General features: G+C 38.8%; 1 protein-coding gene across 1 annotated transcript; it reads right to left on the bottom strand.

The window, feature by feature from the left end:
• Positions 1 to 45,495: 45,495 nt before the first annotated feature.
• Positions 45,496 to 56,136, bottom strand: UBA52 (ubiquitin A-52 residue ribosomal protein fusion product 1). The gene is made up of 5 exons (XM_053702964.1): positions 56,051 to 56,136; positions 51,875 to 51,997; positions 51,693 to 51,779; positions 50,211 to 50,313; positions 45,496 to 45,716 (listed from the first exon to the last, which is right to left on the bottom strand). The coding sequence occupies exons 2-5, from the start codon at positions 51,975 to 51,977 to the stop codon at positions 45,623 to 45,625; spliced, it is 387 nt and encodes a 128-aa protein (XP_053558939.1). The 5' UTR covers positions 51,978 to 51,997; positions 56,051 to 56,136; the 3' UTR covers positions 45,496 to 45,622.
• Between the last annotated feature and the right edge of the window lie 15,953 nt (positions 56,137 to 72,089).

Raw genomic sequence — 72,089 nt, 5'->3', positions numbered from 1 at the left:
ATTCCCCAGTCATTCTGCCGAGGAACAAGGAACAGTAGAATAAATAACAGGGTGAAAGGTGTCAGAAGAATAAAAAAGGATGCCCCACATAAAAATTATGGGTGGGGAGCTGTGGACTCCACAGCTGCATTCATTACTTTTGGGAAAACAATACCCAAGCTATAGAGGACACTGAATGCCAAGACGGGAGGATACAATAGGCGGCCCATTCTGAGGGCACAAGCCTGAACCACTGCCCACAAAAAACCCAGCTTTGTCCAAAGCCGAGAAAACTTGCAAGTAGTCCAGAGCCTAGCTAGAGACTGCAAAATCGGACTCAACTGAGCCAACAGTTCTCCAGGAGACAACGTCTCCCAACAATTGGTCCCTCACCACTCACTAGAGAAGGGAACACCAGCCTAAACTTCCAAAGGGATAGGGCCAGGAAGAACCGAAGGAAAACCGAAAGGTCACAAAATCCATAAAAGGAAAAAGCCCCCAGAGCAAGCCCAGCTCACAAGGACCTAAATGGGTCCCGACAGACAAGGTAAGACTATGCCTAGACCAGGAGAAACCGGAGGTATAGGACCGGGCATAGGAACAGAGAAACCTTTCTCTCAAATGTCGTGCAAAAGCACCAAAAAACAACAGAAAACATAGTCCTCACATCATCCGAGCTTGGAATACTGAAGTATTCCGCTACAAAAAAGGTGTAACAGACCCAGACAAAAAACCCTGAGTCAATAACACGCCGCCATCATCAGGATGATACAGAAAATATTTGCTGAGAAGTAAAAGCGGCCAGCAAAGGAACAGATTGCAAAAGACAACTCCCAGACAGAGGACACACTCTAGGCAATCCAATCCGTCAGACCTACCCACAGGTCTTCTAAAAAGAAGACCTCCACGAGGCACCCCAAGAAGAGAGGTTATACCCAGAACCCGGGTGGAGCAATCCTAGACCCTCTGCTTGTAAGCCTATGGAGCTAGCTACTATGCCCACCTAGATCCTGGAGATGACAATGTCTCTCAGAACCTTCTCACAGCCGGGCCAGCCCCAGCAACGGCAGGTCTGAAACAGGGGAATAGAAGAACCCCAAAGCCAGCTCAAAGACGAGCAGAAGAATGGCCATAGGCAATCCAACAGAGCATGGGTGCAACCCGACTCCTTAGAACAGACGACAGGACCATAGACCCAAAGGATCTAGCAAAAAGGTCCAACTTAGTCTCGACACGGAGCCTAAAAAGACTCCAGATGGAACGTAACAACCCAGAGAGAACACCCCTCTCTGCTAGGAATCCAGGAGAAGCCCTAAGAAAGGACCACATCTCCATAAAAGGAGAATAAGCTCTCACCCAAGAAGGGGAAAGGGCTAAAAGGCAGTACCTTTCACAAGCCTCGAAGACACAGGCTACAGGAGAGATCAACCCCCATCCCAGAAGCCCTGTTGTAAGGGATTCCCCTAAAAACTAGCCTGCTAACATGCAACCAATGAGCAATAGTAGCAGAAGTGACACTGCAAGTCCATTCACCCGCAGAGCAGTGAATTCAATGGATACTACAGCAAGCTGACCAAGGAAAACCGCATAAGGTGAAAAACAAGCCCAATGAGCAACAGCACTCAGAAAACCTGGCCAACCAAGACCAGGTCAAGGAATCCGAGTAAAAGGACATAGTTCCAGTTCCCAGGCACTGGGGAACCCTGAACCAGCCCTGGAGCCTAATAATCCGGTAACAACCCACAACGGGATCCACAAGGGAAAATGCTGAGTGAAACTCAGCAACTGGAAGCCCCAGGGAGAAACACGTCTGAGCCCCCAATTTTTTAAACAAACAATACCCAAAAAACGTAACACCCCATCTGAGATAACAACCCAGACCACAGAGGATTATAATCTGGATAACGAGAAAAACACGCAAATCCTGACCGAAGGAAGAAACCACCCCTTGCTGAAGTCCCACTCTCCAAGGAGCTAAGACGGTAACAGTCGTACAACGACACTAGAGCCCCTAAACTCTCCAACAGCCTCAGGACAATAAGGCAAGGGGATACCTCGAGGACAAAACCACTCGAGCAAAGGCTGGTCTCCACATCACCTCCGTACAAGCGGATAATCACAGGGAGAAAGGGGCACGAAACATCCCACCGGGAGGAACCCCAGGCAAGCCCAAGGAGACCGCGCCCAGTGTCCCTAACAGGGAACAAACATCTCCCAGGCCCCAAAAAGGAGACCTAATATGGAGACCACAGATGAAGACCAAAAAGGTCTCAGAAAAACAGCTTGACAGTACACAGTCAATGTGCAATAGCTGCAGCTGGTTACATTCTGCAAACCATTTGCTGCAAGGCAGCCGAACTATCCTTCAATTTACTAGCTGCTGAGGACCAAGTCCAAAAAGGAAAATCCCAGAGCCTCAAAAGAAAAAGGCCAAAACCGCTCACTCAGCGGTAAGAAGGTGCTAAGCACTCCAACTTTCCACCACGTGGGGGAGGAAACTCTAGGGTTTGACAATACCAGACGCAAGAGAGAGTGACGCAGTGGAAACTCCACTGACCCAGTCATCCAAATTTAAGGCTATAAGGACTGCGACAATCCTTCCTGCCTCGTGGACCCACAGGTCCTCTAGAATGCTTAGTTGAATGTAAAATAAATAACATGAGCACTCTGTGACTTCCCCGGACCAGCCAATCAGTACGGCACCACATGTCTGAACAGCCACAAAACAGAACCGAACCCAACAGGACCAGCCTGCAACCTGGGTCCTAACCATCAAGCTGCATAAAGCCTCCCTCAGAGGGGAAGAATGCAAAACAGACAAACATAGGTCTAGCATGTCCCCAAAAAACACTTCCGCAGAAGCAACAGAGAGTATCGATCCCAGTTTAAAATTCCCGAAGGAAACAAATAAACAAAATCAAAGACATCCTAATTGGATAAAAAGAAAATATAAGGCAACCCATAGGTTAACGGCCAATAAGAAAACAGGCCTACCGCAGGACCAGCCAAACGGAATCCTAATCTTCCAAAAAAAACTGGGAAGGATCTCAAGGAAGAACAGTCAGGAGATTACATCATCCCCACATGTCTAATGAGGTGCACCATTCGTAGCAGACTTAAAATTCCTGTATCCGATAAGGGTAAAGTCATTTATTAACTAAAAAACATGACTGAGTAAGACGCGAAGGTGCGCAACTCTGTAACGAAAGGCACAGCACTCAGGGACAGTTACACCCGCAGGGAACTGTACAGGCCCTCCCCAAGGCAGTAGACCAGGGACAATAGGGCCTGAGCACAATCGCGCATAAACGTCTGGACTCTGCCTTGCATGGAGGAATAATCATAATCTGGGTTATCCACATGTGTAAAATTATGGAGCGGTAGGCAACTCGCCTCTTGGAGGACAGGACCCCCAGAGTTGGATGGCTCAGCTGACCCTTGAGTCCACGAGCCTGAGGAACAAGGCGCTGTAAAACAGCACACCAAACATAACTGATTGACATGTGTCAATGAGGCCAATCCGGATTCTTCCCCAGACGAAGAATCTGAAATTAGAACAGTCTCAGTATCAGAATCCTCCATAACGGAGTCTGAAATTTGAACAGTCTCAGCATCAGAATCCTCCATAACTAGATAGAGAATATGCCAATATGAACTCTAAGACAAAACAAAATGGCACCTGACACCCACAATGGCTGGGGCACTCACCACCTCCTATGAACCATACCCCTGCGAACTAGAATTTCTCCGTTGCCACACAGTCAGGAATGCGGAAATGGAGGACGGATCATAATCATGCCCAGTGTCATGTTCCGGTGTACATGCGCTCAGGACACAGACCCTCGGGCAGTGGTAGGGATTTGGAGACACCAACCCCTGACCCGGGGAAGAGTATCCTGGACGTGGATAGATGATATTCTGTGATTCATAGTTGCAAGAAGTTATTGTAGAATTCATGGAGAGTGCAACATATGTATACAATATATTCTGGCTTCACTGTGACTTATAGTTAGTTAATAGGAGTAGCTGCAGGATTCATGAGAGAAAAATATAGCAATGTACAATGTTCAGGCTTTAGAGTAAACTGGTAGAAGATTGACTCATAGATGCAAACTAAGATTTGTTGCAGGTTCACGGTACATAATATTATATAGAGCTGTATGACAGCAATAAGCAGAGCAGCACAGGTGATAGACAAGTTGCAAGTTTAAGGCATTAAATACTGTTTGTGCATATATTTTGAATCACATGAAAGCTTTTAACTGAACACATAGATGCAGAGTTCTGAATATATTAACATATTTGAAGGAGGATATTTCAGCTATGACAACTTGTAGCAGAGAATAGTTATAAAGTTCTGAGTAAGATTCTGTTGTAGTAATTAGAGACTGATTATAACCAAATGCATACTTGAATTTAGAATAAAGTTCAGAGTTTGTTAAGTAGCAGTGTCCAGAAAACAAAATGGTATTATATGGATACTTGCGATTAGATTATTTTAAGCATAGCTAAAAGGAAAGGCTGTAGCTTGAATATGCTGGTAAAATCCATGCAGTAACAGTCACAGTCCTCTGTTGTTCTGGAACACAACTTTAAAGCTAATGCAATGCACATTAGGCCTGAGAAGAAGAGGCTGAGGGAATCAGGTGCATGAATGATCAATTAATTTGGCAAGTAACTTGACTGCAGATACTCCCAAAACAGTATAATTGTCAGTAGCAAGGAAGGCAGTCTTAAAGGGACAGTGATATCAGGCAGGCATATGTTACACCCGACCAGAAGGTAAACTGTATAGTGCAAAAAAAAGCGCAGCCAACCATAAGGTCGCGTCACTTCCAAAGGCCTTTATGTTCCAAGCCATGAGCCCATTAAACACTACATATAAGCAGATTGAATCACATAACAAACATGATTAAAAACCCTCCTGTTCTATAACCTCCCCCCCTCAGGAGATACTAACCCTTGATTCCAAGAAACTAAAAGGAGACTCACTGAGACCCTTATGTTAAGTTAGTCCTGCAAGGTGGTAGCCTCTCGGGAAAACATCTGTAGTACAGTACATTCACGAAGAAAGAAAATTAAACGATCTTACCGGAATCTATGTCGTGTAACAGGAACACGGCCCTTTAAGTGTGACGAATAGTAGCAGCGCCTCCACCATGGACTTGAGAGAAGAAAGCAGGCAGCGGAGCGCAGTTTGATAACGCTGATTGCTTGAGGAGCTAACATGAGTCTGAATGGTTTCGCAGAAAGACTCTCCCTGCATCTCCGGACTCTAACTTTCATCCAAGCCAAGACTTAAAACTCCTGTCCCATGTCAAAGAGTACTACCCTCCATAAGAGACAAATAAAATTCTGTCACTTCTCTGTCAACCTCCTGGGACGAAAGGCAAAGAATGACTGGGGGTGAGGGAAGTGGGAGGAGTATTTAAGCCTTTGGCTGGGGTGTCTTTGCCTCCTCCTGGTGGCCAGGTTCTTATTTCCCAAAAGTAATGAATGCAGATGGCAAATTTTAAATGGAAAGGGCACACAGAGCCTTAAGGGCAAAATCCAAAAAAGGAGATCCACCGAGAGACATAATAATAAAGTTGTTTCGCTGTCGGGAAAAAGAAGAAATATTGGCAGCAGCAAGGAAAAACCCTACCTTTAAAGGTTCAGTTATCCAATTTTACCAAGACCTATGCTTGAGAACACTACAAAGACGCAGTGCATTACGCTCCCTAACACAACTATTACGTAAAAACCAGATACCCTACAGATGGGGATTCCCGTTTGTGCTGCATATTCAACATGAAGGTAAAACTATATCATTCAAAAAACCGACAGAGATACCAGAGATATGTAAATATCTGAGACTAGATTGCCCAGAACTTCCAACTTCACTCCAGGAAAACAGAAAGCCTCATCCCTCCTCTCAGCAAGGAACATCATCCATAGAAAAATGGTCTAGGCTTCCGCGTGGGCGGGCGGGCTAACTGAGTGGTAGCTACCTGAGTGAGCTCCACTCTTCATAGCTAAAAGGTGCTTTTAATTGCCCTTATTTTGTCTGGAAAACAACCCTCAATCGCTAATATCTTTACACAGAAGGTGTGTGGACAGCAACAGAGTTGGAGAAATTCTATCTCTCCCCCACCGGAGGCAAAAAACGTTTCCTTTATTTTTGGCGCGAACACATGCACCCGAATGGTACTTGGCTTTGAGCTTGCTGAGGAATTAAGCCATGCATGGCTCATAACCTGAAGGTGAGATTGAAATCCAGCACTCAGACCCAAGGTGTGTGCAAGCTAGCATAGGATCACTGCAAGGATCCAAACAGTATCCAAAATCTTCAAAGAATGCAGCAGCACCACTTCTCATATAAAAAGTTCCTTTATTAAACACATAGTAGGAGCAGGTAAAATAGAACGACGTTTCGGGTGGTTATCCCTTAGTCATGTTCACATACTGTTTGTTAGACTTAATCACCTTTAAATAGCCATCAGTCAAGTGAGACCACACCTTTCACCTTAATTACTTAGATATACATTTTTCTTAGCCTCTATTGCCATCTAGTGGTCTAACCCATATCAAACATATAATTTTATTATACAAAAAAATATTTTTTAAAAAAATCACATTTGTTGAAGAGCAGATATCAAAAATGTCAAAATTTAAAATTATAAAATTAAATGCCAGAAAAGGAATCGTATAAAGATAAAGATATTTTACTTTACAGGAATACACTTAAATCCAGTTCCCTATTCATACCATTGGGGATTAAGCAATCTAATTTATTGATCCAAAATGCCTCACGTTTTTTGAGAAGCAGTTCTCTATTGCCGCCACGTCTAGGGCTCTGTATATGATCTATTATTTGAAATCTTAATTGTGCAATAGAGTGACCTTTACTCAAAAAATGGTGGGCAACTGGGGCCTTTAAATCTCCTGTCCTAATATTGGATTTATGTTGAATTATTCTGTCTCTCACCCTCTGGGTCGTCTCTCCGATATAAATTAACCCACACGGACATTTAATTAGATATATAACAAAATTAGCATTACAATTGTAGTAGCCCTTTATTTTAAATTTCTGTCCCGTAAGGGGGTGGATGAATATATCAGATTTTATCATGTTATTACAACTGGAGCAATTAAGACAAGGGAAACAGCCATTTCTCTCTGAAGTAATGTACCCCAATTTGGATTTCTTACTAGAACCCACGTCAGCCTTAACAATTTTGTCTTTTAGACTAGGAAGTCTAGTGTAGGCTGGCATAGGTGGTTGGCGGAATGCTAGTACCTCAGGATTACACTCACTCAAAACATGCCAGTGTTTCCTAATGATCCTTTGTATTTCTGAACTGCAAGAATTGTATTCAGACACAAATACCATCCTATCAGGGTCCTTTCTCTTATTGGTATTTCCAGTATTGACCCTTTCATCAGGTAGTTGTATCACCTTATCAATAGTCTCCTGAATCAAACCAGGGGGATAACCACGTTGCACAAATCTAATGCCCATCTCCTGTAGTCTCTGCAAAGCCAAAGCTTTGTCTTTCACTATTCGCTTTACTCTTAACATTTGACTGTAAGGCAAAGATTTCACCAAAGCAGGTGAATGGGCACTAGAGAAGTGTAGGAGGCTATTCCTATCAGTATCCTTTCTAAATATATCTGTTTTTAGAAGGGAACCATCTTTATAGATTTTAGTATCAAGGAAGTTAATAGATTCTTCACTCCAAGACATTGTAAATTTAATACATCTTGATGCCCTGTTCAATTCACTCACAAATTGTTGTAGGGATCCAACGTTGGACCCCATAGCAGTTCCTTGTTTTTGTAAGAAATAAGAATCCTCAAAAAGGAAATAGTTACAGTGCAGAATAATTTCCATTAACTCTATAATAAATTGCTGTTGCATAGCAGTGAACCTATTACTTTTGCCAATAGCATATCTGATAGAATCTAACCCACTGCTATGTGGTATGGACGTGTAGAGGCTAACAATGTCCAAGCTATACAAGATACATTTATCCATATTTCCTGGCAGACCCTCAATCGTAGATAAAAAATCATTAGTGTCTTTAATAAAAGACATAGCCTGAGCTACAAATGGTCTCAACAGTCTGTCAAGGTATATGGATATATTTGTAAAAATAGAGTCAGAACCCGCCACTATGGGACGTCCAGGGGGAGTCCCTAGATTCTTATGAACCTTTGGGAGAGTGTAAAGTACTGGTATAGTGTATTCCTCTTTAATAAGATAATTTTTGGTTTCATTATCAATAATTCCATTCTGGAATGCTCTCTGGATGCATCTTTTTATGTCTACTGCAATTTTAGAAGTGGGGTCTGAGGTTAATAGCATATATATATCAGCGTTAGCTAATTGAGATTTAATTTCACCAATATAGTACCCCCTATCTAAAATAACTGTGGCACCGCCCTTATCAGCTTGTTTGCAAATCAATTCTTTATTATTGCAAATTGCTTGTAAGGCTTGACTATCTTCTTTAGACATATTGGGCAAAAAACGTAATTTCTTTTTACAACATTTTTTCTTAAGGTTATCCAAATCAGACTTAACCAATTTCATGAAAACATCAATACTTGAATCATAGCAAGTTGGAACAAATGCACTCTTATTTTTCAATCCAAGACTCTTAATAGCTAAATCATCAGGGGTAGAAACATTTTTCAATTGACTTTTAAACCCATCATAAGCATTGGAAAAAAAGGATTTTAGCTTAAGGTTTCTATTAAATTTATAAAGGTCCTATCTAATTTAAACCAATTGCAATGATCTTGTTTACAAAAAGAAAGTCCCTTCTCCAACACCTTGTATTGGGCATTTGAAAGTTCTACCTTAGAGATGTTCAGCACTAGTGTTTGTTCGCCCGGCGTGTCTTCCTTGGCGGTACCTGTGACACCTTGTTGTGGACTGGTTTTGCAGTGATGCCTCCTACCGCCCCGTCTCCTCCGACATCTGAATCCCCTGAGGTGGATTCCATGGTACTGTCAGAGCTGCTAGCCGTCTTCTGTGACCTCCGTTCTCGTCGACGAGCCGCACCGGAAGTGACGTTTCTTGAACTTCCGGTTGGGTCCCGGGTCCACCTGTAAACCGCTCCGGTAAGGTAATCGTTCTCATCACGGTTGAATTTGATCCGCTTCTTATTTTCAAGCTCTTTTTTCAGCTCCATAATCTTCATGTTTATTTCCTTTATAGATTTATCGATGTCGAGATCTCCTGCAGATTGTTTGAGGCTTGTGACTACCTCCTTGATTTCATCTGTCTGGGCATCAATGGCCATCTGCAAATACTCAACCGTGAGTACGATTAAGTCCAGTGAACATTTGTTCAAAATTTGTTCAAATTTAGTGCAGTAGTCCTTATTGCTTGATAAAAGTGTTGGTCTTGTACTCATCCTCAATCCTCTAGGGATACGTTTAATTCTGTAGTATTCTGCCAAAGTAGATGCATGCAATTGATAAGACATATTTCTTTTAGCAAGTCTCTCATAATTATTCATATTGACTTCTGTCTGTGGTGTCCTCAGAAAGTCACGAGAGCCCCTTACCAGGGTAGTGATTCTGGCAGCTTCAACATCTGTGTATGCAAAAACCTTTGCTCCTTGAGAATCTAGTGTGTCCTCCATGGCAGGGTAGGTGCAAGGATAATAGCAGTAGTAATCCAGAAAATGAGATTGAAATCCAGCACTCAGACCCAAGGTGTGTGCAAGCTAGCATAGGATCACTGCAAGGATCCAAACAGTATCCAAAATCTTCAAAGAATGCAGCAGCACCACTTCTCATATAAAAAGTTCCTTTATTAAACACATAGTAGGAGCAGGTAAAATAGAACGACGTTTCGGGTGGTTATCCCTTAGTCATGTTCACATACTGTTTGTTAGACTTAATCACCTTTAAATAGCCATCAGTCAGGTGAGACCACACCTTTCACCTTAATTACTTAGATATACATTTTTCTTAGCCTCTATTGCCATCTAGTGGTCTAACCCATATCAAACATATAATTTTATTATACAAAAAAATATTTTTTAAAAAAAGAGAACAATCACATTTGTTGAAGACCACTAGATGGCAATAGAGGCTAAGAAAAACATAATTTATGTAAGAACTTACCTGATAAATTCATTTCTTTCATATTAGCAAGAGTCCATGAGCTAGTGACGTATGGGATATAAATTCCTACCAGGAGGGGCAAAGTTTCCCAAAAATTAAAATGCCTATAAATACCACCCCTCACCACACCCACAATTCAGTTTAACTAATAGCCAAGAAGTGGGGTGATAAGAAAAAAGTGCGAAAGCATATAAAATAAGGAATTGGAATAATTGTGCTTTATACAAAAAAATCAAAACCACCACAAAAAAGGGTGGGCCTCATGGACTCTTGCTAATATGAAAGAAATGAATTTATCAGGTAAGTTCTTACATAAATTATGTTTTCTTTCATGTAATTAGCAAGAGTCCATGAGCTAGTGACGTATGGGATAATGATTACCCAATATGTGGATCTTTCCACGCAAGAGTCACTAGAGAGGGAGGGATAAAATAAAGACAGCCAATTCCTGCTGAAAATAATCCACACCCAGAATAAAATTTTTAATGAAAAAACATAAGCAGAAGATTCAAACTGAAAACACTGCCTGAAATACGTTTCTACCAAAAACTGCTTCAAAAGAAGAAAACACATCAAAATGGTAGAATTTAGTAAAATTATGCAAAGAGGACCAAGTTGCTGCTTTGCAAATCTGATCAACCGAAGCTGCATTCCTAAACGCCCAGGAAGTAGAAACTGACCTAGTAGAATGAGCTGTAATCCTTTGAGGCGGAGTGTTACCCGACTCAACATAGGCATGATGAAATAAAGATTTCAACCAAGATGCCAAAGAAATGGCAGAAGCTTTCTGGCCTTTTCTAGAACCGGAAAAGATGACAAATAGACTAGAAGTCTTTCGGAAAGACTTAGTAGCTTCAACATAATATTACAAAGCTCTAACAGCATCCAAAGAATGCAATGATTTCTCCTTAGAATTCATAGGATCAGGACATAATGAAGGAACCACAATTTCTCTACTAATGTTGTTAGAATTCACAACCTTAGGTAAAAAATTCAAAAGAAGTTCGCAGCACCTCCTTATCCTGATGCAAAATCAGAAAAGGAGACTCACAAAAAAGAGTAGATAATTCAGAGACTCTTCTGGCAGAAGAGATGGCCAAAAGAAACAAAACTTTCCAAGAAAGTAATATAACGACCAAAGAATGCATGGGTTCAAAAGGAGGAGCTTGAAGAGCCCCCAGAACCAAATTCAAACTCCAAGGAGGAGAAATTGACTTAAAGACAGGTTTTATACGAACCAAAGGTTGTACAAAACAATAAATATCAGGAAGATTAGCAAACCTTCTGTGAAAAAGAACAGAAAGAGCAGAGATTTGTCTTTCAAGGAACTTGCGGACAAACCTTTATCTAAACCATCCTGAAGAAACTGTAAAATTCTCGGTATTCAAAAAGAATGCCAAGAAAAAAGATGAGAAAGACACTAAGAAATATAAGTCTTCCAGACTCTATAATATATCTCTCTAGATACAAATTTACGAGCCTGTCACATAGTATCAATCACAGAGTCAGAGAAACCTCTTTGACCAAGAATCAAGCGTTCAAACTCCATACCTTAAAATTAAGGTTTTGAGACAGAAAGACTGGTCTTAACGGAAGAGTCCACAGCTGGCAAGAGGCCATCCGGACAAGATCCGCATACCAAAACCTGTGAGGCCATGCTGGAGCTACCAGCAGGACAAACGAGCATTCCTTAGAATATTGGAGAATACCCTTGGAAGAAGAACTAGAGGCGGAAAGATATAGGCAGGATGACACTTGTAAGGAAGAAATAATGCATCCACTGCCTCCGCCCGAGGATCCCGGGATCCGGACAGATACCAGGGAAGTTTCTTGTTTAGATGAGAAGCCATCAGATCTATTTCTGGGAGTTCCCACATTTGAACAATCTGAGGAAATACCTCTGGGTGAAGAGACCATTCGCCCAGGTGCAACGTTTGGCAACTGAGATAATCCGCTTTCCAATTGTCCATACCTGGGATATGAACCGCAGAGATTAGACAGGAGCTGGATTCCGCCCAAACCAAAATTCGAGATACTTCTTTCATAACCAGAGGACTGTGAGTCCCTCCTTGATGATTGATGTATGCCACAGTTGTGACATTGTCTATCTGAAAACAAATGAACAACTCTCTCTTCAGAAGAGGCCAAGACTGAAAAGCTCTGAAAATTGCACGGAGTTCCAAAATATTGATCGGAAATCTCACCTCCTGAGATTCCCAAACCCCTTGTGCCATCAGATACCCCCACACAGCTCCCCAACCTGTAAGACTTGCATCTGTTGAGATTATAGTCCAGGTCGGAAGAACAAAGAAGCCCCCTGAACTAAACGATGGTGATCTGTCCACCATGTCAGAGAGTGTCGTAAAATCGGTTTAAAGATATTAATTGAGATATCTTTGAGGAATCCCTGCACCATTGGTTCAGCATACAGAGCTGAAGAGGTCGCATGTGAAAACGAGCAAAGGAGATCGCATCTGATGCGGCAGTCCTAAGACCCAACATTTCCATGCATAAGGCTACCAAAGGGAATGATTGTGACTGAAGGTTTTGACAAGCTGATATCAATGTTAAACTTCTCTTGTCTGACAAGGACAGAGTCATAGACACTGAATCTATCTAGAAACCTAAAAAGGTTACCCTTGTCTGAGGAATCAATGAACTGATTGGTAAATTGAACCTCCAACCATGAACTTGAAGAAACAACACAAGTCGATTTGTATGAGATTCTTCGAAAATGAGAAGACTGAGCAAATACCAAGATATCGTCCAAATAAGGAAATACCAAAAACCCTGTTCTCTGATTACAGAAAGAAGGGCACGGAGAACCTTTGAAAAAAATTCTTGGAACTGAGGCTAGGCCAAACGGTAGAGCCAAAAAACTGGTAATGCTTGTCTAAAAAGAGAATCTCAGACAGTGATCTGGATGAATCGGAATATGCAGATACACATCCTGTAAATCTATTGTAGACATATAATGCCCTTGCTAAACAAAAAGCAGGATAGTCCTACAGTAACCATCTTGAATGTTGGTATCCTTACATAATGATTCAATATTGATAGATCCGGAACTGGTCTGAAGGAATTGACCTTCTTTGGTACAATGAAGAGATAAAATAAAACCCCAGCCCCTGTTCCAGAACTGGAACTGGTATAATTACTCCAACCAACTCTAGATCTGAAACACATTTCAGAAATGCTGAGCCTTTGCTGTGTTAACTGGGACACGGGAAAGAAAAAAATCTCTTAGCAGGAGGCCTTAACTTGAGGCCAATTCTGTACCTTTCTGAAACAATGTTCTGAAACCAGAGATTGAGAACGGAATTGATCCAAATTTCTTTGAAGAAAACGTAATCTGCCCCATACCAGCTGAGCTGGAATAAGGGCCGCACCTTCATGGGTACTTAGGAGCTGGCTATAGATTTCTATAAGGCTTGGATATATTCCAAACTGGAAAAAGTTTCCAAACTGATACCGCTCCTGAGGATGAAGGATCAGGCTTTTGTTCCTTGTGAGGAAAGGAACGAAAAAGATTATTAGACCTAAATTTACCTTAGATTTTTTTATCCTTTGGTAAAAAAGTTCCCTTCCTTCCAGAAACAATTGAGATAATAATTTAATACCCTGGAAAGAAAGGGAAAGCAAAGTTGACTTAGAAGACATATCAGCATTCCAAGTTTAATCCATAAAGCTTTTCTAGCTAAAATAGCTAGAGACATATACCTGACATCAACTCTAATGATATCAAAAGATGGTATCACCAATAAAATTATTAGTATGTTATAGAATAATAATAATGCTATAAAATTATGATCTGTTACTTGTTGCGCTAAAGCTTCTAACCAAAAAGTTGAAGCTGCAGCAACATCCGCTAAAAATATAGCAGGTCTAAGAAGATTACCTGAACATAAGTAAGCTTTTCTTAGAAAGGATTCAATTTTCCTTAAATAAAGTACTATCTGCCGTAGGAACAGTAGTACATTTAGCAGGAGTAGAGACAGCCCCATAACCTTAGGGATTTTGTCCCAAAAAAACTCTAATCTGTCAGATGGCACAGGATATAATTGCTTAAACGTTTAGAAGGAGTAAAAGAATTACCCAAATTATTCCATTCCCTGGAAATTACTTCAGAAATAGCATCAGGGAGATTAAACACTTCTGGAATAACTACAGGAGATTTAAAAACCTTATTTAAACGTTTAGATTTAGTATCAAGAGGACCAGAATCCTCTATTTCTAATGCAATTAATACTTCTTTAAATAAAGAACGAATAAATTCCATCTTGAACAAATACAAAGATTTATCAGTATCAGAATGATGATGTTCATTTAAAAATTCATCTGAAAAAAGAGAAGTTTTAAAAGACTTTTATGTAAACTAGAAGGAGAAATAATAGACATAGCCTTCTTAATGGATTTAAAAAATAAAATCTCTTATGTTTATCAGGAACACTCTGAAAATTAGATGTTGACGGAACAGCAACAGGTAATGTAACAGTACTAAAGGAAATTTTATCTGCATTAATAAGTTTGTCATGACATGCAATACAAACAACAGCTGGAGAAACAGATACCAAAAATTATAGCAGATACACTTAGCTTGGTAGCTCCAGCACTAGACAGCGATTTTCCTGTAGTATCTTCTGACTCAGATGCAACGTGAGACATCTTGCAATATGTAAGACAAAAAAACAACATATAAAGCAAAATTGATCAAATTCCTTAAATGACAGTTTCAGGAATGGGAAAAAATGCCAAAGAACAAGCTTCTAGCAACCAGAAGCAATGAAAAATGAGACTAAAATAATGTGGAGACAAAAGCGACGCCCATATTTTTAGCGCCAAATCAGACGCCCACATTATTTGGCGCCTAAAATGCTTTTGGCGCCAAAAATGACGCCACATCCGGAACGCCAACATTTTTGGCGCAAAATAACGTTAAAAAAATGACGCAACTTCCGGCGACACGTATGACACCGGAAACGGAAAATAATTTTTGTGCCAAAAAAGTCCGCGCCAAGAATGACGCAATAAAATGAAGCATTTTCAGCCCCCGCGAGCCTAACAGCCCACAGGGAAAAGAGAGTCAAAATTTTTTTTTTTTTAAGGTAAGAAAAAAATGATTAATTCAAATGCATTATCCCAAATATGAAACTAACTGTCTGAAAAATAAGGAAAGTTGAACATTCTGAGTCAAGGCAAATAAATGTTTGAATACATATATTTAGAACTTTATAAACAAAGTGCCCAACCATAGCTTAGAGTGTCACAGAAAATAAGACTTACTTACCCCAGGACACTCATCTACATATAGCAGATAGCCAAACCAGTACTGAAACGAGAATCAGCAGAGGTAATGGTATATATAAGAGTATATCGTCGATCTGAAAAGGGAGGTAAGAGATGAATCTCTACGACCGATAACAGAGAACCTATGAAATAGACCCCGTAGAAGGAGATCATTGCATTCAAATAGGCAATACTCTCCTCACATCCCTCTGACATTCACTGCACGCTGAGAGGAAAACCGGGCTCCAGCCTGCTGCGGAGCGCATATCAACGTAGAATCTAGCACAAACTTACTTCACCACCTCCATCGGAGGCAAAGTTTGTAAAACTGAATTGTGGGTGTGGTGAGGGGTGTATTTATAGGCATTTTAAGGTTTGGGAAACTTTGCCCCTCCTGGTAGGAATGTATATCCCATACGTCACTAGCTCATGGACTCTTGCTAATTACATGAAAGAAAATGTATATCTAAGTAATTAAGGTGAAAAGTGTGGTCTCACCTGACTGATGGCTATTTAAAGGTGATTAAGTCTAACAAACAGTATGTGAACATGACTAAGGGATAACCACCCGAAACGTCGTTCTATTTTACCTGCTCCTACTATGTGTTTAATAAAGGAACTTTTTATATGAGAAGTGGTGCTGCTGCATTCTTTGAAGATTTTTCATAACCTGAAGGTGGCGGACTTTAGCTACTTGAACCTTCCTATATTACAGACAACCGATCCTCTAACCGCTGAGCACACTGACGTTGCTGGCGCAGAGATCTTACCGCCTTGCATACAGTTCTCTGGAGGTTCAAGCAATTGGCGCAGTGGGGGCCAAGGGGGAGCAGAGGAATCGACAGATTGGCAACACCGACCTAAGAGAGTGGTTACTGGTCGAGGCCACAGATTGGCAGCTGCACCTGCTTCGGCTATGCAGTAGATGCTCCACGGAACGACCAACGCCATCTTTGAGTACTGATGCAGCTTGAATTAGCAACCTCCTCAGCGACACTCACTGATAACTTGTACCCCACAACTCACCTAGGTGATTCCTGCCGGGGTAGGGATTTACAGTGCTTCTTGCTTCCGATGATCAGTGGGGTGTTAGGGACTCATATTCCTCATCTGGTCACTCGACTTGGACTCCTGTTGAAACACTCTGCTGCAGGGATTCTTGCAGCTGCAAAGATGGAGAATCTAATTGAGGGTGAGATGGTGCATACAATCCACTACATACCACACTAGTTAAACTTAAATAGACATTACTCACAATGTGTGAGTTATGGCAGTATGCTTCTATGCACTGATATTGTAATAATAAATCTAGATGAAATCTAAAGAAGGGAATTATTAAAAAAATTACTTTTATTATCGTGCTTAAAAAGACAGCAAATAATAAATGGTGTTTTTCTGACCACATTAAATTTAAAAACACTACACCTGTGTATTAATGTATATACTTAGATAACAGCAAGAATATCCAATGAAATTATCATATAGTATTGAATGTGTTAATTTAACACCTATATTGTACTTACTATGAACTGCTTTTTGCTTTATATTTGGCTTTAATATACAGCACAGTAAGAGTACTGCTTTCTCTAATATATAGAGGTAATATATCTTTAAATAGATTACATATAATATAGGTTGAATTTGTTAAATCTCTGTGGAAATAAATTGTAGTTTTGTCTTTTGTATTGGATAGATCAGTAGTAGACTATACAGTATTTTAATGAGTTCACTTTCACACAAAATGTTTATTGTATGAGAGATTTTGTATTGGGTATGAATTATTTGGCTGAGTAAATTGCCTAAGCTGTTATAGTTGCAAGTGAAAATTGCAACATTAAATTGCTGCTTGTGTTACTTTTATTTTTGCTATTTGACACAACTTATCTCTGTAACTTGAAAACGTTCTTAAAATGATTCACTGGTGTAGGAACAGAATGTACATACTCTTGTTTGTTCATGTATGTAAAATTATAATTAATAGTATAAATTGCTTATAGGTGTGTAAATACCCATGTGATGTTGTCCATATCATGAATCAAAAGAAAAGAGCAGTTGAGAATTATTGTGTAGTATTACCAAATGACTCTGATGACACAATATGAACTTAAATAAAGCAACTCGTGTGATCAATATTACATTGTTCTTATAGTGAAGATATATGAAATTCTAATCAATGGTATTAAAATATTTAAGTTGTTTGGTCTTTCATTAAGACTAAAGTTGCAATACACCAGCGATAATAAAACAGGGAAAAAAAAGCCGTTAGAAGTTTGTTATATTATATTGGCTGTGTCACTGATAGCACAGCGTATACTTAAATATGACGGTTTTAAGTTAACATTACAGATGCGTTTTTATAGATAGGTTTGATCTTCTATGCTTGTGCCAAAACTTACAAAAGTAGTAAACAAAGAGTAAAAAGAATAGAGCCAAAAATCGTCTAGTTATACTCTTGTTAAATACCCAACTGTTTTTTCTCCTATAGGTGGTTAATCCTGTGACTATATCTCTATTGATTGCTACGAAACGTCTAGTTGTCGTCTATATGAAACTGCTAATAGATCCTACATTTATCAAATTGAAGATATTATTGCTTTTAAATTCTATTATTATTCTACCACAACAGGGAGCACATTAAAACAAACAGACCCCTGACGCTGCGTTTCTCTAACGCTTCCTCAGAGGGGGTACGCGGGCCAGCAAAAAAACGTTCTTTTACAAGTTAGTGTTGACATATCTCTGACTTTGGATTGGGTCATAAAGTTCAATCTGATTGGTTGGTTGGTCTGTCATTCAATCATTATGTTTGCCTTTGCGTGATGTATCCTACTTTTGTTATTATGAGGAATATTTATAGATATTACTTGTGTACTACTATTGTAACAAGTTGTGTTACTTATGCTTTAAATTGATGTTAATATATTAAATTTTACCTGAACTAATTTGTATAGAAGGTGTTATTACGCTGATACACTTTATTATTTGAATATGTTGTGCATATAAGACAGATTTTGTCATTAGATAGTTTCGATCAGTCATTTTATTTTATTTCCTGCAACATATCAACTATGTTATGTTATAAGGAATATTTATACACATTACGTTCTGCTATTTTTAGATGGGTTGTATTACTCATATATTACATTTATGTCAGTGTCATCAAATTAATTAAATTAAAAATTGACTAGTTTAATTTGATGACACTGACATAAATTTAATAAGACAAAATCTGTCTTATACTTTTGTGCCATAACTCACACATTGTGATTAATGTCTATTTAAGTTTAACTATTTACTTATGCTTAAGTACTGCTCCTTTAAGTGAACTACAACAAACATATGTGAACACACATTTAAATTGACAAGACACTATAAGAGTCATTTATTAAATCTCAGAGTTATAATTTTGTTTCCAATTTTGTTATAAATACCACACTAGTTTCCTGCCCTAGACACCATTACGCTATACTTTGGCATTGAATAGCTCACTTGACCATTGCACAGTTGGAATTCACTGCCTCTGAACATACACTCCTGCAAGCCATCCATAAGGTTGTAGAGACCTGTGATGAGACTGTGCGGTTAACATACAACATTCTACACTTACATCCTACACCAGCCATTACTCTGCTGTGACATGAAATCATTTTGTCTGCTGCACTGAAAATCACGATACAGGCCTAACCGGCCTTTGCACATCGGTGCAGTCAGGGAATTTCTTAAAAACTCAGCAGTTTCGTCCCATCCCTCACCTATTCATTCCCCCCACAATAGGCCAGACTGAAAAGGTGTGTTGCAAAATGCAGATTTGATAAGTGTATAACCCTTATTAATAGGGATATCTCTCATAGCCTATACTATGTGTGGAAATGTGGAAATGCCAATGTGATATTTTGTTTAATGTTTTTTTGCTGTTGTGCATTATCTGGAATGGAATACAAGACTCCAGGAGCTTGGTATTGAGGTACCTTTTTCAATTTTATGCACTTTTTTTATAATGTTTGTGACTGCTGTGGGTTTGCATACATATGCATTGGGCGAGATGCCCCTACATATTACTTTGTGGTCAAAAATGTGAATTCAACCCGCTCGCTACCTTCAGCGGCTCAACATGTAACTTTTTTCTATGTGTTTTTCTTTCCTCCCCCGCCCATCCTTGTCCTCTCCACCCACCTGATCATGTCTCTGATGCTAATGTTGAGTAGATATGACACTTTAATTTTGTTCCTGGAACATTGGATGGGTAAATTCCCCGATTAAGCGAAAAGCATTTTTGGTAGGTCGCTACCTTACACCACTGCTCCCCGCTGGGAAGACCCCCTGTTGTATGCAGAGCCCCATGGAAATGAAACACTTGCCATTATGCTAATCGGTAACACGGACGGATGAGGATTACCCTGCTTTGGGAACAAAGTATGCCGCTTGTTGCGGCTGGTATGTGATTACCTGTCTGTTTTTCTACCCTGCTTGATTCACCATCTTGTTAGGACTTGCAAGTGACTTTGTGTTTGCCTTGGTGTACTCTCATTTTGGAAAAGTGTATACTGGTGATAGAATGCACCACTTTGAGAAAATCCTTTGACAGAGCAAGTATATCTGGTTGGGACTGTAGCTCACGATTTTCACTGCATTGCCAAATCTTGCTTGCAACTTTTTGAATAACACGCTTAAGCTTTGCTTATCTGCATCTTGCTTACGCAATTCATTGCACTAACTTACTATATGACATTTGCTTTTTGTGTCTTCTGTGATCTACAGCCTCTGGACTTATTTTGTGGTGCACCACACCTACACGTCTCTGCTACATATTGGGAAACCCCATTAGGATGAATGAATGAATGAATGAATGTGTGTGTATGGATGTTTTTATTTATTGTGTGCACATGTAATGTATATGAATTTGTGATATAATATAAAATACTTTTTGCATTTAAACTGTTGGTCTTTGCCTCTATATGTGCTTTTTATCCTAGACTTTGAGACTGCACGAATTGGTGCAATCTCCTTTCTTCTTACAATTATTGACTAAATAGAATTCTAGGTTGCACTATAGTTAAAAATTTGAGATAAAATTTGAGGTGAGCTTTACTAACCGTTTTTTTGTGTTTGGAAAAGCATTTTTTACCCATATGCGCAGGTTAGGTACAGATGTAGTTATGCTACAGGAAATGCATCTCTCTGATAAGGAACACGATAAGTTAAAAACTGACTGGGTGAGTGAGCTCCAATATGTATCGCACACAAGCTCTAGTAGAGGGCTGGAAATTATTTTTGGAAAACGTAAAACAGTTGAAGTTGTGAAAACCCTACAAAACCCGGAAGGCAGATACTTAGTGGTACAAGCTAGGATAGATTCACGCACATACACCTTGTGCAATGTATATGCCCCTAATCAGAAAGACAAACGCTTTTGGCATAACTTTATCCAGGCAATGATGCCTTTTCTGGGCTCTAACATGATAATTGGGGGTGATTTCAATATAGCCCCTAACCCGCTATGTGACAGGTAGGCTGGTCCGGGGGGGTCCCCGGACAAAGGGAAGTAGGGCTATAAGTAAAATTTGAGAAACTCATATTCTCTAAGTTGTCCTCAGAGCTTCTGGTTTTCACAAATTCCTCTCACACGCATGGACAGACTACTTTACTGATAATAATGTGCATACCACTACTCCGGAACTGTTTTTGGAAACAGCCAAAGCAGTACTGACTGGCAACATTATTTCATATGTTGCTGACCTATGTCGGAATGTTCAAAAAAATATATCACCTTGAGTAAAGAGGTTGCTGATGTTTATCAGACCTTTCGAGTAACCAAAACTCCTTTAAATTTTAATTCATATGCAACGGAAAGGTTGTCCCTAGATATGTTCTTAGAGCGGCAAGCAGCTCAAGGTCTTCTTAAAAGAAACGCCATGGCAATAAATCAGGTAGATTCCTGGCCTCTTTGGTGAAAACAAAATCTGCCAAGAAAAATATTGCCTCTATCTCCTATAAAGGGAAAACTCATACCAAAGTACAGTATATTCTAACTTGTTTTCAAAACTATTATAAACAATTCTACACCAAGCAACCAGAAGCTGCTGCTTATGCAGGGACCTCTTCTTTTTGAGACAACATTATGCAAACGCAAATTTCACAAGCACAATTATCTCAATTAAATGCCCCCATTACTATGGAAGAGCTAAATCAAACAGTGTTGTCCCTGTCCATAGGGAAAGCGGCTGGTTCTGATGGTCTTCCAATTGAATTTTATAAGATCTTACAGCCCCAGATGACCGTAGTTCTACTAAAGTTGCTGTATTTTCAAGATAAAGTCACCCCCTCCCCACTTTCTCATCGGACAAAATCACGCTCATTCCCAAAGCGGGTAAGGACCACACAATGCCCAAATCGTCGGATATCTTTGCTCAATTCGGACTATAAAATTTACATGAAAATTTTAGCCTCCAGGTTGCAGCTATGCTTGCTGGATATTCTCCATCCTGATCAGACAGGCTTTGTCACTGGAAGATCATCAGTTGTGAATATACGCAGAGTCTTACACATCATTAATCCCTATTGGAGCAATAGAGCTGTTACTGTTAGCCAGCTCAAGGAGGCCTTCCTGTTATCTGTTGATGCAGAGAAGGCCTTCGATTGTGTTGAATGGCAGCACCTGTTAAATATTATGAATCTGTTAAATATCCAGGGTTCCTTTTTACAGGTGGTGGCAAATATCTATAGCACTCCAGTGGCAAGAATTATAGCTAATGGCTTTTTCTCAAATGATATCCCTCTTCAAAGAGGAACTAGGCAGGGTTGCCCTCTCTCGCCTCTCCTCCAGAATTTGGCACTAGAACCACAAGCTACGCCAATCTTACACGGGTATTAACATTAACATTGCTCTTTGTTGACAACCCCTCAATCTCTATTCCAAAGATTTTAAAGATATCAGATTTTGGCAGCTTTTCAGGGTATAAAGTAAACATGTTAAAATCCGAAATTTTATGGCTTAAAAAATTAAGCACACATATCCCTTTAAGGTGGTCACTTCATATTTAACATACCTGGGTATTCTTTTCCATCACAATCTGAACTCCCTCTATAAGCTTAATATTCATAGACAATGCACACATGCAGCTCAACAACTTGACAATTGGTCATTGCTACCACTTACTCTATCAGGCCGTGTTAATTTAATTAAAATGGTTACACTGCCTCGTATTCTGTATACACTATTCATGTTGCTATTTTTACTTCTCTGTGAAGACCTTCTATTACTAAATCAAGCTATTAGGCGTTTCCTATGGAAAAACAAAAAATCGCGTATAAACTACATCTCTCATATTCTGATATTGGTTTAGGATTGCCGGATTTCAGACTATACAATTGGTTGGTTCTTATTAGGTTGGTAATTGACTGGCAATTGGAAACCGCACATTTCTATCACAGGCACTTAGAGCAAGCATTAATATTGCCTCCCTCCCTTACACCAACCTTTGTAAATTACCGCCAGCTATGAAAAATAGTATCTTGTATAGACCCACTAAGAGCTTGGAAATTGTCTTTTAAATAGTTGAACATTGCCCAGCCCTCGCCTAAATATATTCCGTTAATGGGTAATGTTGACTTTCCTGCGGGTTCAGATACATTGTCCTTTCACCTGTTGAGGAATAGGGGACAAAGCAGTGTTGGGGACTTTTTGGATCAGCCGTCTCACACAGTGAAAACCTTTCAGGAAATTAGTAATCAATTTAATATACCATGAACGCACTTCTATGCCTATTTACAGACAAGGCATTACATTAATAGTCTTAAAGATAATGAGAAATTTTGGAGCTCCTCACCCTTCGCTGTCACACAGATTGCATTTTAAATGGGGCATTACTCAATAACACTACTGTGTAAAAGGTCCAGGGAAGTGCAAGAGGCTCTCCTAGACAAATGGAAACTGAGGATTGGTAATATTACAGTGCCAGCACTTAAAACTAATTTAGAAAGGGTCAAAAAAGCTACTTTGTCCGCGCAGCTTAGAGAATCTCAAATTCACATATTGCATCAAGATTATCTCACACCTAAGCGTATCTCGCAGTGGAACAAAGAGCTGGAAAATAGGTGTATTAAATGTTCTATGCCTGCTCCAGATATTTTTTATTATTTTTATGACTGCCCGAAAATTGGGAGTTTTTGGTGCAGACTGCAGCACTGGTTATCAAAAACTTTTAAAGTTAAACTTATAATCAGTTTAATGAAAAAAACACAAGAAGAGAGAGGCGCAAACCCCTCTAAGTGTAGTACTGTATAAACAACAATATTTATTCAAACACAAATTCACACTCACACTCAAAACCCTCAAACATATGAGGTATGTAAAAGCACGTAGAAAAAGAACATTGGATAGTTGTCTCAGTTCAGATAAGAAATATCGTTCAGACAGGACTTCCTTTAATCACAGACGAATGTCCCATACAGGGCTGAAGTCACTGCAGTCACTGTTTTCCTTATCAATCTTTAACAACACAGTCACAGATATTGACAGTTTTGAGACACATTAAGCATAAAAAACGCTAGCATATACTACACCAGCTGCTTGATACAAAAGTCGGCTCCAGTACAGCTGATCTGCGTAGCGTTGAGACGGTGGGCGTGGCCAAACGCGTTTCATAGGACGTCTTCCTACTTCGTCAGAGGCTGCCCACACTGAATACAAACCATCTATGCAGCACAAAACAGGGGGCACATGATACAGCCATCCACGCCATTGGCAAAACAGTTACTCCCTGGAGGGATTCAAAGTGAACTGGGACTCGCTTCTCTTCTTTCCCTGGAGAGGGATCTATGCGAAAACTTTTAACTTGTTTGTAAGTGCAATATTGTTGTTAAGCTAAATAAATGTGTTGAAACTGCTACCTTGATGTGGGGTTGCGCTGTCTCTTTTTCTCGCCACGCCATTGATACTTTTAGTTCATTAAGGAATTTAGCTGATACATGCGCCAGTAAAAGTGCAGACCGAACAAAGAAAAACCTATTTGCTAAAGGTATTTGATACATTATCTGAGTGAAATAATCAAGCTAAAAAGAACTGCCTACTTATATGGCCGATATCTTAATTATAAGTATTTCTATATTAAGGGGTTTGTTACCATCCTAAAATAATCAGAAAATAGATTGCCTGATAGTATGACTTAAATAAATAAAAAGCGTATATAAAACATGTTAATATGATTTTTATTTGTTATATATACCAAATTCTGGATGAAAAACACCATATAAGTGTCACAAAATTTAAAAAGTAAATTTATGCTTACCTGATAAATTAATTTCTTCTATGGTAAGACGAGTCCACAGATTCATCCTTTACTTGTAGGATATTCTCCTTCCTAACAGGAAGTGGTAAAGAGCACCACAGCAGAGCTGTCTATATAGCTCCTCCCTCAGCTCCACCCCCCAGTCATTCGACCGAAGGTACAGGAAGAAAAAGGAGAAACTACAAGGTGCAGAGGTGACCGAGTTTAAATAAAAAATATATAATCTGTCTTAAAATGACAGGCCGGGCCGTGGACTCGTCTTACCATAGAAGAAATTAATTTATCAGGTAAGCATAAATTTACTTTTCGTCTATAAAGGTAAGATGAGTCCACGGATTCATCCTTTACTTGTGGGATACAATACCAAAGCTACAGGACACGGATGAACGGGAGGGACAAGACAAATGGTTAAACAGAAGGCACCACTGCTTGAAGAACTTTTCTTCCAAAAATAGCCTCCAAAGAAGCAAAAGTATCAAATTTGGAAAAGGTATGAAGCAAAGACCAAGTCGCAGCCTTACAAATCTGTTCAACAGAAGCATCATTTTTAAAAGCCCATGTGGAAGCCACCGCTCTAGTAGAGTGAGCTGTAAATCTTTCAGGAGGCTGCTGTCCAGCAGTCTCGTATGCCAAACGGATGATGCTTTTCAGCCAAAAGGCAAGAGAGGTAGCCGTAGCTTTTTGACCTCTACGTTTTCCAGAATAGACAACAAACAAAGAAGATATTTGTCGGAAATCTTTGGTCGCTTGCAAGTAAAACTTTAAAGCACGAACCACGTCCAAGTTGTGCAAAAGACGCTCCCTTCTTGGAGGAAGGATTAGGACACAGAGAAGGAACAACAATTTCCTGATTAATATTCTTATTAGTAACAACCTTAGGAAGGAATCCAGGTTTGGTACGCAAAACCACCTTATCAGCATGGAAAACAAGAGAAGGCGAGTCGCATTGCAATGCAGATAGTTCAGAAACTCTTTGAGCCGAAGAGATAGCAACTAAAAACTTTCCAAGATAGAAGCATGTATCTAGCATGTATATAGTGTTTAATGTCCCTGTAAAGAACCGCACCAGAGCGGTTATAACTAGCCATGTGGGTTCTGAGACCCAAAAGTTAAGCCATGTGTGCCCTTAATAAAGCTTGCCCAAAACGTTATTGCCCACAAAAACGTTAAAGCATTCCCAAAGCAAAAAAACATTTGCTCACAAACATTTGCAATTCAGTGTCAACCATATTTGTAATTGGCCCCATATGCAAGCTAAGTAAGGCCCTTCTTTTAGCTCTAGGATTACTGCTTACCCTTACCCTCCTGGGTATAATGTCAGCCTTTCTGAAATACACAGTCTCTCCAGAAAAAAATGACTGAACATACCTCATTGCTGCATAGCATGAAACCGTTCCTCACACTGAAGTTTCCTGTACTCCTCAGCCTCTGTGGGAACAGCAATGGACCTTAGTTACAAATGCTAATATCATCATCCTCCAGGCAGCAGTCTTCATCCATCTGCTGCCTGAGAGTAAATAGTACACACCGGTACAATTTAAAATAACAAACTCTTGCTTGAGGAAATTAAAAACTAATATTTTATCACCTCTTTCTACTTTACCCTTCCTAGTACTTAGAGTAGGCAAAGAGAATGACTGGGGGGTGGAGCTAAGGGAGGAGCTATATAGACAGCTCTGCTGTGGTCCTCTTTGCCACTTCCTGTTAGGAAAGAGAATATCCCACAAGTAAAGGATGAATCCGTGGACTCATCTTACCTTTATAAAAGAAAATATCATCATTTTAAAAAGGAAATTTATTCTTACCTGATAAATTTGTTTCTTTTACGATACGAGTCCACGGATTTCATCCTTACTTGTGGGATATCGCCTCCTGCTCAGCAGGAGGAGGCAAAGAGCACCACAGCAGAGCTGTATATATAGCTCCTCCCTTCCCTCCCACTCCAGTCATTCGACCGAAGTTAGGAAGAGAAAGGAAAAGCCAAGGTGCAGAGGTGACTGAAGTTTAACAAATTAAAGACCTGTCTTAGAAAAACAGGGTGGGCCGTGGACGCATCGTATCGTAAAAGAAACAAATTTATCAGGTAAGAATAAATTTCCTTTTCTTTTACAAGATACGATGAGTCCACGGATTTCATCCTTACTTGTGGGATACAATACCAAAGCTATAGTACACGGATGAAACGGGAGGGACAAGACAGGGAACCTAAACGGAAGGCACCACTGCTTGAAGAACTTTCCTCCCAAAAACAGCCTCAGACGAGGCAAAAGTATCGAATTTGTAGAATTTGGAAAAATTATGAAGAGACGACCAGGTTGCAGCTTTGCAAATCTGTTCAACAGAAGCATAATTTTTGAAAGCCCATGAGGAAGCCACAGCCCTAGTGGAATCAGCCGTAATTCGTTCAGGAGGCTGCTGTCCAGCAGTCTCATATGCAACACGGATGATACTCTTCAGCCAAAAAGAAAGAGAGGTAGCCGTAGCTTTCTGACCCCTGCATTTCCCTGAAAAAACAACAAACAAGGAAGATGATTGACGAAAATCCTTAGTCGCCTGTAAGTAGAACTTCAAGGCATGGACCACGTCCAAATTATGTAACAGACGCTCCTTCTTAGAAGAAGGATTAGGACACAAGGAAGGAACAACAATTTCCTGATTAATATTCATATTAGAAACAACCTTAGGAAGGAAACCAGGTTTGGTACGTAACACCACCTTATCAGAATGAAAAATAAGATAAGGAGAATCACATTGTAATGCTGAAAGCTCAAACCCTGCGAGCAGAAGAAATAGCAACCAAAAATAAAACTTTCCAAGATAACAACTTAATATCTATGGAATGCATAGGTTCAAACGGAACCCCTTGAAGAATATTAAGAACTAAATTCAGACTCAAAGGAGGAGAAATTGGTCTAAACACAGGCCTGATCCTAGTCAGAGCCTGACAAAAAGATTGAACATCTGGAACATCTGCCAGACGCTTGTGTAGCAAAATAGACAAAGCAGAAATCTGTTCCTTTAAGGAACTTGCTGACAACCCTTTCTCCAATCCTTCTTGGAGAAAAGATAAAATCCTGGGAATCCTAACCCTACTCCATGAGTAGCCCTTGGATTCACACCAATAAAGATATTTACGCCATATCTTATGGTAAATCTTTCTAGTAACAGGCTTACGTGCCTGAATCAAGGTATCAATGACCGAATCAGAGAACCCTCGCTTAGATAAAATCAAGCGTTCAATCTCCAAGCAGTTAGCTGCAGAGAAATTAGATTCGGATGATGGAAGGGTCCCTGAATGAGAAGGTCTTCCCTCAATGGAAGCTCCCATGGTGGTTGAGATGACATTTCCACCAGATCGGCATACCAAGTCCTGCGAGGCCACGCAGGACAGATGAGGATCACCGAAGCCCTCTCCTGTCTGACTCGAGCAATCACCCGGGGAAGGAGAGCAAATGGAGGGAACACATAAGCTAGGTTGAACGACCAAGGCACTGCCAAGGCACTGCCAAGGCATCTATCAGTTCGGCCTGGGGATCGCTGGACCTGGACCCGTATCTCCCAAGCTTTGCATTCTGACGAGATGCCACAAGATCCAACTCCAGCCTGCCCCATCTGAGAATCAGATTGGCAAATACCTCCGGATGGAATTCCCATTCCCCCGGATGAAAAGTCTGTCTGCTCAGAAAATCCACTTCCCAGTTTTCCACTTCCACTCCTGGAATGTGGATTGCCGACAGATAACAAGAGTGAGCCTTCGCCCACGGAATTATCTTGGCTACTTCTGTCATCGCTAAGGAACTCCTTGTTCCTCCCTGATGATTGATGTAAGCTACAGTCGTAATGTTGTCCGACTGGAATCTGATGAACTTGGCCGAAGCCAACTGAGACCAAGCCTGAAGTGTATTGAATATTGCTCGCAACTCTAGGATATTGATGGGAAGTAGGGACTCCGATTGAGACCATACACCCTGAGCCCTCGGGGAGTTCCAGACTGCTCCCCATCCTATCAGGCTGGCATCCATTGTCACTATCACACAAGAGGGTCTGCGGAAGCATGTCCCCTGGGATAGATGATCCAGCGACAACCACCATAGAAGAGAGTCCCTTGTCTCCTGATCCAAATTTATTGGAGGAGACAAATTTGTGTAATCTCCATTCCACTGTCTGAGCATGCTCAGTTGTAGAGGTCTGAGATGAAAACGAACAAACGGAACGATGTCCACTGCCGCTACCATCAATACAATTGCCTCCATGCACTGAGCCACTGACGGCCGAGGATTGGACTGAAGTGATCTGCATGTATTCAGAATCTTTAACTTTCTGACCTCCATCAGAAAGATCTTCATGGATAGAGAGTCGATTAGAGTTCCCAAGAAAGGAAGCCTTGTCTGTGGAACTAGCAAACTCTTTTCCAGATTCACTTTCCACCCATGAGTCCTCAGAAAGGACAGAACAATGTCGGTATGAGACTTTGATAGCTGATAAGACGACGCCTGGATCAGAATATCGTCTAGATAAGGTGCCACCGCAATGCCCCGCGGTCTTAGAACCGCCAGCAGAGACCCCAGAACCTTTGTGAAAATTCTGGGTGCTGTGGCCAGACCGAAAGGAAGAGCCACAAACTGAAAATGTTTGTCCAGAAAGGCAAACCTCAGGAACTTGTGATGATCTCTGTGGATAGGAACATGAAGATATGCATCCTTTAGATCCACGGTAGTCATAAATTGACCCTCCTGGATCAATGGAAGAATGGTACGAAAAGTTTCCATCTTGAAGGATGGAACTCTGAGAAACTTGTTTAGACTCTTGAGGTCTAAAATAGGTCGGAACGTTCCCTCTTTTTTGGAAACTACAAAGAGATTTGAATAAAACCCTTGTCCCTGTTCCTGTATTGGAACGGGACATATTACTCCCATGAAGGAGAGATCTCTTACACATCGTAAGAACGCCTCTCTCTTTATCTGGTCTACAGATAATGATAGTGAAAGAAGAAACCTCCCCCTGGGGGAGGAATTTTTGAACTCCAACTGATACCCCTGAGACACAATTTCTATTGTTCAGGGATACTGAACGTCTCTTATCCACGCCTGGACAAAGAAAGAAAGTCTGCCCCCTACAAGATCCGGTCCCGGATCAGAGGCCGACCCTTCATGCCGACTTGGTAGTAGCAGCCGGCTTCTTGGATTGCTTACCCTTGGTCCAAGACTGGGCAGGTCTCCAAGTGGACTTGTTTTGTAAATAATCCCCTTCCTGTTTAGCGGAAGAGGAAGAGGGAACTCCCTTGAAATTTCAAAAGGAACGAAAATTACTCTGTCGCCCTCACTGTTTGGACTTCTTATCCTGAGGGAGGAGATGGCCCTTGCCTCCCGTAATGTCAGAAATAATCTCCTTCAAGTCAGGCCCAAACAGGGTCTTCCCCTTGTAAGGAATAGCCAAAAGCTTAGACTTGGACGACACATCCGCATACCAAGACTTTAACTATAAAGCCCGACGTGCTAAGATGGCAAAGCCCGAACTCTTAGCCATCAACTTAGTTATCTGCAGAGAAGCATCCGTAATAAACAAATTAGCTAATTTAAGAGCTTTAATCCGATCCTGTATCTCTTCCAAGGGAGTCTCTGTCTTAAGAGACTCCTTTAGAGCATCAAACCAGAAAACAGACGCACTAGTCACGGTAACAATGCAGGCCGCTGGTTGTAAAAGAAATCCCTGGTGGACGTAAACTTTCTTAAGAAGACCCTCTAACTTCTTATCCATAGGGTCTTTAAAGGCACAACTATCCTCCATAGGAATAGTAGTTCGCTTGGCCAGGGTAGAAATATCCCCCTCTACTTTAGGGACCGTCTGCCAAGAATCCCTAATAGCGTCGGCTATAGGATACATCTTTTTAAATACAGGCGAAGGAGAAAAAGGAATACTAGGTCTTCCCCATTCCTTTGCAATAATCTCTGAAGTCCTTTTAGGAACTGGAAAGACATCTGAGTAAGAAGGAACTTCTAAATATCTGTCTAACTTACTCAACTTCTCTGGCTGGACTATGATTGAGTCACAGTCACCCAAAGAAACCAACACCTCTCTCAGTAATAAACGGAGGTGTTCAAGCTTAAACCTGAAGGAAACCGCATCAGAATCAGTCAAGGGTAAAGCACTCCCTGCTTCAGAGAGTTCACCCTCAGAGCCCTTGGAGGGTGCATCCGCAATTGCCACCATGGAATCAGTGGCATACATGCCCACATAGGTGTCCCTTCTTGTACTCTTGCCATGCAAAATAGGAAGGTTGGATAACGCATCAGAAAGTGTAGAGGACATCACTGCAGCAATGTCTTTTAATGTAAATGCTACAGATACTGGGGAAATACATGACCCTGCTTGCATGGGCGTTAGGGGCTGTGACGCTTGGGGAGAAAGCTGCGGCATACCTTGCATCTCTTCTATAGACTCCTGAGAAGCATCTGCCTTAGGTAAAGGATTATCAAAAATTCTGTCTCTATAATGTAAGGCCCTCTCACAACAGGAGGGGCAAAAAGGAATCGGGAGTTTCCACAGTGGCATTCAAACACATAGAGCATGCTGCAGTCTGGATATCTGAATCCATACTGACACAATTAGGAAAAAGTACATTTTTATTTTATAATTTTTCAATAAAAATAAATACCCAATTAATAGTCCAACAAATAACAAAGGAAAAGGAGTGACAGTACAATATAAAATCTGATAGTACAGTCCCTTTAAAAATTAAAATGACAGAAAATTTTCTGAAGCACAGAAAAAACTCGCTAACCAACTTCTGCACACTAGAGTACCTCGCCTCAACAGCTCTGCTGAGGCGCCTACCTGCACCTACGGTCCGCCGACCCTTCTAAGCACAAATCAGGACGTCAGGCAACACCTAAAACCGCTTGCTTTATTCTGCAACCCATGCGGTTAAGGTGCCACTCATAATGTCTGCGCAAACAGCCGCTTCCGACTTGAGAAGAAACTGTGTGTCTATGATACAAAGCGTGCCAAAATAGCAAACCCCGCCCATCGTGGGCGCGACCTAATACCCAGCCCAATCGCACACAAAAAATATCTAACACAGCCGTGTACCGGAGTCTATCATCACACTCCAAACACACCCTCCCAGCGTCAGCCTTAAGTCCCCTTGTTTAATGCAAACCTTAGGAACCAATGATGATCTTTGTGAATCGGTATGTGAAGGTAGGCATCCTTTAAGTCCACTGTGGTCATGTACTGACCCTCTTGGATCATGGGTAGGATGGTCCGAATAGTTTCCATTTTGAATGATGGAACTCTGAGGAATTTGTTTAAGATCTTTAGATCCAAGATTGGTCTGAAGGTTCCCTCTTTCTTGGGAACCACAAACAGATTTGAATAAAATCCATGTCCCTGTTCCGTCCGCGGAACTGGATGGATCACTCCCATTACAAGGAGGTCTTGCACACAGCTTAGGAATGCCTCTTTCTTTATCTGGTTTGCTGATAACCTTGAAAGATGAAATCTCCCTTGTGGAGGAGAAGCTTTGAAGTCCAGAAGATATCCCTGATATATGATCTCCAACGCCCAGGGATCCTGAACATCTCTTGCCCACGCCTGGGCGAAGAGAGAGAGCCTGCCCCCCACTAGATCCGTTTCCGGATAGGGGGCCGTTCCTTCATGCTGTCTTGGGGGCAGCAGCAGGCTTTCTGGCCTGCTTGCCCTTGTTCCAGGACTGGTTAGGTTTCCAGGCCTGTCTGGAATGAGCAACAGTTCCCTCTTGTTTTGAAGCGGAGGAAGTTGATGCTGCTCCTGCCTTGAAATTTCGAAAGGCACGAAAATTAGACTGTTTGGCCTTTGATTTGGCCCTGTCCTGAGGAAGGGTATGACGCTTGCCTCCAGTAATGTCAGCAATAATTTCCTTCAAGCCAGGCCCGAATAAGGTCTGCCCCTTGAAAGGAATGTTGAGTAATTTAGACTTTGAAGTCACGTCAGCTGACCAGGATTTAAGCCATAGCGCCCTACGCGCCTGGATGGCGAATCCGGAATTCTTAGCCGTTAGTTTAGTCAAATGAACAATGGCATCAGAAACAAATGAGTTAGCTAGCTTAAGCGTTCTAAGCTTGTCAATAATTTCATTCAATGGAGCTGTCTGGATGGCCTCTTCCAGGGCCTCAAACCAGAATGCCGCCGCAGTAGTGACAGGCGCAATGCATGCAAGGGGCTGTAAAATAAAACCTTGTTGAATAAACATTTTCTTAAGGTAACCCTCCAATTTTTTTATCCATTGGATCTGAAAAAGCACAACTGTCCTCAACCGGGATAGTGGTACGCTTTGCTAAAGTAGAAACTGCTCCCTCCACCTTAGGGACCGTCTGCCATAAGTCCCGTGTAGTGGCGTCTATTGGAAACATTTTTCTAAATATAGGAGGTGGGGAAAAGGGCACACCGGGTCTATCCCACTCCTTGCTAATAATTTCTGTAAGCCTTTTAGGTATAGGAAAAAACGTCAGTACACACCGGCACCGCATAGTATCTATCCAGCCTACACAATTTCTCTGGAATTGCAACTGTATTACAGTCATTCAGAGCAGCTAATACCTCCCCAAGCAATACACAGAGGTTCTCAAGCTTAAATTTAAAATTAGAAATCTCTGAATCAGGTTTCCCCGAGTCGGAGATGTCACCCACAGACTGAAGCTCTCCGTCCTCATGTTCTGCATACTGTGACGCAGTATCAGACATGGCTCTAACAGCATTTGCGTGCTCTGTATCTCTCCTAACCCCAGAGCTATCGCGCTTGCCTCTTAATTCAGGCAATCTAGATAATACCTCTGACAGGGTATTATTCATGATTGCAGCCATGTCCTGCAAGCTAATCGCTATGGGCGTCCCTGATTGGCGCCATATTAGCGTGCGTCCCCTGAGCGGGAGGCGAAGGGTCTGACACGTGGGGAGAGTTAGTCGGCATAACTTCCCCCTCGACAGAACACTCTGGTGATAATTCTTTTATAGATAAAGACTGATCTTTACTGTTTAAGGTGAAATCAATACATTTAGTACACATTCTCCTATGGGGCTCCACCATGGCTTTCAAACATAATGAACAAGTAGGTTCCTCTGTGTCAGACATGTTTAAACAGACTAGCAAGCTTGGAAAACACTTTAAAACAAGTTTACAAGTAATATAAAAAACGTTACTGCGCCTTTAAGAAACACAAATTTTCCCAAATTTTGAAATAAGTGAAAAAATGCAGTTACACTAACAAAATTTTTACAGTGTATGTAATAAGTTAGCAGAGCATTGCACCCACTTGCAAATGGATGATTAACCCCTTAATACCAAAAACGGAATAACAAATGACAAAAACGTTTTTTAAACAGTCACAACAACTGCCACAGCTCTACTGTGGCTTTTTACCTCCCTCAATACGACTTTTGAAGCCTTTTGAGCCCTTCAGAGAAGTCCTGGATTATGCAGAAAGAAGCTGGATGTCTGTGTCTGTAATTTTTGCTGTGCAAAAAAACGCTAAAATAGGCCCCTCCCACTCATATTACAACAGTGGGAAGCCTCAGGGAACTGTTTCTAGGTAAAATTCAAGCCAGCCATGTGGAAAAAACTAGGCCCCAATAAGTTTTATCACCAAACATATGTAAAAAACGATTAAACATGCCAGCAAATGTTTTAAAATACACTTTTATAAGAGTATGTATCTCTATTAATAAGCCTGATTCCAGTCGCTATCACTGCATTTAAGGCTTTACTTACATTACTTCTGTCTCAGCAGCATTTTCTAGCAAATTCCATCCCTAGAAAAATATTTTAACTGCACATACCTTATTACAGGAAAACCTGCACGCTATTCCCCCTCTGAAGTTACCTCACTCCTCAGAATATGTGAGAACAGCAAAGGATCTTAGTTACTTCTGCTAAGATCATAGAAAACGCAGGCAGATTCTTCTTCTAAATACTGCCTGAGATAAACAGTACACTCCGGTACCATTTAAAAATAACAAACTTTTGATTGAAGAAATAAACTAAGTATAAAACACCACAGTCCTCTTACGACCTCCATCTTAGTTGAGAGTTGCAAGAGAATGACTGGATATGGCAGTGAGGGGAGGAGCTATATAGCAGCTCTGCTGTGGGTGATCCTCTTGCAACTTCCTGTTGGGAAGGAGAATATCCCACAAGTAATGGATGATCCGTGGACTGGATACACTTAACAAGAGAAAAAATATTTTGAATTGGAATCACAGCGAGTACAACTAAGGCACCCTTTTCTCCCACATTTAAAGAAACCTTTCGATCTTTTTGTAGCCAGTTTGAATGTTTCTCGCTATCTCTCAATTTACTGGGAGCTAGATCATTCTTCAGACTTTGATTTTTCTTAAAAATAACCTGTGGTCTCTCAGAACATTCTTTAAAACAGGGTCTTGTAAGAGAATAGGCCAGTGTTTGTGAAAGCTCCTTTCTATCTGGCGTGTAGCGCCATTAAATTTATTGATAAAGAGGGGTTGGTCTTTAATGAATTGCTATTTCTCTGTTTATTTTTTAATAAATCCGTTCTAAGTTTTTAGCCCTGGTATAAGCATTATATAATAGTAAAGCATCATACCCCTTTACTTAAAAATTTATTGATCACATCTGTGCAGTTCCTCCTAACTCTTTGGAACTGTCCAAATGGGATATTCCGAATCCATTTGTGATGATGGCCACTTTTTGCATGCAAATAAGCGTTTGTATCTCTCTTTCCTAATGAGACTCGTGGTGACCATATGGTCTCTATGTGACAAAGTCAGATCTAAAAAGGTTAATTTATCTACACTATGTGACTCAGTAAATTTGAGATTTAATAGGCTATGATTCACATAAGTAACTAGATCTATTATTTCTTTTTTCGGATCCTTGCCAGATAATTAAAATGACGTCTATAAAGCGACACCATTTAACTATATGGGATGTAAATGGGTTGTCTCTAACGATGTACATCTCTTCCCACCATCCCATATACAAGTTTGCAAAATTTGGTGCAAATTTGGTACCCATTGCGGTACCTGTTATTTGTAAGTAAAATTCGTTCTCAAACAGAAAATAATTTTTCTTTAAAATGAATTTGATACTTTTTCTGATAAATTCTCTTTGATTTAAAAAGATGTGATTGTTTTTTCTAAAATAATATTCAACTGCCTGTACTCCTAAACCATGAGGAATCGACGTATAAAGGGAAGAAACATCTAAAGTGATCCACATATATCCCTCTTTCCATTCTATTGTAGATAATTGGGTGATTACATCTTTAGTGTCTCGGACATAGGATTGTAAACAAGGTACCACTGGTTTAAGTATATTGTCTACATATTGGGACAATTTGGTGGTAAGAGACCAAACGCCCGAGACTATGGGTCTACCAGAGGGATCAATTAACTGCTTATGAATTTTTTAGGCAAGTGGTGGAAAACAGCTAAACGTGGTTCTACCATTTGTAAAAACTCAAACTCTGCCTTATCCAATATACCTGATTCTCTAGCCTTTCCAATGTGATGGTTATATTGTTCTAAAACTTCTTTAGTGGGATTAGATTTGAGTTTGATATATGTCTCTCTGTCATTGAGTAAATGATACGCTTCTTTGAGATAATCAGTTTTGTTCTGTAAAACGATCCCCTCTCCTTTATCAGCTTCACGAATGACAAGCTGATGGTCTTTTTTTAGACTAATGCTGCTTTTTCTTTAGAGCTTAAATTATTAAGCTCTAAAGAAAAAGCAGCATTAGATAGTCTAAAAAAAAGACCATCAGCTTGTCATTCGTGAAGCTGATAAAGGAGGGGGGATCGTTTTACAGAAAAAAACTGATTATCTCAAAGAAGCATATCATTTACTCAATGACAGAGAGTCATATATCAAACTCAAATCTAATCCCATTAAAGAATTTTTAGAACAATATAACCATCTCATTGGAAAGGCTAGCTGTTTTCTACCACTTGCCTAAAATTCATAAGCAGTTAATTGATCCCCCTGGTAGACCCATAGTCTCGGGCATTGGGTCTCTTACCACCAAACTGTCCCAATATGTAGACAATATACTTAAACCAGTGGTACCTTGTTTACAATCCTATGTCCGAGACACTAAAGATGTAATCACACAATTATCTACAATAGAATGGAAAGAGGGATATATGTGGATCACTTTAAATGTTTCTTCCCAGTTGAATATTATTTTAGAAAAACCAATTACATCCATTTAAATCAAAGAGAATTTATCAGAAAAAGTATCAAATTAATTATAAAGAAAAATTATTTTCTGTTTGAGAGCGAAATTTATTTACAAATAAAAAGGTACCGCAATGGGTACCAAGTTTGCACCCGATTTTGCAAACTTGTATATGGGATGGTGGAAAGAGATGTAAATCTTTAGAGAAAACCTATTTACATCCCATATAGTTAAATGGTGTCGCTTTATAGATAACATTTTAATTATCTGGCAAGGATCCGAAAAAGAAATAATAGATCTAGTTACTTATAATTACTGAGTCACATAGTGTAGATAAAATAACCTTTTTAGATCTGACTGTCACATAGAGACCATATGGTCACGAGTCTCTCTAGGAAAGAGACAGATACAAACGCGTATTTGCACGCAAAAAGTGGCCATTATCACAAATGGATTCGGAATATCCCATTTGGACAGTTCCAAAGAGTTAGGAGGAACTGCACAGATGTGGATATATACAAAAAACAGTCCCAAGTTTTGATCAATAGATTTTTAAGTAAAGGGTATGATGCTTCACTAGTAAATAATGCTTATACCAGGCCTAAAAACGCATTTATTAAAAAATAAACAGAGAAATAAACAATTCATTAAAGACCAACCCCTCTTTATCACTAAATTTAATCGAGCTTCACGCCAGATAGAAAGGAGCTTTCATAAACACTTTCCTATTCTCTTACAAGACCCTGTTTTAAAGAATGTTCTGAGAGACCACAGGTTACTTTTAAGAAAAATCAAAGTCTGAAGAATGTTCTAGCTCCCAGTAAATTGAGAGATAGCGAGAAACATTCAAACTGGCTACAAAAAAGATTGAAAGGCTTCTTTAAATGTGGGAGAAAAGGGTGCCTTAGTTGTACTCACTGTGATTCCAATTCAAAATATTTTTTCTTAGAGATGGTAAAAAATATGAAATTCAAGAATCAATCAATTGCAAGAGTACCCGTGTGGTATACCAACTTTCCTGTTATTGTGGTGAAATTTACATAGGAAGGACTAAACGTAGCCTTAAAACTCGCTACAGGGAACACTTAGTTAACATTGATAAAGGCACCCCTACCCATGGGGTTTCAGCCCATTTTTCAGAATTCCACGATCAAGACCCTAGTAGTCTTAAAGTGAAAGCAATTGAACGAGTCACACTAGATACTAGGGGTGGAAATAGACTTATTACCCTTAGACGCAGGGAAACCTTTTGGATTAGGACTTTAGGAACTATGGAACCAGAAGGGATGAATAGGGAAATTGACCTTGCAGCCTTTTTAATAGACAATTAAATACTGTTTTTAAAATTATTAACCTTGTGTTCCCATCTGATATATTTAAAGCTGGGTATTTTAGTTTAGTAACAAGTGAATCAATTAATTTCTTAAAGAGTTTTATTATTATTATATGCATATATATATATATATATATATATATATATATATATATATATATATATATATATATATATATATATATATACACTAATATTTATTCAGGAGTTCATTTTATTTGGAATTTTAAATGTGTGTATATATATATATATATCAAGTAGAATATTAAATTGTATCAAGTATTTATTATGTTATGTTTTTGATTGGTTCTAATAAATACATAGTCTGAGAGAAATTCCTTTTTAACCCCTTAATGACCACAATGTACCCTGTATGTCACTGGTCGTTAAGGTTTTTTTCAGGACATAATAGCACAAGTCTAGCAAGAACACACTATTAATGCCCTCCCTCCAGCAGGCTTTGTGGAATAGAGCAGTCTCAACGCTGGTGGCAAGCCCGCGCTATAAAACAATCAAGTCCCAAAAAAAAGCCAGCGACATACAGGGTACGTCGCTGGTCCTTAAGGGGTTAAAATTACGATATTTTTAAATTTTGTGACACTTACATGGTGCTTTTGATCCAGAATTTGGTATATATAACAAATAAAAATCATATTAACATGTTTTATATACAGTTTTTATTTAATTCATACTATCAGGCAATCTATGTGCTGATTATTTTAGGATGGTAAACAAACACCTTAATATAGAAATACTTATAATTAAGATATCGGCCATATAATAGGCAGTTCTTTTTAACTTGATTATCAAATACCTTTAGCAAACAGGTTTTTCTTTGTTCGGTCTGCACTTTTACTGGCGCATGTATCAGCTAAATTCCTTAATGAACTAATAGTATCAGTGATGTGGATGGCTCCATCATGCGCCCCCTGTTTTGTGCTGCATAAATAGACGGTTTGTATTCAGTGTGGGCAGCCTCTGACGAAGTAGGAAGACGTCCTACGAAACGCATTAGGCCACACCCATCATCTCTACGCTACGCACATCAGCTGTACTGGAACCAGCTTTTGTATCAAGCAGCTGGTGTAGTATATGCTAGCGTTTTTTTATACTTAATGTGTCTTAGAACTGTCAATATCTGTGACTGTGTTGTTAAAGATCGATAAGGAAAACAGTGACTTCAGCCCTGTATGGGACATTCGTCTGTGATTAAAGGAAGTCCTGTCTGAACGATATTTCTTATCTGAACTGAGACAACTATCCAATGTTCTTTTTCTACGTGCTTTTACATACCTCATGTTTGAGGGTTTTGAGTGTGAATTTGTGTTTGAATAAATATTGTTGTTTATACAGTATTACACTTAGAGGGGTTTGCATCTCTCTTCTTGTGTTTTTTTCCATTTAGCTGTATCCAGCCTCCAGTGCTGAGTATGAAGCAGCAGCAACCCCATATCCTTGTCTTCCTGAATATTCTATTACCTTATATTACCTTCCCACATGGGGATTTCTGTCAGTCTTCTAGCATTACCAAGTCTTGTTAGAAAAAAAAGTGACTGAGAAAACCTTATAGCAGTTAAGCTTGCAAACCGTTTCCCCCCAACTGAAGTTCTCTGGTACTCAACAGTCCTGTGTGGGAACAGCAATGGATTTTAGTTACAACATGCTAAAATCTTTTTCCTCTCAGCAGAAATCTTAATCACTTTCTGCCTCAGAGTAAATAGTACAAACCGGCACTATTTTAAAATAAACTCTTGATTGAAGAAATAAAACTACAAATCTAACACCACAAACTCTTTACCCTCCCGTGGAGATGCTACTTGTTAGAGCAGCAAAGAGAATGACTGGGGGCGGAGCCTGAGGGGAGCTTTATGGACAGCTCTGCTGTGTGCTCTTTGCCACTTCCTGTACGGAATGAGAATATTCCACAAGTAAGGATGAATCCGTGGACTGGATACACCATGTAAGAGAAATTAGCTTTTTTTTTCCCCTTTTCACAGCTAGAGCAGCTTCCCCCACATTGAGATCCTCTACTCACACGTCAGCAATGACTAATCCGGCTTCCTCCAATCACAGCATGGCCTCAGGCAATGACTACCCTGGAGGGAAAGCTGTGATTGGAGGAAGTTCGATTAGTCATTGCTGACGTGTGAATAGAGGATCTCTATGTGGGGGAAGCTGCTCTAGCTGTGAAAAGGTAATTTTTTTAACAAAACTGCTGCTTTGTAAACTTTGATGAATGAAAGTGCCTCTGTTTAATAGTATTTTTTTAAAAAATAAATAAAACATAGGCTTTCATTCACCAAAATTTACCTTCAGTTTAAAGTCAGTTATGTTTATCATTATCTTAGCATGCAGCTAGGGATTATGCATTATACAATTCACACATCTTTATAATGCACACCCACCCTGATGTGTATTTACCAAATCCTAATAGATTATGTTTATAATCTACACATTACTGTTCTTACGTTTTGTTAATGTATTTTCTTTTTAGTTAACACGGTTTGTACTGTAAATGTATTATGTTTAATTGGTCATTGCTCTATTATGTTTACTTAGACCTTTTAAAATGGGTCAAAAGAACTAAGACTCAAAACTCACAATAACAAACGTCAGCAACCCATACACTAACTTGACTGAATTTAAAGCAGGATAATGTTCCAATCCCCAATTTTGTAACTTTTACAGAGAACATTAGCTATACGAGTAGCTACACATCTACTACTATAAATGGATTCCTAGGCTATTAAACTTTATTTCACACAACGTCAGAGGGTTGAACTCCGATATTAAATGTAGGAGAGCAATTGCACAATACAAATCCTTAAAGGGACACTGAACCCAAAATTTCTCTTTCACGATTCAGATAGAGCATGCAATTTAAAGCAACTTTCTAATTTACTCCTATTAAATTCTTAATTCTCTGTATCTTTATTTGAAAAGCAAGAAAGTTTAGATGCCAGCCCATTTTTGGTGAACAACCTGGGTTCTTGCTGATTGGTGGATAAATTCACCCATCAACAAACAAGTGCTTTCCAGTGTCCTGAACCAAAAATTGTCTGGCTCTTTAGCTGAGATGCCTTCTTTTTTAAATAAAGATAGCAAGAGAAAAAAATATGAGTAAATTAGAAATTTGCTTAAAATGGCATGTTCTATCTGAATCATGAAATAAATTTGGGTTCAGTGTCCCTTTAAGAGCAAAAAGTGATCTTCCTTCAGGAAACATTTTAAGTCACAAATACCCAGATATTGGACTAGAGACTTTCAACACCATTTCCATTCCACAGCAGATTCCAAAAAACTAGGGGTCTCCATACTTAAACTCCTCCCTACCCTTTACACATAAACAATTGAGGATAAGGAAGGCCGATTTTTAATAGTAAGAGGCCAAATTCAAGATACTGATATTTTATTTTGCAATATATACGCCACTAATGAAAAGCAAGACACCTTTTTCAAACAAACATCTCTTAACAGGTTAATCCCAAACTAGGATAATACTTGGAGATTTCAATGTATATTTTGCACTATACTCTAGAAAGCGCCTCCATACACTAACAAAATAAATATAAAAATGACTAAAGTGATACAAGACCATTTAATTACACATTTAATAATAGACTCCTGGGCAACATTATATGGAAACACCAACGATACTACATATTTCTCAGCGGCACATAAAACATACAAAATTAGATTACGTATTTGTCAGTCAAATCCTACAACCTACTCTAACTGCATCCACCATCCATTTGTGCGTATGGTCGGATCATTCCATAGTACAACTTAAAATTTGGTAACTTTCAAAATGTAGGAAGGACCAAATCATGGACGTATGATCCATCATGCCTAAAAGACCCTATAGTCAAAAATACTATTACATGAAATATTGGGACATTAATACAGGAACAACTGAATCCTATCTCAACGTGGGCAGCTCACAAAACTTCCCTAAGGGTTCTACTCATAAAAGAAAAATCTATCCTTAAAATATCAAAAACGCAAGACTAAATCTTCAAAAAGATAGACACATTAGAAAAACAACAAACTCACAATCTAGAAATATACTGAAACTTCAAGACAAATGCACAAAACTTGCTAATATCCTTAACGATCAAACAGTCAAAGCAGCGTTTCGACTTAAAACAAAATTATATATATATGCTAATAAGCCGGACAGCTATGACACAAAATCTGAGAAAATGAGATTAGCCGTTGTAAGACAGATTAAAAAAAAAAAGTGTACTACGACCACTCACCCACAGGAGATTGTTAGCACATTATTAGAAGAACCATGTCTCAGGGACTACTAAATGCTCCACTTCCAAATTTCAATAAACAAACACTTTTATTAGGATACTCTGCACGGTCACGAGAATAAGTATCGCTAGACATTGGTAAGAAGGATCACCGACATGGCAGGAGATACTGGATAAAATTTAAAAATGATTCATTACATGAAACCGCAGCGACAATTTTAGAGACTGTAGATATATTTCACAAAATCTGGTACTACTGGTTGATGCGAACAACCAAATCTACTTCTTTCAACTTCATATAAGGGGCACACAAATTAATTCTTAAGTGACCAAATGTAATTGGTTATATAGTAATGTAAAAAAAAAAAAAGAATTTTTATATATATATATATATATATATATATATATATATATATATATATACACACACAAAAGTTTATGTGAAATTTATCAGGTATGATATCAGTTTCGTGAACGTGGTTATCTCAAAGTGTGAAATTCAATATGATCCCCCATAGACCTTGTAAATCAACAGAAATTTATAAGCAAGAAATAAGAGAATGAAGATCTGATAACAGAAATGACTATGCTTAATTACCTGATAAGCTAATAAGGCAACCAAATGTATATGGCATGTACTATGTTCAGTGATGTCATTTCAATAAAAAAACTATTTTAACATAAAAGCAAAAATATCGCTATGTTTGCTACCCTAGGCAAGCGATCGCAGGAATATATATGTCAATGGGATGCCTACATTACATAAGATACATGCAGCAATTGTATATGTCATGCTGTTGAATGCCTGCATGTGAGGCTATCCAGCCTAAGTGCAGCAAAAAGCCACGTCAGACTATTACTGTGTATACAATCACCATAATAGCCATTGTGATGTTTATTTTCTTATATGCGTTGGGTCCTTGTTCTGTTGCATCACCCAACTTCTGTTAAAGGGATACAAAACCCACATTTTTCTCTTTTATTGATTCAAATAGACTATACAGTTTTAGGCAACTTTCTATATTTACTCCTATTAATTTCTTCATTCTCTTGCCATCTTTATTTAAAAAGCAGGAATGTAAAGCTTAGGAGCCGACCCCTTTTTGGTTCAGAACCTGGGTTACGCTTGCTTATATTTAAATGTTTTTATTGAGTTTTACCAGTTTCACATGTTTACAAGTACAATATGAATCAGATAACAATCTTGAACATTTATAAGGTAAATGAAAAGAAAAAAAAGGGGAAAAAAAGAAGGAAAAAATACAAAAAATATTTAAAAATAAAAAAAAAAGAAACAGAAATAAAAAAAAAAAAATTAAAAAAAAGAAATTGTCATATTATTAAATTGTAATCTATCTGTTTAGAGGTTTGAGGAGTATACTGTCAAGGAGGAAGTTGGGTTCCCTGCTCTTCAGTTTAGGCAAGACTGAATGTATAGAAAGCTGAAAGCCCAGAGGCCTTAAAGTGTGACTCAGTATGATATTACACTTTATGGTTGTTTAATATCCAGTAGAACCAGGTTGTATTGAACATCTCCCTAGTATCTAAAATCCAGGAGGCTGAGTCATAGAACGTATATGTGGTGGAAATCTTATTTTTAATCTCAACCCAGGCGGGGACTCCTGTCTTCCAGTGTCGTGCTATACAGGTTCTAGTGATTGTACATAATATTCTGATAAGCGTATTAATCGCCTTATTGAATTTCTCTATATGTTCGTGTAGAAGAGCCTGAGCTATTGTGAGTTGAAAATTTTCTTCTAATAAGGTACTAATAAGCTGAGATAGAAATTGCCAAATATTTTTTACCCCCTCGCATTCCCACCACATGTGTCTATAAGTCCCATCCTTACCACATCCTCTATAGCATAGTTTGCTTCCTGATTTTGTAATGTGAGATGTCTTTGTGGGTGTGAGGTACCAGCGGAATGCTGTTTTTATAGCATTCTCTCTTAGATCTGCACTCAAGAGACCTTTGCATAGGGAACTAAGTATTTTATTCCAGTCCTCAATATCGAGACTCTTCCCTATGTCTTCTTCCCACCTAAGTATGATGTTGTTCTTCAGATTGCTAGAAATACTTTGTATGTCTATGTATAAATTAGAGATTGATTTATGTGGTCTGTCTGCTGAGTCAAGTATTCTCTCTATTGTGGTTTTGGGTTGTCGTGTTGTGTTTGTGAGATATTTATTTATAGATGTGGACAGTTGCAAATATAGATACCAGTGTAGTTTGAGGGGATGGATACAGTCCTGCAGCTGTGTGTATGTGAATAAGTTGTAGCTGGTCACAACGTCCGCTACCCTATATAGGGCTTTATTCGCCCATTTGTCTATTGTACTACGTACTTCTTCTGAAAGTAGTGCTCTAATCGGGATCTGGAGTGTAGCTGTAGGTAATAGGTTCTTATTTTTCCGTATGAAAAGTACATCCTGTTGTCTTGCCTCAGCAACAGAAGAGGAGTAAGTGTTTTTTCTATGTGTCTCCCTACACCATAATAGTTCATCTTGAAACTTTTTATTTTCTATATCCTTTTCTAGAGTGGTCCAAAGTATCTCAGTGGAATTGCTGCCTAGTAAAGCAGTTTGAGGTTACGCTTGCTTATTGATGGCTAAATGTAGCCACCAAAAGGCAAGTTATATCCAATGTGCTGAACCTAAAATGGGCCAGCTCCTAAGCTTTACATTCCTGCTTTTTTTTTTAAAATAAAGATAGCAAGAGAACAAAGAAAAATTAGAAAGTTGGAAAGAAAGTTGCTTAAAATTGTACACTATCATTCTCACTGCAACAGTGTATTTGAGGACTTAACCAAAGAAAATGAAGGGACAATGTACTTAGGCAAGCCACTGACAGGACGCTCTGTAGCTGCTTTGAATCAACTCTTTACAAATGGCTGAGCTCTCTTCCACCATCACTAAGGAGATTATTTCTGCCATTACATTGTGTTTACAGTTTCTTAAGTCAATACTGCAGTATTAAATGTTCAGAATAGGTGGCAGTTTAAACAGGCAAAAGCAGCAATTTAGACAAAATAAAATAAATGTTGGAAACAAAGCAGGTAAAGGATTGCTATTAAAAAGGGGGAGAATTAATTAGTACAAATTTCAGACAATTTTTTAATTTTTTTATTTCTCAACAAAAGTCAAAAACAGTGTCCCTGTAAAGCGTTTATTTGACCTTCTTCTTAGGGCGCAGGTTGTTTGTGTGTCCACACTTCTTCTTGCGGCAGTTTACAGCACGAGGATGAAGGCGAGCATAGCATCTGAAAGGCAGAATAAAGTATGTTATTGCATAAAATGGTACAATGGAAGATGAGGAAAAGTGAGAATATGAAGTCAGTTGTCTTGTGTAATTTAAGGACAAACATTTTCTACATCTATCCTTGTTTATTTGCAGAAGTTTGGTTTATGTAACTTACCATATTAATAATGAACTCATGTTTGACAGCATTCAGAGCAAAAACTAAACTGTTACACATATCACTGTTTGCTACCTTCATCACTAATCAGACCAATTCGCATCCATGCTCAATTAAAGGGCAAATAAAGTCAATATTAAATAGTGACAGTCCAGTTTAAAAAAAAAAAAAAAACTTGGGGGAACTTCCGGGCGGCAGCCATCTATGGATGCAAAACTGTTAGCTGCTCACACCCTACTGTGATTACAGAATATTGCAAGATATAGCCATTATTTGAGCTTCAAATTGGCAGAATCAAGACAGTCTTTCATTTGATGCCTTCCTTCTCAGGATCGTGCATCGCTTAGGTTTACCGGAGAGGCCGAGGCACTGCTGCGCAGCCCCCATCATGGGCTGTTTAATGCAGAAGTACTTAACACTTGTAACATGGAATCATACCAGTGAGGGCTTTGAGGAGCTGCGCTGCCTACTTACTGACTACCTCGTGGCATTTAAGGAATCACTGACAGAGGCGCTGGGCACTAATGGCAGCTGCTCTGCAACCCATCCTAATTAAGGTTGATTCTAAGGAGAACAGGAGTGAGGCTGATACGGAGCCCCAGCGTTCACTCCTCATACCTTCCAACTCAGATCAAGCTGGAAACAACTATTGTGGACTTTGCAGCATGGGAAGAGGGAGCTACAACTAAACCAGCACTGCAGAGTGTTTGTGAAGGCACTGTTGGTACGAGCAGACCTATCTCCATGCCGCTCCAGGAGCTTCGTAGCCTCACACCTACAAGGACCGCAGGTGGAGACTCTGTTCCAGTTACAGAAGCTTTACCACCGCAAGTATTGTACTCCGTGTCCATTCCCTCACTGCGTACGCCGATGATCCTACCAAGTATCCTACCTGCTAGAGGAACATTAACTATGGGGGCCACATCTAAACTGAACCACGGTATTCAACTTCAGTCGCTCTTGAGGTATGTGTTTGGGACCATTGACTCCCCAGTGGTATTGCAGGATCAGCAGGAAAAGCAGATGTTGGTGCTACATCCAGAGAGTATAACAGACTTATCCTACGCAGTACAGTTGCCTGCTCATAACAAGGCGATCTTGCTCCTGGGATCACAGACTCTAGCTGCCGAGGTGGCCATGGTGTCCAGGCTTATCTACACACTGATCACTTTGTTATCTCTGGATGTATTACCACCACCACAGGTCATTTTCAATCATTGCCCCAATCCGGGTCTGAAATTTCAGGGAACCACTTGGCCTGGCGGTCTGGTGTAGGCTGAAGATTTTTTTGTAGCCGTTAGGCCATGCCGCTATCCTGGTAAACTGTTACACTAAAATATTTTAAGGAATATATAGTGGACATGTTTCTCATGTAATAAGTAGCTTGGCACAAACGTTAGGTAATATGTTCCAGACACAAGACTTTATGATGGCTATTGACTAGATAACCTTGTCTGGTAGAATAGGTCTATGTTTTAATTCATACACAGTACAGCTTCTATTTAAGGCTTATTCACTTTGTACCTTCTATGTTGATACCTCAAATGGAGTGCACTAGAGTTGTTGACCTTTAAGTATCTATTTGTGCAGATTGCCAAGTTTATGACCATTTATTCTTGGTATTAGTACTGAATATATGGTTCTAGCTCATATGTAGCCTCCATAGTTAAGTATCCTAATGCTTCCACATATAAGCTTTAGAGCGCCATATAGTGTGTACGTAACATACTAAAAGTATCACTTTCTCCCCATCCCATACTACTTTAGCTCCATCAGCATCAGGTTAAATAACATTGCCCTATGTTTGTTAAGTACTTACAGTAATGTTTACATTTTTAGCAATCCTATCTTTATTTGTTCACTTATAGTTGCTAATATTGCATTTATACCCAAAAAAAAGTTTACTTAATTTGGGATCAAAAAGTGGTCCCTAACCACCTGCCTTTTTTTTTTTTTTTTATTATTATTTGTTATGGGGACCTTGGGGTACAAGAGTGACCCCCTTATATCATATGAAAGGCCTTAAGACAGGTTTAACTAAATCCAAAACATGCATGCTCCTTTTCTGTTACGACTAACTGTACTATTTATTGATGAACGATGCTTGTGCGTATGACTAATTGTTCACATGTATCGTGCAACTTGCCTGTTATTCTCTGTAAACCTCAATAAAACAAAAAAAAAAAAACCTTGCCTTTGTTCTTTTCACGGCCGCTTCCCCCGCCCAGAGGTCCCCTCTTTTTGCATTGTCGATGGCTGGTCCGGCTTCCTCCAATCACAGCTTTCCTCCCAGGAGAGTGATTGCCAGAGGCCATGCCATGGTTGGGGGAGGCCGGATTGGTCGTTTGTGGGGCTGCTCTGGCTGTGTGTGGGGGGGGGGGGGGGGGGGGGGGGGTAAAGGGACAGTCTAGGCCAAAATAAAAAAAACTTTCATGATTGAGATAGAGCATGTAATTTTAAACAATTTTCCAATTTACTTTTATCACCAATTTTGCTTTGTTCTCTTGGTATTCTTAGTTGAATGCTTAACCTAGGAGGTTCATATGCTAATTGCTTAGACCTTGAAGCCCACCTCTTTCAGATTGCATTTTAACAGTTTTTCACCACTAGAGGGTGTTAGTTCACATATTTCATATAGATAACACTATGCTCGTGCACGTGAAGTAATCTGGGAGCAGGCACTGATTGGCTAGACTGCAAGTCTGTCAAAAGAACTGAAAAAAGGGGAAGTTTGCAGAGGCTTAGATACAAGATAATCACAGAGGTTAAAAGTATATTATAACTGTGGTTATGCAAAACTGGGAAATGGTTAAAAGGGATTATCTATCTTTTAAAACAACCAAAATTCTGGTGTAGACTGTCCCTTTAATCAAAACTTTGATGAATGGAAGTGCCCCTGTTTTTAATAGTATTTTTAGAGGCCGGGCTTTCATTTATCAGAGTTTAACTTTAAGCACACAGTAGAGCACTGCGGGTCCTGAGTGGAAAACTGCCTTGCACGACTCAGATGTACAACTAGTGCCGATTTCTGATACCATATGAAATGCACAATAAAGAAATTTGGTGCATTTCCTTCTGAGTTTGACCCTTAAATACCAAAATTTGATTCTTCCATTCAAGTCCAAATGAGTTAAACACCTCAAGTAAATTTAAAAACAGATTTGTTTGCTTATTACTTCTTCAGCAACAACTCTCATAAATGAGCGTAAATACAATTGCCGAGTCGTTAAAGTAATCTAGTTTGATTGTGGAACATACTATGGAGAATGGTTCAAATAATGTATCATTGAAATAAAATTATTAAAAAGCATAGAAATAAGGACTAAGACAGCAGACATACCATTAACTTTCATCCTCTTACACACAACTATATTTATAACACACACAAGTGTTGGAGCAAGATACAGCATGACAAGACAAGAAATAAATCTTGATGCATATTGCTCTAGCTCCGTGTTCATATTGCATACACTGTCCCCCTTTGGAGCCACGGAAACGGCATGGAAGGGTCAACTGGCATGCGCCGAGATGATTTTATTTATTGTTTAAATCACTGAGTCTCTATAAGGTTATCAATTAATAAATGATTTTAATTGACCAAAAAAAAAAAAACTTGATTAAAAAAGGGCATGTCATTTTAAACAACTTTCAAATTTACTTTTATTACCAATTTTGCTTTGTTCTCTTGGTATTAGTTGAAAGCTAAACCTAGCATGTACATATGCTAATTTGTTAGACCTTGAAGGCCGCCTCTAATCTGAAAGCATTTTGACACTCACCACTAGAGGGTGTTAGTTCATGTGTTTCAAACATACACTAAAATCTTAGGTAATATTTTTTCAGGATATAACATTTTCAATATCTTTTGCGAAGATGCTTTTAGCGCACAAATGTCCCAATCCAGTCCACGAGGATCACAATAAGGTCTCAGATCTTTTTGTGAAGTAATTAATGGAACATTAAATACATTTTAAAAACATAAAATTATGGTTATTACCCACCTCCCTTGTCATGTGACTCAATGTTGAAATTAACTCAGTGCATTCCAGTTCTGAGGTTTGCACATTTGCAGCAACTCCTTCAGATACCTGCAGTTTAATCTAGATTTCAAAATGGCAGCACCCATTAGAGGGAGGTGCATGAAATATTTTAAGTGTTTAATGTCCCTTTAAATTATTCAGGTTTTGTTACAGCGAACACTCCACATGCAAAGATAATTAAATCCTGACCTATTTGTTAACCTTGTGCAGTCAGGACTTTATGTAGGGATACCATATCAAACATCTACTTATGTCAAATGGAAAAAGGATTAAAAGTAAAAAATGAAAACCAACATACTTGCGACAAATCATCTTATCGCAGTTATACTTCTGAGCAAGCTGGCGAAGGGAAGGCTCAATAATCCCACCACGAAGACGCAGCACCAGATGTAGAGTGGACTCTAGAGGGGGGAAAAATTAAAAAAAAATATAATTTTTTTTATACTATCAATGTCAGGTGATATGCAACACTAACGTTATAGGAGCCATATAGTTAATCCACTGGATGCAAAGGGCTACTAATCAATGTACTGCTGGAAGTCTGGCATCCAAAGTTAACTGGTATTAGCACCTCTGGGTGCAATGCTTTAACATCTAAAAAAAAAAAAAAAAATCCAAATTGGGCATCTGGTTAATGGTTCCACAAGCAACTGCTTTTTCTTTTTTCTTTCAATTAGCATTGAGCAGAAGTCAACAGGCTGCTTCAAATATTTTTCTGATTTTTCAGAGATCTTTATGTGTTCAGTGGCAGTTTGAGGATTATTTTCCAAGGTAATTTACTTACGCAGTTCACTTATAAAAATGCTGATGATAATTGCATTAATGGAAAGCTTTATATAATTTAAGGTTGACTGCCGCTTTAAGTTACTCTACAGAAATAGTTTTTGCTACCACCTATATAATACAATTTAACAGAAAGGATTGTGACAGTTTAATCACTTTGTAACTGTGTCCAGTATGCATCAATATCCTGAATTAAAGGGACACTGAACCCAAATTTTCTCTTGTGATTCAGATAGAGCATGCAATTTCAAGCAACTTTCTAATTTACTCTATCAATTTCTCTTCATTCTCTTGGTATCTTTATTTAAAAAGTAAGAATGTAAGTTTAGATGCTGGTCCACATTTGGTGAACAACCTGGGTTGTTCTTGCTGATTATTGGTTGGTAAATGTATCCACCAAACAAGTGCTGTCCAATGAACAACCAAAAATAGCTTAGATGCCTTTTTCAAATAAAGATAGCAAGAGAATGAAGAAAAATGGGTAGAGTAAATTAGAAAGTTGCTTGAAATTGCATGCTCTATCCATTTTTCTTCATTATCTTGCTATCTTTATTTGAAAAAGGCATCTAAGCTATTTTTGGTTGTTCATTGGACAGCACTTGTTTATTGGTTGGTAAATTTATCCACCAATCAGCAAGAACCCAGGTTGTTCACCAAATGTGGGCCAGCATCTAAACTTACATTCTTACTTTTTAAATAAAGATACCAAGAGAATGAAGAAAATTTAGTAGACGGAAATTAGAAAGTTGCTTAAAATTGCATGCTCTGTGTGAATCACAAAAGAAAAATTTGGGTTCAGTGTCCCTTTAAGAGCACCATCAAGTTGGTTGCATACAAAAAGTAAAATTCATTCCATAAGCATCAATTGGCCTCTACATTTCTAGGACTTCTACCTGAAGACTAATCTTTGCATCCAGCAATAAGAGGCTGTTATACAGTTTCATAACTTCAATGTGAAATGTCTTGCGAAAAATGAGCCAGTCTGATCAGTTCATACCTTTTTGAATGTTGTAGTCAGACAAAGTACGTCCATCCTCAAGCTGTTTTCCAGCAAAAATCAGACGCTGTTGGTCAGGTGGAATGCCTACAAGAAGGAAAAAAAAAAAAAAAAGTTTGTTTATGTTAAAAACACAATTAAATATCAATAGATCTATAAAATCATTTTTAATGTCACCTCACCTTCTTTGTCCTGTATTTTGGCCTTGACATTTTCAATAGTATCACTAGCCTCAACCTCAAGGGTAATTGTTTTCCCAGTAAGTGTTTTCACAAAGATCTGCATCCTGGCGGCCTTTCAGATTTCTGTAGCGAAAAAAGCAGCCACAAATCTACTTACAAAACTTTGTAAAGCAAGAGTTTTTCCTTTACCATTAAAGGGAAATTCAACAGCATATAAAGGCTAAATTATATATATTCAAAAAAGAATAGCCTAAGAATAATATGCATAGGGTTTTTTTCCTTAGAATGGATGTAGTTTTGATACCTAGGCTCCCCCCTTAACTAATCTGATAAAGACAATTACAGTCAGTCAGATATAAAACCTGCAATAAAGAATCAAAAAAATGATTTGCGCAATGACTGGAGTATGACACTAACATGGTTTCTCCTCAGCCATCGTTTGCAAAATTGTTTGGACACTGCATTGCCCGATTTATACAAGTACCTAACTGTCCACAGGAGGGGAGACTATGGGGGGGACTTAGAATTCAACATGGTGGTGCCCATAACTATAGAAACAGTGGAATTGAAGGTCCCACATTATACCGAGTTAAATTACCCGAACATGGGACAAAAAATCCCACTAAAGTTAGTTTTTTTTAAATTACACTCAAATATTACAATCTCAAACGGTTTATCCCTTTAAGTGGACAAGTAGTGTTCTCTCAAACAGAATGGTTATAAAATGACAAATAATTGTCATTTCCCACCCCTGTAAAATACAATCTTTAAAAAAAAAAAAAGAAAAAAAAAAAAAAGGGGGAAGACCAAGGAGCTCAGTTTTCTTATGCTAAAGGAATAGTCTAGTCAAAATTAAAGGGAGTCTACACCAGAATTGTTATTGTATGAAAAGATAGACAACGCCATTTACTACCCATTCCCCAGCTTTGCACATCCAACATTGTTATATTAAAGGGAAATTATACACTAGATTTTTGTTTGCATAAATGTTTTGTAGGCGATACATTCATATAGCCCATACAGGGTTTTTTGTAAAAATGTATAGTTTTGCTTATTTTTAAAAAATAATTGTGCTGATTTTCAGACTACTAACCAAGTCCCAAAGTTTTAGGAGAATACCGATGTTTACCTACTCCAGATTGCTCCTGTTTGTGTAAAGGGTATTTTCATATGCAAAGGAAGGGGTGGGGAAGTGTGTCTGCTTTCACTGGGTGTTCCAGTCAACCTAATCAAAAGTACTAAACTGTGAGCTTCTAAGTACTTTTTTAAAGGGATTTATACTGGATTTTTAGATCAGCATCTGTGCTTATGCTTTTTAATAGTGTCTATTACATGCAGTTATATGAAAATTAGTGTATACTGTCCATTTAATATACTTAACCTATAAACCTCTAAATGTCTGCAGTTTCTAAGCAACTAAAGCCAGCCTCTTATCACATGGATGTTATTTGCTTTTCACAACAGGGGAGTGCTAGTTTATATGAGCCATATAGATAACGTTGTGCCAGACACTGCACTATTTGGATAAAATGCAAGTCAATAGATTAAAAAAAAAAAAAGTCATTTGATAAGCTTAGATGCCTTTGTTTTCAAATAAAGATAGCAATAGAACGAAGAAAAATTGATACAGTAAATTAGAAAGTTGCTTTAAATTGCATGCTCTGAATTATGAAAGGAAAAAAAAAATTGGGTTTAGTATCCCTTTAATATAACCATGTTTATGCAAAACTGGGGAATGGGTAAATAAAGCATTATCCCAGAAGCAGAACTTTTTTTTACTTTCTGCAATGACATTTTTTTAGTCAAAAATTTTATGCAAGTTATTTTGAAATTAAGTACAATTTTAAGTTAGGCAGTTACACTAAAGTACCAGTTCAATTGCAATATACCGATTAACTGGAGAATAAGGCAAGCTTTATATATTATATTGCAGCAGTTAAAGAGGCAGTCTTCAATCAATGCACTGCTGCTTTGCAGTGCTACCCTGTATTTGACTGTTCTCTTTAAACGGTGCTTCACTGTGGCTGCACTGTGTTAAGGAAATTGTACACAATGTAGCCAGAGCAAAGTGCTGTTTAAATAGAACAGCCTGTTTTGGAGCAGCGCTGCAAAGCAAAGGTGCTAACTGTTCACTCATGTGTCTCATTCTTTCTGCAGACATGCTGCATTTTCTGCGATGACATCTCAGATCACAGCATGTTCTGCCTTGGGGGGCATTATCTATCTTTTTAAAACAATTTAGGAGTAGACTGTCCCTTAAAAATTATGAATAAGATAGAGTAAATTAGAAAGTTGCTTTAAATTGCTCCATCAATTTCTTTTTTTCTCTTGGTATTGATTTGAAAAAACAATAATGTAAGCATAGGAGCCAGCCCATTTTTGGTTTAGAACCGGGGTAGCACTTTCTGATTGGTGTCTAAATGTAGCCACAAATCAGCAAGAGCTACCCAGGTTCTGAACCAAAAATGGACTGCCTCCTAAGCTCACATTCAGAGATACCAAGACGAAGAAAAAATGAATAGGAGTAAATTAAAATGTTGCTTAAAATTGCCTGCTATATCTGAATCATGGAAGTTTAATTTTGACTAGATTATTCCTTTAAAGGGACAGTCAACACTTGCGGTAACATTATGCGACATTGAAAAATACAAAAACTAAGATCTGCATGCAGCATAGCCCTTTTGCCTTGCCTACTTGCTTCTTGTACTAATCACCGTCGATAACTTCTCTAATACCAGGTAAATATGTCAGCCGAACTCCCCCACTGTTACGTAGCTACCTTCAAATGATCAGCAAATCTGAATCCAATCCTCTGTCAGAAATTGCAAGCGCGTGCAATTTCTGACCGAGGATTGGATTCAGATTTGCTGATCATTTGAAGGTAGCTACGTAACGGTGGGGGGAGTTTGGCTGACATATTTACCTGGTATTAGAGAAGTTATCGACGGTGATTAGTACAAGAAGCAAGTAGGCAAGGCAAATGGGTTATAGTGCAGGCGGATCTTCGTTTTTATTTTTCAACACTGCATAATGTTACCGCAAGTGTTGACTGTCCCTTTAAAGCCACTTTCTGAATTTGCAGCAGTATACTGCAGTAAATGTCATTTAGAAAGCATTTAAAATGTATTTTTTTTTTTAATAACAGGTTGTCAAATGTTTCAAAACTACATTCACTGCAAATAAGCAGTTTCTTGAATATGTAAGAAGCAGGATAAAGTATTAAGAGCTTAAATCTGGTTATAAGAAACTGTTCCTTTATTTGGCTAAATACACCACTGCATGTGATGCTTTCTCAATTGCCCTCTGATTTTCTTAACAGCGCTGGGCTAGCAAGCACACAGCACAGAAGTAAATAGAGGAATGTTATACTCCATAAGGTCTACTCTTGTGCCAAATTTCATGAGGATTGGTACATCTATCTATTTTTGTATAGGCCTTGCCAAAGCATTCAAATCTACATTAAAAAAAGAAAGTTACATTTACACACAATAACTAATGCTTAACCAATTAACTTTGAATCTTGAAATAATTTTATTTTGTTTTTTAACAGATAGTCTGAATAGCTTTATAAAAAGATAAGACGATTGTGCTCCCTTTGAGTGACAGAACTAATGATCAGTAGAGTTGTGAAGTTGTATCTGGTCTGATGGTAACAGTTCTAGTTGAGAGCCATTTTAGACATATTTAAAACAATTTGGTAATGTAGGCAATGACAAACGTACTGAATACTATATTACTTTGTGTAACTCAATTACACGCCGGTAGCTTGTTTATAAGTGAACCTCAACACCCACATTTTCTAGTTTGCCCAAACTCCGCTATATTAGTACGGATATTACCATCAAGGCAAAATGTATTTCAGTTTAACAGATGAAAATGAACACTGTCAGAGAACCCTAAGTAAACATAAAATGAAGGCAGAGCCAATGCTGCGGTAGGCCCCGTGCGGCTCTCCTTTTATCACGTTATGCCTAGCATGGGGAGCATGTCCGACGAAACAGCGTCACGGCCCAAACTAAACTTGGACACGCGGTCACACCGACTCCTTTACTGTGCACCACAACTGGGTATAAACATGTGTTCGTCACTACAGACAGGTCCCGTGATCACCCCATAACCATAGACTTTCGGCTGAGCATTATACACTAATAAATACAGAGCGGACACACTACGTACCCACCCGCACGGCGGATCGACTGAGGAGAAAAGGACTGGGCGGAAACGGAAGTTATGTCTTCATTGAAGCCGAGTAGGCGGACCAAATTGTCAGAAGGTTGCTGTGATTAAATCGACATATTTGTTAAGGGCAGTAGGTGGGTACGTACCACGATTTTGTAGAGCATGGTTTGTTTGTTTTTGTAGTGTTATGACGTGTCTGCTGCGATCGACACTTTACGTTCGGTATTTAAAAGAAGAAAGTGATATTAGGCACTAAATATAGTTTTCTTTAATAATTTATTTTGCTTGCATTTTTTTACTCTGAAACAAGTAATTTTTCTCCACTGCTCTAGAAGGGTTGTGGTGGTGGATTCGTCAGAATTTAGAACAGCAACTCTGCAACATTCTAAAAAGGAAATTAGTCTTTTTGACAAGAATATTTCTGGTTTGCTGAACTTTGCAATATTTTTTTTTGCACACAAAAAGATTGTTTATGATATATGAAGGTAGAACCCCAGCCTGCCTGTTTAAAGCAGAGCTCACAATCATCCTGAATTTTGTGAATAGTCCAGGACTCCAGGTTTCTGACCTCTCTCTGTGTTATAAAGGTCCTGGTTTCACAATCACAAAGTGATAAATTATCAAGGAATGCCTCCAACACACCCCTGAACTTACATTAATGTGCCCACTTTAAACCTGGCTCCACCCACATCATACCTCAAGTTCGCCCACAGACCACCTCAATGCCTTACCTGGTGTACAATTACTGTTCTCTGTTTTGCCACAACTCTGGTCTATATTTCTCTTAATCAGTACTCTCAAAGTACCGGCCTTGGGGCAATATATGGCCCTCAAGATAGTTTAATCTAGCCCTCCCTTGTTTATTAGTTACATTATTAATTTGGCCCTATCAATTTTTTTTAGGGTTCTAAAAGGTGTAACAAGTTGATGTTCTATGCAGGCATTCACAAGATAAATATAAAGCATGCATTCTCCAGTGTAGACTCCCGTTATGCACTGTTGGATAAATGTCACTTTTTATTCACTTCCAGAATGATCACTACACTTGGCACTCACAATATAAATATACACTGTGTATGTCTATTGTGTACTACAACTCCCACCATGCACTACTACTGGGTAAATGTCACATATGTATGAACACATTATACAATGAGAAAATATTACAAGGGCAATGCTTAGTTAAAGGGACATAATATTCGTATGCTAAATCACTTGAAACTGATGCAGTATAACTGTAAAAAGCTGACAGGAAAATATCACCTGAGCATCTCTATGTAAAAATGAAGATATTTTACCTCACAATTTCCTCAGCTGAGCAGAGTAAGTTCTGTGTAAAAAAATATACTTCAGCTGTTGCTCAGCTGCAGGTAAAAAAACGAAGAAATGAACAGCAGCCAATCAGCATCAGGAGTGCTGAGGTCTTGAACTCTTTTACTGTGATCTCATGAGATTTCACTTAACTCTCATGAGATTTCATAGTAAACTTCCTTAAACTGAATAGGGAAATAAGATGAGTGTGCACTTAAGCTCACTCCCTTAGCTGTCCCGGGATAGACATACTGATTTGCTGCTTAGAAGTCCTTTACAATTGGATGTGGCTACTGAGGAATTTTTGAGGTAAAATATCTTTCTTTTTTACATAAAGATGTTCAGGTGATATTTTCTAGTCAGCTTTTTACAGCTATGCTGCATCACTTTCAAGTGTTTCAACATTTGGGTATCATGGCCCTTTAATTGTTCTCATTGACTTTGTAGACATATTGTTAGGGGTACTTTTTAGGGCTGGATACACCTTATCACCAGTAAGTTTTCTAAACCTCAGCTGGAGAAGAGCATTGCACCTGATACTAGATCCCTGGAACAGACTGTCAGACCACACAAATGAAGTATAACAATTGCTCTATTTATTGACCACCACAATGCGGTTATATAGTTGACATCACATACATTGTAAACTGACACACACCCTTATTGCTACATACTCAGTGAAAAATAACAGAACTTGAGACATGAAATTGTTAATGTAAAAAGCAAGGAAACTTAGACATTCATCCTTGGTATAAGATAAGAAGAAATATGGTGAGACCATGTTGAAACTAGCAGGCATGGTTACACTTGGCAACCAGATAAAAATGTTATTCTCTAAGAACAGATGTCAGCAGACTAAGTTGACAAAAACAAAATAAGTTGAGAAAAACAATAGTCAGTGTTAGTTCAGAAATGCTGAATAGATACAAAAGGGAAAAGTAAAAAGATGGTGGCAGGTTAGTTATATATTCTTACATTGCCCCCTTTTATTCTAACAAAATAACATACAATAAAAAGAAAGGGGAAAGGGTCATTGAGATAGAACCAGGGAGTCAACAAAGTTGTAGGTGACCCATTGAACAATATTTAAAACATAAAAATAAAATGATGCACAGCTAGCTGTATATAATATAGACCTAGCTGTCCCAATGTTTTTTTTTATATATCTTTTTTTTTTGAAGTTTCAAGAAAGGCAAAACATAATGAAACACAAAAAGAAAGACAGATTCCACTGTCTATACATCAAAACATCAAAATTACATTGTAAATGATTATTTATCCAACGGATATATACTAAGAATAACAAAAGAACAAAAAAAAGTTAGATTTCACCGTCTATACATATTTAAGTACATCAACATTTCTTTACACATAATGATTTATCCAGCGGATAAATACTAAGAATTGCTTTTTCTTCCCTTATTCCCCTCTTCTTTCCCTTCCCCCTTCCAAGTATCAACCTCCAAACTTAAAATCAACATTGTGTGTATCTCTTTTAACAAGAAATGCGGTTAACAAATAGTGCAACTTCTGTTACTTTTATATAGAAAATTATATCCATAATATACAAATTACCTTATACCATATATATCTTAAATTAGATTATTTAATTGCAATATTTTTCTAATAGGGATACATCAACCTTGTCTTGATTTTTACTCTTGTTATAGTTACACAAAATACACGTCCAACGTCATATCTCCTTTATGCAAGTACTTTTTATAAACTATATTTCCCAATAGGGGGAGTATTACCTCTGACTAAGCACTCTTTATCCCATATGGGTACTTGTACTTCCATTTAGCCTATCCCAAAATCCACCTAATAGATCTTATATGAAGGACAGCCACGGGCCTTATGAATAAATGGAAAAAAAAGAAGAAGAAAAAAGAGGGGATTATCCTTCCTCTCCCCTTAACCCCTAGCTCCCACATCTCCTCTTTCCTTCCCACTTTAAACTGCCAAGGTTGTGGAGAATCTCTCTGTTAGCAATGCCATGCTGAAAAAGTCATTCTTTCTAAATGGGAATATAATCTGTTTTTGTACTCCTTCTAGAAATGTCAAAATAACCTTCAACCATTTCTGAAAATAATGACTAACTCTTCTTTCTTGTGACATATTTAACTCAAATTGTTCAAGGTGCAGCTGCATCAGTATTTTCTTCTTAAATTCTTGAAAGGTAGGACTGTGCTTAGATTTCCATGATCTTAAAATAATAGTGCGTCCAATTAAAATTGTTGTGTTAACCAATCTTATGTCTATTTCCTGTGTTTTTTTATAGAGAAAGACTATAAATTTAATCTTCAGTTTGAGCTCTTTTTTAAGAAATTTATTTACCCAATAATTAATTCTGTTCCAGAATTTTTGTACCTTAGGGCAGGACCAAAAACAATGGCTAAGGTCTGCTTTTGGTAGACCACATCTAGTACATCCCTTTATATCATGGCTAGACCACCTGGAAATGTCAGTAGGAATAATATAGATCTTAATTAATTACTCTCAGGTGAGATTCTCTCCAGCTACTTGAACTAGTAGATTTGTGAGCTATCTTAAAGGGACACTCAGGTTTTATTAAATTTTCATGATTCAGATACAGCATGTAATTTTAAACAACTTTCCAATTTACTTCCATTAAAAAAAATGTGCACAGTCTTTTATATTTACACTTTTTTTGAGTCACCAGCTCCTACTGAGCATGTGCAAGAACTAAGACTATACGTATATGCATTTGTGATTGGCTGATTGCTATCACATGGTACAGGGGGAGTGGAAATATACATAACTTTAAAATGTGTTAGACAATAATCTACTACTCATTTGAAATTTAGAGTAAATGCTATTGTATTGTCTTGTTATCATGTATTTGTTGATTATGCAAATCTGCTGTGTTTACTGGTCCTTTAATACTCTGACCTATATCTTCAGCTGTAATCTCATTAAAGTCTTTCGACCATTTTAAATGCATCTTCTCCAGGTTAACCTGACCTATTTTTTGCATTACTGAATTATACCAAATTGAAATAGAACTTATCCTGGCTTGATTTGGAGTTTCAAATTGATATCAATGACCCCCAAAGACCAATGATTCCCCTGCTTTTCTAATAATTGAAAATAGTAATGTCCGATTTGCAAATATGCATAGAATTCTTTGGACGGAATATCGAATTCTTGGGATATAGTGTGGAAAGATTTAATTGTCTGCAGTTCTATATCTTCTAATTGGAATATGTATCTCAAACCTTTCTGTTCCCATTTTTTAAACGTCTTGGGTGTAAGAACAGGTGTAAATTCTGAGTTGCCTACAATAGTCAGGTAATATAATATCTGGTTATTGATCTCTAATTCTTGGTTGTATTTAACATATGACAATCATTTTACATATAGTTTATCCCAAAAGTCTATTTTTGTCATCTTTATTAGCAGACCTTGATTTTGTCTGTTATTGCCCTCTAATATATTTATTTCTGCTTACTCTGTCCACATACACTTTTGCCTCTTGATATGAGTTAAATAGCAATGTTTATGTATCATTGATCACTCTTAAGTTTTGCTGGGTAGAGAATTGAGGCTCGCATACCCAATTTAATTAGCTGCGTGCATAATGGTGAAATTTGTCGTCTTTTAGTGGAAGTGTCAGAAGAGAAGTAAGTCCTGAAAAAGTAGGATATTATTTTCCCCAATTTTATATGGTGTTATTTTTCTATATTGTCTGAGAATATTCACTTTATCTTGGAAATGTAAATATTTAATTAACACTGTTCGTTTTTGAACTTTGTCTCTCCCTTCGTCTCTAGGAATCCCTGTTCTATGTGCTCTTTCCACTAGTATGGTGTTATTCTGCATTTGAACCCCTAGCTCTTTTGGTAATGTTACAGAAGCAAAGTGTAGTAAATTGGAGTATTCAGGGAGTTCGGGTAGGCCTGTCACCCTAAGGTTGTTTCTTCTTGACCTATCCTCCAACTCTTCTACTTTGAGCTGGAGGGATTGAATTCTGTGTTCATGACTTATAATTCTTTGATCTTGAGAGTTTATCAGATCCTATAAATCTGAGACTCTATTTTCTATCTCTAATATTCTAGCTGAGAATTGTCTTACTTCAATTGTGAGTTCTGAGAAATCTTTTCTAAGATTATCAAATAGGGGTAAGATAATTTCTATGATTTGTTTGCTTAAATTTTGAGGGTCAATTACGACCTGTGAGATAGGGGGTTCCATAATGTTGTCTAGAGAGGTATCTGTGGTGTTTTTTTGTTTTTTTCTTTATGTTTGGGAGGCATCCCTGGTGATTTAGGTTTAGTGCTTTTATTATATTTTTCCATTCGTGATAAGGGAAGGAATAGGAAATAAGGGTAGTGTATGTAACTAAGTCCTATCCCTGGTGCTTATGTGCCAAAAAAAATCAAGAGTAAAAGTAAGCAGAGAAATTATGTAAACTGGTACAAGAGAAAACAAAATATATGTATAATCAGAAAATGAGTGTATCTGTATCAGTTAAAAGTGTTCTTCGTGGTCTAATCTCCATAGACCTACCTTTCCAAATAGTGTATTTATGTGTAAGGGTGCTAGTGTCAACACAAATTAAGAGGGTGCCGCATTTGCTCTTCAGAAAAAGATACTCATACTGTTTACATATTGATATTTTACTCATATTAAATTAAAAAAATCCCACCTAGAGGGAAATAAAATGGGGAAACGTGTTGTCTAACCTGATATTGTTTAAACAGTCACTGTAAACAGGTGTATGTCAGTGTCTCTTGGTAATGACAGTAGATTATAGAACATTTTCTAAGATCCGTTTCTGTAAATTCACTATCCCTCTTATATAGTTGTGAAACGAGAACTTGTAGTTACTGCTGGTTGTTGTTAAACAGCTTGTATTTGAACAGTGTATCTCACTATTTTAAACAAATGAACATAATATTATAAATTTACACAGACAGCCCTGTAGTTTCAATATCTTTGCTATAGCAATATATAACAGAGCCTAATCTCTAGCCTACCATTCTTTGCAACTCCTCACTAAGTAATATATATTGGCGCCTCTGTCAAAATAACCGGCTATGCGGATTTTGGACAGACTTTCTTCTTTTTCCAACTTAAGTATCTTAATCAATATAGCCTGGTTAGCAAATTAAACACATACAATAACGTGTCCTCAGTTCCCAGACATATACCACTTTAAACCGTGTAGGACCTTAAAAATCAACCTTTCAGTAGTGCACGTTAATATCAAATCACATACCAAGTTGGTACAATGAGTGGTAAAACAGTAAATGACAGTATTTGTACCAAATTAGCAGATTATTAATATTCTGTACACATAGTCCTATAGACTTAGTATCCCCCTGCACGGCTATAGAGCTGGGCATACTTTCTAGCTAGCCTACTAGCCTCTATCTCACTTCGAAGAATAATATTTGTTAACCAGAGAAAAAACAAAAAACTTCTTCAGCAGGACATAATTAAACCATCTGTGATAGATAACAACTTTTGTCACCAAAATCAGCTCCTCCCCATTGACTTGTGTCACACCTGTCCCAGCTGTAGCCCTCTAAATCTCCTGGAGGGGATTTTTCCAGGAACCAAAAAACCCAGGGACATACAGCAAAATCCAGGGACTGTCCCTGGAAATCAGGGACCGTTGGCAATTATGCAGTTGCTAACGGAATGTATGAGTGTGTGTGTGTGTACCAGGGCTGAATTGGGACCAAAAATAGGCCGGGGCATTTTAAGGCAAAGCATTTTTGGCAAAGCAGCCCCCCAACCCCCACACTGTTTGTTATTTAACCATATACCAAACATGACAAGTATAATGTACTTATATAAATAGTCTACGCCAGAATTGTTATTGTTTAAAAAGAGAGATGATCCCTTTATAACCAATTTGTCAGTTTTGCATAAGCAACACAGTTATATTAATATAATTTTAGCTCTGCGATTACCTTGTGTCTAAGCCTCTGCAGACTGCCCCCTTATTTCAGTTCTTTTGAAAGACTTGCATTTTAGCCAATTAGGGCCCTCTCATAAGTAACTCCATGGGCATGAGCACAATGTTATTTATATGGCGTGAAGTGGATGCTGCATGTTCCGGGTAAAACTTGCAACGGCTTTTTAAATTTAAGAAGAGTAGCTCTGGATACTAACCTTTATGGATCACTGCTGTAGAATGGTTGCACTGACTTGAAGCCTCTTTTTTGGCCATAAGGCTGTGGTGGATGGTTCTTTGAATAAGGACCTCTGCGATGGCCTTGAAGTGTTGTATAAAGGATACAGATCTAAGAGACTAAACTGGTACTATAAGGAGCCGGAGCTGATAGTGCACAATATTCATCTTGAACGGGACAAAACTGCTGACCGGTGAAACGTACCTAGAGATCCCCTGATTGAACTGCATCAGCTAACAGCCTAAGGGTCAAGTGAAAAAAAGGTGGAGCAGTGAAAAATAAGCTGCGATTGAAGGAACATCGTCGAAAAGGATAATTGCACCCTGTAAAGGCGGATGAACCTACAGTTCTAAGCAGATGCCTGATGAAACAACCTTTTGGGCTGAGAAACGCATTGCATGTTTTTATGCTTTTATTAAAGTGCAATTATTTTAATTAACCACTTGCTGCCATACCTTATTCTATCTGCCACTTATAACTCTCTGATGCTCATTTTGTTTGGAAATATCCACCTGAGCTCTGAATCTCCTTGGAGTGTATCCTGATAGACTGGAGGTCAGTCTGCTGGGTGACTGTTTGATCCCAGCCTGTCACTATTGCACCAAGGGAGGTGCTCTGCCTCACGTGAGTGTAACTTTAATTATCATTACCTATCACTGAGCCTAAACAATACTAGGCCATATTGGCATTTGTTTGCTTGAACTTCTTCTAGAAACTTCTGAATATTCGCCAGAGGCCAGTCTGCTGAGTGACTGTTTGACTCCAGCCTACTTTATCTGCACTACAAGGTGCTTTACCAAATGTGAGTTTAATATATCACATTATTATCTGCCATCCAGTTAGACAATACTAGATCATGTGGCGCTTCTGTTTCTCTATGTCATTTACAGGAAAGCGTGAAATGGAAATTACACGCTCTGCAGAAACAGCTGTAAAGATCCTTTGAATCTAAGAATAACAGTTCTGGACACCAACTCTTTTGGAGTCATTACTGAAAACTGGTTAAACAGATTCAAGAGCGCTTCAGTATTGTGATACTGTGGTTACTAGACCCTTAAACACGGTCACCAGCTTTTTTTACTATGCCTAGAGATAAAGAGAGACCACTCAGCTCCCACCCAGAGGACAAGGTCCCTTTGTTACTTCCAGCACAGCGGATAACAAGGCAGTATACCGGACCTGTAAACATTACCCTTTTCTTTATTTTTTAATTACATAAGTCCGGCATAGGTTGAACTTTGACTACTTACATTGTGCAACCAAGAGGTTATGCCCTCATTGTTACTGGCCTCTGTGTAATGTTTGTGTTCCCTTTTTTCTCAGCGGTTGGTAGTATTCTAATTTTATAACCGGTGTGGCAGTTGAATCTCCCTAAATCATTCATTTTTGTTCCTTTTAAAATCTTCTTGGTTTATATGATGATTGGTTATTGCAGGATCTAGAAGCTTACATGTAGTTGTGAATGTTTTCCTAACCTATTATGGCTCTCTATGTAATTTTTATATTCCCCTCCCTTCTAGTGGTCTGTGAACCCCTAACGTTATATGTAAGGTGACAGCTGAATTGGTTTCTCCCATTTATGTCCCTCTAAAAAGTTCCCCCTGTTTACAGGACCCTTAAAGATCATAAGATCCAGAAAGGGAACAAGTTTGCATCTACATAGGACATATAACTAGACAGAACCTAGACTTTCATTTGCTATGCAAGCAAAATTAGCTTTTGCATACTGGATAAAACAAAATAATCCATACACACACCAATACCTAATAGATATTTAGTTTTTCTATTTGAATAGAACTTTCTGGGTATCTTACTTATAACACTACATAAGTAACTCCAATGTGGGGGCTGCTGGCGGCCGAGGCAGCATCCCATCTATTGAAAGTTAAGGCAGATATAGACCTGATACCTTAAAACACCAGAACATCTTAGGGATCATGTTATTGCTTAGCAGCCTCTATAGGATACAACACATTAGTTAAAGGAGTACATCAGAATACTGTTATTTTACTACACTACTAGACCCATATCATTTATAACTACTTTTATTACTAAGCGGCATTTGCCCGCTGTCCTACTTAAATACTTTGCTTTTGTTTATTACTTATATGGCCCAAGAGTGTATGTAACTATCATCTGCAATCAGTTTAATTCACCAGATGGTCCACATCTGACCTGAACAGTAGTTACTCCAAGGCTGATTAATAGTAAAAGAGGTTTCATATTTGTTTATACAACTTTGTTACTAGTATTCTAGTCACTTATTATATCTGAAGATAGGATCCATTAGGCTCCCAGTGTATAAGAAGATATCCTCATATTGTCATCTTCAATGTTTGTATTTGCTAGCATCTCAGCAACAATAGGAACTTGTGCATTTATTTTTATTTATTTTCCTCTATTAAGATTTCTTGCCTCCTTAGCTCCTTCACTAGTTTACACTTGGGTATCTTACTTTGTACCTCAATTATTATTTGCCTGCAAATAATTTGTAATCCTGTTATTTATGCAAAAGGTTGTATTCTATTTGTTGTATTGGATAAAAACCTCAATAAAAAAAATATTTAAAAAAAAAAAGATAATAAAGAAGAAGGAAAGAGAAGGAGGGGAAAAAAGAGGAAAGAGGTGAACAGACTTTTCTGGCACTATTCTTTCTGGGACTTCTATTATCTAAAGAGGTAGTTGAAGAATGACTGGAGAGTCTAAGGACTATCTCATAAATTGCTGGGTGAAATAATAACATTTAACTCAGGAGTATCAGTATTCAACTTTTACTATTAGATTCTTGCTATACTCTTTGGTAACATTATTGAATTGCTGATGTTTCAAGTTGTAAATGCACTAAAGTATTTTTTTTAAAGATTTAACACTTGTGTCCTAATTTTGGACATAGCATATTTGCTAGTTTGCACATTATAGATTAGTATAACTCACCTTCATACTTAGGGGCCGATTTATTAAGGGCCGAATGGCTTTGAATGCCCCAGGAATTAAGAAGCAGCAGTCTTAAGACCGCTGCTCCTTAACTTGTATGCCTCCTCTGAGGCTGCAGACATCAATCCGCCCGATCTCATACGATCGAGTTGATTGACAGCCCATGATACGCAAATCTGCAGGGGGCGGCATTGCACAAGCAGTTCACCAGAACTGTTTGTGCAATGTTAAATGCAGACGGTGTATGCTATAGTGGATCATGTCCGTCCGACTGTTAATAAATCGCCTCCTTAGTCACTACTCAAAGGGTATAGTTACCTATTAAAACTCACCCTTTTTTTCTTTTCTTTTTTCTCCAAAAACACTTGCACATTATAATAATTTTGTTTATGAATAGATATGTGTGGTCCCACAAGATGTCAGCTAAATCTAAAAACAATGAGAAAAGGCATAGAGGATGGAACTCCTGAAGTGTTAAATGAATCCCTAACAACATCTTTAGATCTCACTCCTACTAATAAATATTCCCATCAGATAGTACAGCAAATATCATCTCTGTTCTTACCTAAAATGGACAATCTGCAAAAAAAGGGCTAGATTACATATCAGGGGAAATCAGACAGATCTCAGCCAGATTTACAGAACCTCCCTGACACATTCGAACACAATCGAAAATCTTCTCAGACAAAACCAGGTCCTTCATCAGCGCCTTGAAGATCTGGAGAACAGATCAAGGCGAAATAACATTCGCCTTGTAGGGATTCCTGAATCCATCAAGGTAACTGAACTATTACATTTTGTTGAAAACACTCTCCCAAACCTTTTGAGACTTTCCCCAACTACATTTAAAGGCAGTGTAGAACGTGCACATAGAATTGGGCCAGAGAACTATGATGGAAATATTTGCACATAACCCAGGCAGGTTATGGTCAAATTTCTACACTTCCAAATGAAAATTGTTGTTTTACGGGCATATAGAAAAATGTCACCTCTTACATTTGAAGGTTCTAAGTTATTGATGTTCCAAGACTATTCAATGGAACTAACAAAAAAATGGAAAGAATTGACACCTCAGGTGCAAAGACATTTCTGCTCTATCCAGCTAAATTTAAAATCATGACATCATCTGAATCCCCCTAGATGCAAATACATTTTTAGATCTTAACCCCAATACTATTTTGCAGGCTACACCCCATCCTTCTTAAGTTTGTACCAATCTGAGGTTATTAATTCTATAAAATATGGCAGAATTATACAACTATAAAGAGGTTGTTTGGATGATTAGCATGCACAGTTCACTAATTCGTTTTTAATGAAAAATATGCAAATTTTAATATCTTGAGGTTTGCGGTACAGCTTGTAATGCTGAAAAATTGGCCATTACGCTGGAATGGCCAGGAACGCATATTATGAGTCGCGGCGGTATAGCTATACCGCAAGCATTTTGGCCTGTAACGCAACGTCCATTCCGCACTCAAATAAATGACGTTTGAGTGCGGGATTTTCCATAGCGCCGTATTAAAGGTTGTGCGGTCTGGCTAAAATGCTTGCATTACAGCCTATACCAACACGATCCATACTGCCATCTGAGAGCAGTAGTAATGGATTTTGTGAAACAAAAATGTTTCACAAAACTCATAACAAAACTGTTACAAAGTACACTAACACCCATAAAATACATATTAACCCCTAAACCGCCGCCCTCTCGCATCGCAAACACTATATTAAACTTATTAACCCCAATGAGGAGTTTAGGATTTTTTAGAGTTCTTTTTTTTTTATTTTAGGCGATTGGTTTGGTTGGGGGTTTACTTTTAGGTGGATTTGGTAACTTTTTTAAGGTTAAAGTGCTGTTTAACTTAGGGCAATGCCCTACAAAAGGCCCTTTTAAGGGCTATTGGTAGTTTATTATTTATTATTATACTTTATTTATGAAGAACCAACATATTTTCGCAGCGCTGTCCATAGATACAATTAATTTAAATAAAACAATAATATAAAACTTGTAAGAGACAGGACAAAATTTACAAACACATACAAGAGAAATTGAGGGCCCTATTCCCATGGGAACTTACAACCTAGAAGGGTAGGAGGTTGAGAAACAGGAGGTGAGGATTGCAAGATTGAGAAAGATGTTAATGCAGAGTTAGATGAGGGAAATGTTGTTAGGTAAGATAAATTAATTTATTATTGAGTTGGGTGGTAGGCTTCTATGAACAGAAAAGTCTTCAGAGAGCATTAAAAGTAAGAAAGATTAGGACAAAGCCTGACAGCATGAGGGAGAGTGTAATAGAGGGTAGGTGCTGCACGACAGAAGTCCTGCAGGTGATAGTCACAGATGCAAGGAGCAGGTCATCGTTGGATCTTAGTGGGCGGGCTGGAGTATCCTTGTTGATTAGAGAGGATAGGTAGAGGGGAGCGGTGTTGGTGAGTGCTTTGTATGCAAGGGTGAGAATTTTTAATTTAATTCTGCTGTGAATGGGGAGCCAATGAAGGGACTCGCAGAGAGGTGCAGCAGATGCAGAGCGACGGGAAAGGTGGATCAGCCTGGCAGAGGCATTTAGGATGGATTGAAGGGGGGAGAGGCGGAAAAGAAGAAGGCCAGTAAGTAGGTTATTGCAGTAGTCAAGTCGGGAAATAACAAGGGAGTGGATTATTTGCTTTATGGTGTTAGCGCACAGAAAAGATTGAATCTTGGAAATATTGCATAGATGGTTGCGGCAGGATGTAGAAAGCGATTGGATATGGGGGACGAAGGATAGATTTGAGTCAAGTGTAACTTTGAGGCAGCGGACTTGGGTCGATGGGGAAATGGTGATGCTATCAACAGGGATAGAGAAGTCACAAGTCTGTGTAGAGCTTGAGGCGGGGATAAGAAGGAGCTCAGTCTTGGACATGTTAATCTTTAGGTGGTGAGAGGCCATCCAGGAAGAAATACCAGATAAGCAGTCACTGACATGAGAAAGGACAGAGGGAGAGAGAGCAGGGGTGGAGAGGTAGATCTGGGTGTCGTCAGCATAGAAGTGATATTTGAAGCCATAACTGTTGATAAGTTTACCCAGCCAAGAAGTATAAATGGAGAAGAGTAGAGGTACTCCAACAGACAGAGGCATTGGAGAGGTGGAGTCGCCGGCAAATGATACAGAAAAAGACCCGTGAGAAAGATAGGAGTGAATCCAGGAATGAGCAGTGTCACAGAGGGCAAAAGAGCTAAGGGTCTGTAAGAGGAGAGGGTGGTCAACTGTGTCAAAGGCAGCTGAGAGGTCAAGTAAGATGAGTATAGAGTAGTGGCCAATATTTTTAGCCGAGAGAACATCATTAGTACCCTTGGGACTTCCTGTGGGTGGAGCGTGGACACAGGTGTGCAGGTGTGCGTGCTCTAAGCTCCCGGACCTGTGGAGCAATATACCAGCAGACACCCAGCCACAGTGCCCTATTGCTGGGGTAACGAAGTACCCTGCTTGGGGGGATTGAATGTGGTGGAAGAAGTCCAAAAGTCTAAAGAAGCTTTAAAGGCGACTTAGAAGCAGAGACAAAATATACCTGTGGGAACGGCAGGAGCACAGAGTAAGGGGCCGAAATTTGCCGGCTCCCGGCACAACCATGGATAAACAAAAGCCTGCACAAAAGCCCAGTTAAGCGGCAGCGGACAAAAACAAAGGTACACCTAACTCTAAGGAGACGGGGTAGGGATCGGAGACATCAGTAAGACACTTGGTGAGTGGAGAAAGATTGTTACCCTATACGCAACGGTACCAGGAGTAAGCCCAGCTGGGAAAAGCCGAAGAACGAATCAAGGCAGAGTGCGGCCAAGTAAGCAAAGGCAAACGGCAGTAGCTGACAGAAGAATACTTACCGGTGAAGAAGGAACCGTGGACTAGCGGAAACAGCCAAGTGCGGAGATACCTTACCCCCATGTAAGTCGGCGAAGGCTGATGACATCATTGCCACGGGACGGGCAGTGTGCGTGAAGCATGTGTATGAGTGCAAGAGAACGCGGAGGAATTCAGTAGCACACATAGCCCGAGTGAGGGAAAAAAACGGCAATAAGAACCGCCTGGAAGGTACTAGAGCCTAGCACGCCGTGAAGAGGTCCGGGGGTAAGTAAGAGAAATCAAAAATGCTGATATTTGACTGTTGTTTAACTTAAAGTGCCGGTTCACTGTAAGACCAGGAGCTATCTGCCAGCCAAAAGTTTTACTTTTATTTCTGCATATTACTTCAGCTGGGCTTATTGTAAGTGGCGGACATATCCATACATTTTAAAATCGCCATTAATGTCCCGGATTGTGCTCAAAGAAGTCAAGGTTGACAATCTTTGTCAGTATAATAGATTCCCACCCCTGTAAAGACTACAACTAGTATCAAGGAAAAGGAAATGTGCCCACAGTAGGGTAGCTGTGTAAATATATATGAAAAGTCAAGGTGATTAAATTTTCTGCAATAAAGCCCTTGTTAAAAAGAGGTCAACTACAGTTTGCAAGAACTGCTTATTAAAAATCAGACGATAAAGACTCTTAAAAGTGGATAAAGGGCAGGAAACGGGTTTGCCTGATGCAACAGGACTGATAAAGGTGTCAACATCTATATGAAAACTAAGGGTTAACATAAAAGTGTGCCTCCCTGAAGGGACTGGTCAGCAATAGCCCTAATACCAGCAGCTTGAAGCAATGAAATTTGTATACAAGTAGAACTAAGAACATCAGGGCACAGGCTTGGAACAATATTGGTTTAAAGATATGCTGCTATTACAGTTTAAATAAGACGTTGTTTGTTGGTTTGCTCATATATAAGTGAGCAAAAGCCTCTGTTTTCTGTTATATGATACTTTCTTTTCTCTGCTTGATTGGCTATCCTTTACTTAATGATGGATGGTTTCGTGTAAATGTAGAGTTAACCAAAGATAATACATCATAGAAAGCACCAATCTATAGAAAAGTTGAACATCAGGGTTTTTTTTCTTGGGAAAATACACAATAGGTTCATGCAGTCTAATTTCCAGGGGGGTAATTTAAAATATTGGAGTACTTAGACAGGATAGAAGTATAAGACTGAAAAAGTGCATCACACAGAGAGATTTTTCCGCCCTCCTCTATGCAAATTTAAGGAATCATATAGAAAACACAAGTCAGATTACATTGGTGTACAGGCCATGGATGAGAAGTAGAGAATACAACTTCAGAATCTATATATAAGTGGAAAACCTACTAACGTTACTTTGTTATTATAGTTCTTTAGGCACAGGGTATTATTCACTGACTGAACTTTCATAGATAGAAGAGAAGGTGGCATATAAGATCATAAAGTAAAATACAAACCCAATTAGAGAGTAAAAGGAAAGAAAGAGAAGGGGAGGAGAGGGGCAGAGAGCAGAAGAAGGGACAAAGAAAGAAGGAGAGAGAGGAGGAGGGAGAAAGGAAAAGGGGAAAAAAGGAATCAGATTATCTCTGTCTTAGACAGAAGCATACACATTGTGGTCATCTGTAGAAAGAGGCAATACTAGTCTTGATGGATAAGTACATATCAAGTACAAAAAATAAGTCCCCCGCCATGCCACCAAGGAAAGATAGGAAACAGAGACCAGGTCAAGAAGCTGGTAGTGAGGCCTGTCTAGAAAGTCCCTCTGC

Source organism: Bombina bombina, chromosome 2, assembly GCF_027579735.1.
Source record: "Bombina bombina isolate aBomBom1 chromosome 2, aBomBom1.pri, whole genome shotgun sequence".
In the NCBI taxonomy this organism is placed as follows: Eukaryota; Metazoa; Chordata; class Amphibia; order Anura; family Bombinatoridae; genus Bombina; species Bombina bombina.
This window is presented reverse-complemented; position numbering and strand designations above follow the sequence as displayed.

Excerpts from the sequence above, each read along its gene's own strand:
- UBA52 (XM_053702964.1), bottom strand. The coding sequence starts at position 51,977 with ATGCAGATCTTTGTGAAAACACTTACTGGGAAAACAATTACCCTTGAG. Across the intron at positions 51,780-51,874 it reads CAAAATACAGGACAAAGAAG|GCATTCCACCTGACCAACAG; the intron begins GTGAGGTGACAT and ends TCCTTCTTGTAG. Across the intron at positions 45,717-50,210 it reads GATAAGATGATTTGTCGCAA|ATGCTATGCTCGCCTTCATC; the intron begins GTATGTTGGTTT and ends TCTGCCTTTCAG.